The sequence below is a fragment of the Lycium barbarum genome, unplaced genomic scaffold, assembly GCF_019175385.1.
Source record: "Lycium barbarum isolate Lr01 unplaced genomic scaffold, ASM1917538v2 unchr_scaffold_15, whole genome shotgun sequence".
In the NCBI taxonomy this organism is placed as follows: domain Eukaryota; kingdom Viridiplantae; phylum Streptophyta; class Magnoliopsida; order Solanales; family Solanaceae; genus Lycium; species Lycium barbarum.
Window position 1 is genome coordinate 79,995 of NW_026843462.1, and position 72,089 is coordinate 152,083.

The 72,089-nt window shown below is 35.0% G+C and overlaps 2 long non-coding RNA genes across 2 annotated transcripts; one reads left to right on the top strand and one right to left on the bottom strand.

Annotated features, from left to right (window-relative positions):
* Positions 1-29,227: 29,227 nt before the first annotated feature.
* On the top strand, positions 29,228-31,689 carry LOC132625648 (uncharacterized). The gene is made up of 2 exons (XR_009576943.1): positions 29,228-29,643; positions 31,374-31,689. It is a non-coding gene; the product is annotated as an uncharacterized LOC132625648 (long non-coding RNA).
* Positions 31,690-61,919: 30,230 nt separating this feature from the next.
* Positions 61,920-63,798, bottom strand: LOC132625650 (uncharacterized). The gene is made up of 2 exons (XR_009576945.1): positions 63,548-63,798; positions 61,920-62,407 (listed from the first exon to the last, which is right to left on the bottom strand). It is a non-coding gene; the product is annotated as an uncharacterized LOC132625650 (long non-coding RNA).
* Positions 63,799-72,089: the final 8,291 nt, after the last annotated feature.

Here is a 72,089-nt window from a genome sequence, read left to right on the forward strand (position 1 = left end):
GAGAAGTCTCCATTCAAAATTTTTATAGATGGAGTACTTAAATACCGAGACAGGCTATGTGTTCCAAATGTTGCGGAATTATGTCGTCGAATTCTAGAAGAAGCTCATTATTCTTGGTATTCTATTCACCCAGGGGCGACAAAGATGTACCACAATCTCAAGCTAATGTATTGGGGGGATGGAATGAAGAAAGACATAGCAGAATTTGTAGCCCAATGTCCAAATTGCCAACAAGTGAAAATTGAACATCAAAAGCCAGGAGGGTTATTGCAAATGATGGAGATTCCAACCTGGAAATGGGAAGTGATTAACATGGATTTCATTGTAGGTTTACCTCGTTCCAGAAGCAAGTATGACTCCATATGGGTGATCGTGGACAGACTCACGAAATCAGCTCATTTTCTTCCAGTCAGAACCACATACTCGGCAGAGGATTATACAAGGTTGTACCTTAAGGAGATTGTGAGACTTCATGGAGTCCCGATATCTATTATCACAGATCGAGGGGGCCAATTTACAGCTAAATTCCAGAAGTCTTTCTAAGAAGTTTGGGTACTCAGGTAAAGCCTAGTACAACATTTCATCCACAAACTGATGGGCAAGCCGAACGCACTATTCAGACCTTAGAAGATATGTTGCGGGCATGTGTGTTAGATTTTGGTGGTAATTGGGATAACCACTTGTCATACCCCTTTTAAACCGGGTTAAATTAGGAGTACAACATTTTGGTGATTCCTATTTAGGTACCGGGGAGGGTTTTAAAGAAAAATATAATAACGCTGCTTAAAATAAAATTTAAAAGATATGTTAAAGCTTTAAAAAATAATTTTTTAAAAATAAGACTTGCAAAATATAATGATACGTATATAAATAGAATCTTTTAAGAAAAGACCTAGCCAATTTAAACTTAGAATAAAATTACATCATATGAGTACAGTGGTGTAGAAAATCATAGACTTATTTTATAAATAGAATGCAAAAGATGATGAGTTTTCTTTTCTTTTTAACTTTATTTAACTATGCTCGGCTAAAATATATATAATTGGATGAATCTTGAAAACAATGTTTATAAAATATACTTGAGTTTATATCTGTGTATTAGTGACGCTTTAGAAATGTCTATGACAGTAAGAATAAAATATGATTCGCTTTACTTAAAATATATAGTCATGTTATTTTGCAAATCAATTGTTCCAAATAAAATAAATATTAGACATTATAAATAGTTTTAACATGGAAAGAAGAGAATAAAACTTATGGAATTAATTGTTAGTTTCCTTAGATTAACTACCCATTACTAAAACTAACCCCACTAATTTGCTAAGGTTCATCTAAGTTAAGGAAATAACAAAGTAAAGTATTAGTTGCACAAATACAAATCAAATGCATAAAATGAAATAAAGGAGCGAGTGATATTAAATGGGCTTGCTGATCTGCTGCTGTTGTCTATTGGGCTTTGGCCTACAAACTTGTTTTCTATTTTTTCTTTGCTGCGGCAGAATTGATGGAAATGACTCGAGGAGATTACGTTGGGCTTTTAGCCCAACACCGAATGCGGAAGAAGAGCGAGTCTCTCGGACTCGTATGCAATGGTCATGCACAAAACGAAAGAAAAGGAATTAGTATCTAATTCAAGGAATAAAGTAAACATGTAACATATGAATTCAAAACAGACCAGTAGCTTATGTATATACTACGTATATTTAAATATATCTCATGTATACACATTCATAAGAATGTAGAGAAGGTTAATATGGGAAAGCTTTCGTCACCGTCTTCCCGATGTTGCACAAGTTCCAAGGGATTTCATGAATCCCAGGCATGGCTAACACCGGGGAGGGTTCAAGCTTGATCCATAATGACCCAACTAACCTCCCTATCAACGTATTAACTAAGATATACTGGTAATATACATCAATATATACAACCGAACCCAATATGCTTGCAATACACCAACATATACGAATTTAAACAAAGCCAAAATCATCACAGCATTTTGGCAGATCTGGATCCTTTACTTAACATGAACACGACTGTGTACCCAAAGAATTTAAGTCATTTTAGTGAAGCAAATAACAAGTTTCAAACTTAAGTAAAAGAAGATGCACTTTTAGTATGGTCATATGATATTTCAAAGCCAATATTATATGTATAAGTGAGCAGGAAAGGTTCAATTTAGCTGAGAACACATATTTGTACCTTCAGTGAACGTCTTGCCATGATTTAACCAACAAAGAACCTTAACAAGTTTATAGAAATCACTCAAACATACTGCCTCTATGCAATCCAACAGACCAGACTTTTAAAAACATTTTTTTAGATCTTATTAAGATTATATGATCCTTGTTTCAGACAAACAATGAGCTTATGCTAACAACAGAACCGTATGGCAATATTTCACGGGTCAGGCAAAGCCTCCAAGGGACCGTGCTAAACTTAAAATGAAAAATAATTGACAATACAATCTTGGATATGCAGTTTGGCACAGAAATCATGCTCTCATGCTAGTTTCATATGACACGTTTAATAACGCTTTCCACTATACAGATGGTGTATGATTTAACTTAAATGGAAGATGTAAAACCTGACCAAGTGAGTTACAATCCTTAAACATGCATTACAAATTATTTAAGCATACACCACTAGTTATTTAGGCAGGTATATCATCCTCAGCACAGCCACAGATAAACACTTAGTACATGTAGAATCCTCACAGACCAAATGGGATTCAATTAACCATAAAGAAAAGCCAAACTTATGAGCAGATTTACTTCTAATCATGTCATAAAGTAAAAATGAAGCAGGCAGGAAGAGGCTCAGTTTAAACTAGAGATGATATGTGCACAATTTAGGCAACTATTAACCAATCAAGAATAATCAGTAATCCCTTCCTCTATATTAAAACATTTTGGTTAGTTTGAACAGGATTCATCAATTTTAACCATGAGTTAAACCCATATTTTGACATAACAAACAAATTTAGCTTCTCTTAGACTATTCAATCTGTCAACCAAAATACATAAGAACCTTAGGCTAAACGTAATCAACTAAGACTCATGGTGAACTATCTAGTTTTGAAAACAGAACTGTAGACATGCTAAAATAAAGCACTGAACTAACTGATTGATTTTATGAAAAAAAAAAACTAACAGGTTGACCAACTATTTCGCAAATAGCAAATGACCAAACTAAACATGACTGAGCAAATATTGTTATATATTTGCCAAAAAACTAATTAGGCATGCTTATGCAAAGGATATCAAACCCTATAGGAAACACTAAACCCCAATTGGTAACTTTAACATTCAACTGACCAAAACATACATTAACTATCCAGATTCAACACAGAACCAGCAAATCATGTATATATCAAACTAAAATGATCATATTATGTGCAACTGCATATCAACAACGATGCGACTAATCATGCTTATATAGAAAACTACACTATCATTTACACACAAAGGACTAATCCGAGAAAGTATAAGTACACTACTTGAATACCCTGATATTACACATCCTCTGTGTTTTCTTTTAAAATTACCATATATGTCCAGATCTATATACTCATACATAATATCAGTCAACTTAAACTAAACAACTAATATGATGCCATTAGCTTGATCTATAGGCAAACATAAGCATTACTTTCGACCAAAAATGAATGGAAACTACGAATTAAACTTGCCAACATATTTATGAACTAACGACTAAAGGCAGACGTATGAAAAATCTTACGTTTAAATATTCCTGAAGACATATCTCTAACTACATGAAAGTTCCAAATAACAAATTAACAGAGAATCCATGTCCGCGATACAACATTCAATTACAGGAAAAAAAATTCAAAACAGTTCAAGCCAAATGACTGCTAAAGTCCAGTTATTCAACCATCAATGAAGATTCTGTAAGAACTTAGGCAGACTCATTAGAGATCAGTAAACAGGTGAACATTTAAACTAAGTAATTTAGCCTTAATAAAAATCTCGACATAAGTAGGAAAAACAAAGTAGATAAATCCCCTATGATGAAGTAACCACAAACTTAAAACTAATTTTAGTTCCTCAAATCCAGCACTTACTAATTCAGGCTATGATACAATCTTCTCATTTAAACCAGATTTAAAGAAAAAGAAAGAAAACAGTGCTCTCTTAGGATCCTACGGAGTATTTAAAGCAACATATAAGTTAACAGAATAAGGAAGCATGAGAAAGGTAGGGGAAACTGGCAGCAGACAGATTGTATATTTAATGACCATAGGAAGTCTGTTTCATCAATTTATATCACACATATACATAGTTATAGGTGTAGATTATCTAGCTTCCAGGATGCTTAAGAATTGTTGAAGCCTAAGACAAACACATAGTCACCTTGACACAGCTTAGCCAATTCCTTGTTCAGGCCAACAAAGTGACTCTGGAAACATACAGGTTGTACACAAACACAAACCTACACCAATGATAGTCTACTATCATGGAACTATCTCCATTTTCCTTTAGCAACATCAAATCCAATCTATGTGAATTATCAATCGTGGGCATACCTAACATTAACCCTTAAATATGCAGCAACAGTCGCTACTAGTGGATTAAAACACACATGAAGTCTAACAGGGGAGATATTACTACTAACATCATATTCTCAACATAACAGGGGATTGAATCATTAAACAAAATGACAGAGAAATGCAGCTAACCGAGACTTTAAACTAATTGATATATGAAACATGAGCTAAAACGGGCATAGTGCTGATTAAACTAATCATTTAGCACGCTTAAATCCCAACAAACCTAAACTGATATTAGCATGTAAGTAGGAATTAAAATGCTCTTTAACATGACTAAAGTTAGCAATTAGGACAATATAACCAAACAAGACTAACACTTAACATATATCTGCCCGATTTGTACTAACACTTATCATAACTAATTAACTTAGTACAGACAAACAAAAACAATTAAAATGCTAAAGATATACTAAAGGAAGGACGTATGTTGACCTTCTTCGGGTGCAGCGAAGTGAGGCCTCGAGTCTTCGATCTACCTCGAAACAACACAAACTCCGAGTTCTCGACACTCAGATTCGAACGAGCAAAAAAAACAGAATGGATTTAGTATTTTTGAGATAATATCAAGAAAACTGAAACTAATATTTTAAAAGGGAATTTGAACGATTAAAGACTTTGTATTTTCGGGTATTCAAAGGGACTAAAATAACTCCTATTTTCAGAGATTCGAAGTAGCTAAGAATAATCTTTTCTTAGGGTGATTCTCGGCCAACTCCACTTGTTCATTTCAGGGGATTTCGGGGTTCAAGATCTGTTGTTCCTCTTTCTAGGGGAATTTTCTTGAATCGAAAAACTCTCCTTCAACTGATTTGGAGATGACTATTTATAAGGCGATTTAGGGTTTCTTGTGACGAAGAGAGAGAGGAGCAGGGGGGGGGGAGGAGGGGGAACATAGGAAAGTGGGGGACAGTGGTGAGTGGAGACGGCAGTGGTGGGGGACAGGGGAAGGTGGAGAGACATGATGGAGGGAGAAGAGAGACGAAGGGGTAGGGTAGAGAGGGAGAAAGGGAGCGGGAAAGAGGAGAAAGGAGAGAGAAGGGAGTGGGGGGAGGCGGCTGATGAAGATGAGGGAAACCCTTTTAGGGTTTCCTTTGTTAAATGTGAATTGGGCCGGGTTGTGGGTTAATGGACTGGGTCAATTTTCTTTTGGGCTGAATTGGCTGAAAATGTGGACTGGGCGGATGAAAATAATGGGTTAACTGATTTGGGCTGGTTGTTTTAAAATATTGGGCTGGATGGAAGAAATAGTTTGGCTTCTAAATTTACATACGAGACCCATTTTAAATTAATCATATACTGAGTGTGCTAAAATATCCCCTAATATAAAGTATGTGTTTATTAGTATTTAGATGAAAATAAAATGACGTCGTAATAGCCGTGCGACATTATATTTGAAATTCAACAGTAAGTAAACACTATTATTTAATTATGCGAAGATAAATGCGATGCGTGTGCATAAGCTGGTAAAATGCCGAAATGATAAAAATTTACAATGCAAAACATAAATCCACGTCCACTTCCACGAACTTTATAATGTAGAAAATAAATCCATGTCCACATTCGCATTCCGCGGTACAAAAAAAATATAAATCCACGCCCACTTCCACAGACTTTAAGGGTGAAAAAAAATCCACTTCCACGGTACAAAAATATAAATCCACATCCACTTCCATGGTATAAAAATATAAATCCACATCCACTTCCACGGTGCAAAATATAAATCCACTTCCACGGTGCAAAATATAAATCCACATCCACTTCCGTGATACAAAATATAAATCCACATCCACTTCCACGGTACAAAAATATAAATCCACATCCACTTCCACGGTAAAAAATGTAAATCCACTTCCACGGTGCAAAAAATATAAATCCACATCCACTTCCGTGGTACAAAAATATAAATCCACATCCACTTCCACGGTACAAAAATGTAAATCCACGTCCACTTCCACGTCCACAATGTTCATAATGTAAAAAGATAAATCCACTTCCACGTCCACAATATCCACATTGCAGAAAAATAAATCCACGTCCACTTCCACAAATTTTATAATGTGAAAATATAAATCCACATCCACGTCCACATCCACGAAGTCATTCGTGTGAAAAATGATAAATCCACGTCTGCTTTCACAAAATTTATAATGCAAGAAAGATAAATCCACGTCCACGTCCGCGTCCACGTACACAATGTTTATAATGTAAAAAGATAAATTCACTTCCACGTCCACAATATCCACAATGCAGAAAATAAATCCGCGTCCACTTCCACAAATTTTATAATGTAAAAATATAAATCCACTTCCACGTCCACATCCACGGTAAAAATATAAATCCACATCCACTTCTATAAATTTTATAATGTAGAACTTCGTGTCCATGTCAACAAGATTCATAGCATGGAAATTTAAATCCACGTCCACTTTCACAAATTGTATAATGCGAGAAAGATAAATCCACGTCCACGTCCACGTCCACAACATTTATAATGTAAAAAGATAAATCCACTTCGACGTCCACAATATCCACAATGTTTATAATTGAGATATAAATCCATGACTGCTTTCATAATTTGTAATGTAGAAATGTCTATCCACGTTTATGTCCACATCCACAAAACCATTCGTGAAGAGATATAATTCCACATCCAAATTCACATCATGTTGTGATGTAAGTTAAATCTACAATTGTCCCCACGATTTAACATATGATGCAAGATTTCGATCCTGTCATCTCATTAAATACCACGTTCTAAAAAAGAACTTGTTAGCGACTTGAAATAAATAAATATGTATGAAGTGATGACAAAGTTACGGAATTTAAACCGATTATCAGGTGACCATGTTCGTATCCACTTCGAAGAAGGTTAAATCCACGATTACGCGTCCTTGATCCATCGAGAAATGCCATGTGCTAAAACAACTGTTAGTGGTAAGAATATGTAAATAGCTGGGTTTGAAAGAATTACGCTTACAACCCTTGGTTGAGAAGGTAAATTCATGTCCACTGTTGCGATCAAAATTTCATGAAGAATGGAACAACATCCACCATTTAGCGCAAGCTAAATTTACATCCACATTGAAGAATATTTGCCTTTTGCAGAAGGCTAACTCTTTGTTCACGTCCATAACTAAAATTTGAAGAAGAGTCAAATATGCGCCACATCTATGTTAATTGAAACCTGTCTCATCAAAGAAAAGTTGTGAGTTTAAAGAAAATTGGTTGACTTGTGCTTGTTGGGGAACTTGGTCCTTGAATTGATTCTTGTCTCAATCGCGTCCACGTTCTTCGAGGCTTCACCACATATTTTGCTTTGCCAAGGAGTTTCAGTTATAAGTAATAAAAAGTATATTTTGAAAGTAAGAGTAACGAGACTTGGATGACTTCGAAGAGAAATACTTAGTGGCTCTAAAAATGATTGTGAAGACTCGAATTCGAACTTATCAACATTTTAGAAAGACTTGAACGAACTTCGTTTAAGACCACTTTTGTGCTACTTCTAAAAAAATTATCCCAGTTTCCAGTCCTGGAGGCGCTTGGTTCTAAACGATTGAAAAGTGAGAACTTATAATGAAAGTTTTTGGAAACGATTTGACCGAATTCAAAAATTTGTCCCAGTTTCAAGATACTAGGACATATGAATTTAAATAACGGGAAGACCAAAATCTTATAAAAATCCTTATGTATCTCATAGGGACCAAAATGGTTGGACAAACCGAAGATATTGAAAATTTTAAAATCGAAGGGCCGAACCCGCCTTGGGTTGCCTACGTATCCCAAAGGAATCAGGCCAGACGTAGTTCGTGAACAAAATAAGAACTTTCGAGATTTTGTTTTAATAAAAGGGAGGGCCGAACCCGATGTGGGTTGCCTACGTATCCAAAAGGAAATCAGGCCACACGTAGTTCAAACCTAAAAAACAAAGACACTGAAATATTTTGAAAAGAGTGGCCGAACCCGATGTGGGCTGCCTACGTATCCAAAAGGAAGTCAGGCCAAGCGTAGTTCATTACCCACAAAACAAAGACACCGAAATATTTTGAGAAGAGTGGCCGAAACCGATGTGGGCTGCCTACGTATCCAAAAGGAAGTAAGGCCAAGCGTAGTTCATTACCCACAAAACAAAGACACCGAAATATTTTGAAAAGAGTGGCCGATCCCGATGTGGGCTGCCTACGTATCCAAAAGGAAGTCAGGCCAAACGTAGTTCATTACAACAACTGACAAAGTCTTAATTTAGAAAGGCCGTAACAAAATATAGAGGCGACATGACAAAAAATAAAGGTTCTAGCTTATGCCTCCGGCCTATTACAAAAGGAAATTTAAACTTAAAATTACTGAAACTCCCGGCGAACCGGGGCTGAGATGCAAATCCAATTCTTCAACTCAGGTCCCGGATCGGCAGCCCATAAGGTCGGTGTTTCAATAATGTCTTTGATTACCACAGCATGATCATCTTCATCTTCCACGAACAAGTTCTTGATCCCTTCCATAATATCATCATAGGCAACTTCAACAGTCAAATCTGAAGTTTTGGAGATGGCAGGTTTTGAGAGAGTCTGATCAATGGCAGCAATGGGTTTTGGCAAGAAAATCTCCTTTCCTTTATTCTTTCGTGCTTTCTTCACTTCTTCCTCAGTTAGTTCATATCCCAAACCAAATGTAAACTGTTGCGCAGGGAGAACTACAGTCTCAACCCGCCCATTTAATGTCTTCCCTAGCCCAAATCCAGGTTGATACCCATTTTTCAGCATTTTCTTTGCAACCATAATTGCGGCGCATGACCTTTTTGATTCTTGAGTTTGACACACGTCACCCACTTTAGTAACATTCACAACCTCCCAAGCATGGTAAGTTGTTCCATTGAACCCTCCTGTTGCCTCGATGAATGGGATGGATTGCTCTCGATAGATAGACGTGTCACCTTCTCCATGTATGCATATTTGTCGTTGATCCCACTCAAATTTGACAGTTTGGTGCAAAGTAGATGGTACAGCTCCAGCCAGATGGATCCACGGTCTTCCTAACAGCATGTTGTATGTCGTGGAGCTATCAAGTACTTGAAAATCCATAACGAACTCAACAGGTCCAATCAGCACATTCAACTCTATTTCTCCAATATGACGTCTTTGAGCACCATCAAATGCTCGAATATTCATATCACTTGTCTTAAGCTCGCTAATATTATATCCGATCTTCTTCAGACTTGTTAGTGGACAAATGTTAAGTCCAGAGCCGCCATCAATCAACACTTTAGACACAAACATGTTACGACACTTGACAGTTATATGGAGTGCTTTGTTGTGATTACATCCCTCTGGTGGCAGTTCTTCATTATCGAAGCTGATTCGATGACTGTCAAGCACGCGCCCAACTATTCCAGCTAACGTCTCACTAGTTGTTTCGCTTGGAACATACGTTTCACTCAAAATCTTCAAGAGTGCATTTCTGTGTACATCCGAACTCAAAAGCAAAGAGAGGATAGGAATCTGGGCATTGGTCTTTTTCAACTGATCCACAACTGAGTACTCACTGGCCTTAATCTTCCTCAAAAATTCTTCTGCCTCGGCTTCTGTCACGACCCTTTTGGGAGGCACATTGCTTTCTTTAGTTTGCCTCAATCTAGCTAGCTCTTCAGGGGTATAGCACCTTCCGGACCTTGTCATTCCTGACGTCTTAGTCTTGTCAGTGATCGTGTCCTTTCCTCGACATTCCATCACAGCTTGTTGATAATTCCATGGTACGGCCTTGTTATCGAGCACTGGTAACTGATTTGGTGCTTGAACTACTTCCACAGGTGTTGATGAAGCTCCTAATATCTCGACAGGCACAAAACCTCTTATCACTATAGCCGGAGAAGCAACGGCTACAAGACCATGATCTTCCACGCTATTCACAAGCACTATGAATTTTGCTGGATCGTCATCATTTCCATCTATTCCAATCATATTTATCGTGGCCCCATCATGGGTCGGGAGTGGATTGTTAACCACATTTGGTGCCGGTTGTTTGACCATGATATGTTTTGCTTCAATAAGATCTTCAACCTTATGTTTCAATGCGTAACAGCGATCAGTGGAATGGCCTTTTACCCCTGAATGATATGCACATGTTTTAGTGGGATCAAAACCTCTAGGTAGTGTATCTGGAATTCTACCTTCCACAGGATACAATAAGCCTGAAGCTTGCAGTCTTTCAACAATAACGCTCAATGGCTCTCCTAACGGTGTAAAATTGCGAAAAGGTCTATTTGGGCGAGGTGCGGATACATTGTTTGGATGATGAGATTGTGATGGTGGAGTTGGGTATGTTGGTGGTCGTGGAGCTCGGTATGTTGGCTGTGTATTGTAGATGGGGTAGGAAATTTGTGGTGATTGAGGCTGGTAAGATGACAAAGCTTGGTTGTATGGATGTGACGAATGTTGAAAATATTGTGAGTGGAGAGCATTAGACTGGTACCGCGGAGGTGGTTGATGGCGGTACGAGGTGCTTCCCAGAGCCATTACCGCTGCCGTTTCCTTTTCTTTTTTCTTTCCATTTCCGAGAGCACCAGTTTGTATGGCCTTACGAGTAGACTGCAATGCTTCTAGACTTGTTATTCTCCCTGTCTTAATGCCATCTTTGATCATGTCCCCAGCTTTGATCACTTCTGCAAAAGTTTTTCCGTCCATTCTCACCAAACGTTCATAGTACTCCGGTTCTAGTGCCTGAATGAAGAAAGTAACCATTTATGTTTCCTCCATGAGAGGGTGTACCCTAGATGCTTCCTCCCTCCACCGTATAGCATATTCTCGAAATGATTCGGTTGACTTCTTCTTTAATTTTGTAATTGAGATTCTGTCAGGAGCGATCTCAACATGAAACTTGTAATGATCCACAAAAGCATTTTCCAAGTCATCCCAAGTACGCCATTTGGTTGTATCTTGCTTGGAATACCATTCCAAAGCTTTTCCACTCAAACTCTGATTAAATAGTTTGACTCTTATCCCTTCGTTCTTCCCCACACCAATCAACTTTTCACAATAGACCTTCAGATGGAAGAAAGGGTTTCCCGACCCATCAAACTTCTCAAATTTTGGAATCTTGTAACCTGGTGGCAATTCTACCTCAGGAAATGCACATAACTCTTCATATCTCAGGCTTTGGTTACTACCGAGTCCATGCAAACTCCTCATGGCATCTTCCAAACTTTTGAGCTTTCTATTTATCATTTCATCATTAACTGCTCTTGCCTCATTTTTGACTTCGACATAATGATCAACATCTGTGCAACATTGTCCTTGGGTTTGTGTAATGGGTGGAGCTGTGGTATAAGTATATACCGGCGGAACTTGATGCGCATTGGTAACATCATGTGTCGGCGGTATAAACTGAGCCTTTGAAGAAGCGGCTGTAAACAAAAGAGGAGCATTTTGAGTAACTAGGTGGGCAAGGGGTTCGGAATGAGTTGGTTGAGAAGTGGTAAAATAGTTTGCTTGGTTAAGTTCATCCAAATTTGGGAATGGAGGTGGCATAGGCAAAGTCTGACGAACCCCGTGAGGTGGAGTCATATGTGGCGGAGTTTGAGAAAATGACCGATTTTCAAGTACCATGTGACTTAATTCAGCAACTCGTCGCTGCAGACGAGCAATGATCTCCAAATGTGTTTCTGGTTCATTAGAGGATGTGGAATCACTCGTGATCGGTAAACTAAGAGATGGTTCAGATGAAGTCGTTGCATTGATCAAACTTTGCTCCATTTTAGAACGAGTCTTTTTAGTTAACCAGGTGATTAGTGGTGAGTCAGAGTCTGATTTCTTGGCTCTAGACCGTGTGAAATATGAATGCTCCGCCAGTTCCCTTTTAGCACAAGTCAACCTTTTGTTTTGAAAATAAGTTTGAAAGAAAAAAGATAAAACAAGAAAGAAAAAGAAAAACGAGTCAGTATACGGTAAGGACATGTTATTTCACATAAACACATTATTGCACATAATACATCGCGTTCTATAATGCAAGGGACCTCTTTATGCCAGAGGTAGGCCTAACAAACATTTGAAGGACAAACATGTTTTTATGTATCATTCCATAACTCTTCCTAAAACTAATTTACAAGAATAATAAAAATTTATTACATGTCAATTAATAATACAATTCAAAGTTAATCTAAGATATCTAATACTTCATCTCCACTTATTTCCTTTAGTTGTCTTCAACCCTCTGGCATTAATTGGATGCTCCATGCCAACCTGCAACAAAATGTCAGTTTTCCTGAAATATTTATCTATAGAGTACTAGGTCCACATATTCCATACATTTGTCCTTCAAATAATGCACATAGATAGTGAATAGTGTCACTCATAGTCATAGACTCATTTGAACATTTGGTAAGGTTGACTAATGAACTTAATACACCAAGGGTATTAAGCCTCCTAGGTTTAAAATGATGCATGTCCTTACAAGGTTTTGGTTTTCGCTCTACCTAGGTAGATTAAGAGTGGTTTTCCTATGACACAAGGCTCCCCCAAGCGGACAACTTGGGAGTGGAAAGTCCGTGGCCGTCGACTGCACCGCCGATCGACTAAATCCACAAGATCGATCCAACTAAAACGGTAATTTAGTAGTGCACGGCCGCGAACCGCGAAACCGCTTTTAAGTGTGTGAATTTGTGTGAATTTTCCAGGAGTGGAGGAAATATGAACGGAATGCCATTTTAAGGAAAGCAGTAACATATTGTTGCATAGAAAATTTTCACATAATAAAACAACCACTTAAAAACACATAAGAAATAAAAGCAACAATAAAGGCAAAATAAAAAAAAATAAAAACCCAAAACGTCCAATTAATTAATTATTAACCTAAGTTGTTATGGTTAAGAACCTAGAATTCCCCAGCAGAGTCGCCAAGCTGTCATACCCCTTTTAAACCGGGTTAAATTAGGAGTACAACATTTTGGTGATTCCTATTTGTTTTATTTAAGGAGTCGCCACCTAATTAATTTAACGGTGAATTAGGACACCTAGATGTTAACTAAGGTAAAGTTAAAACTAAACCTCCGTTAATAGTCTGCTTAACCAATGTGATTCTAGGTAAGGGTTCTTTATTATCCTAAAGGGAAGGGGTTAGGCATCCTTTAGAATCCGTTAACTACGGTTATCCGGCCAAACTTAGGTTAATTAATTAAGGTTAGATAAGATGCTTAAATTTTAAGAAAATGGCTTATAGTGTTATTAAGGTTTTAAAGAAAAATATAATAACGCTGCTTAAAATAAAATTTAAAAGATATGTTAAGGCTTTAAAAAATACTATTTTAAAAATAAGACTTGCAAAATATAATGATACGCATATAAATAGAAGCTTTTAAGAAAAGACCTAGCCAATTTAAACTTAGAATAAAATTACATCATATGAGTACAGTGGTGTAGAAAATCATAGACTTATTTTATAAATAGAATGCAATAGATGATGAGTTTTCTTTTCTTTTTAACTTTATTTAACTATGCTCGGCTAAAATATATATAATTGGATGAATCTTGAAAACAATGTTTATAAAATATACTTGAGTTTATATCTGTGTATTAGTGACGCTGTAGAAATGTCTATGACAGTAAGAATAAAATATGATTCGCTTTACTTAAAATATATAGTCATGTTATTTTGCAAATCAATTGTTCCAAATAAAATAAATATTAGACATTATAAATAGTTTTAACATGGAAAGAAGAGAATAAAACTTATGGAATTAATTGTTAGTTTCCTTAGATTAACTACCCATTACTAAAACTAACTCCACTAATTTGCTAAGGTTCATCTAAGTTAAGGAAATAACAAAGTAAAGTATTAGTTGCACAAATACAAATCAAATGCATAAAATGAAATAAAGGAGCGAGTGATATTAAATGGGCTCAGCCCATTTTAGGACTGCTGATCTGCTGCTGTTGTCTATTGGGCTTTGGCCTAGAAACTTGTTTTCTATTTTTTCTTTGCTGCGGCAGAATTGATGGAAATGACTCGAGGATTACGTTGGGCTTTTAGCCCAACACCGAATGCGGAAGAAGAGCGAGTCTCTCGGACTCGTATGCAATGGTCATGCACAAAACGAAAGAAAAGGAATTATTGTTTACAGAGTGTGGAAGATAAGGCGAGCATAATATTTTGGGATTAAAATTCAAGTTTGATGAGTATGCTCTCAATTTATCAATATATGTATCTTTTGTTACTCTTTTCTTTTACTCTGTTACATGATTTGTAGTTATAGTGTGAATTCAAATGTAATCATTTCACATTTTGTTTAGCATAAAATATCCTATTTTTTGAATATTAGGAATGTTGTACTTGATAACGTCCAAATACACTCCTCAAAGAGAAAGTGTACACGGTCGTATGCAATATATTTACCCAACTATGAGTCGGGGTCGATCCCACAGGGAACAATATGCTAGGCGATTAAGAAAGTAAGGAACTTTCACCAACTACGCTAAAGCCAAACGATGGATAATATTTAGGTTTTTGAGAAATATTATAACTAATGCGGAAATGTAAACTAACCTAGAAAGCGAGTAAAATGATCAATGGCCACAAGTTTGGATACAAAGGAAATTACACTCAAGTAACGATCCAATGTATTTCACGATTTTACAACTAAGAACGGGTTTGTGTCAATAGATAATGATATCTAAAATCTCATTGAAAGTCTTCCAACCAAATCAATGAATTTCACTCTAAGCTTTTCCAAGCCTTAGAGTGTGATATTAGGCACAATCAATCTAACCTCAAGTAACTATCCTCTTCCGAGCTCAAGTTATTAGATGAGTTTAATGACCCAAATTCTTGTTAATTAATCTTTCCCAACCTAGATTTCCTTTTCCAAGCTCAATCTAAGTAAATGGGTGAGTCCTAGGGTTAGCTAATCCCTTTGGAAACATTCAAGAACGAGATTAATTAAATCAACAAAGACCCACTTCAATAGCAATAAGAACCATTCAATACATAAGCACAACAAGAGTTTCAAACCAAACTTTAATCAAGAATACTTACATAAACGAGATTCAAGTTATGGAATAGAAAGCTACACACTTAGATATACAATACAAAGCAAGGAATTGAAGAAATGAATTAAAGGCTTAAGAAATACTCAACCAAATCTTCAAATCTTCAACCCCAAAGTGTGGTGTAAATACTAGTCTCCAAACTTGATGAAAAACTGCCAAAGATGAACTGAAAATTTGCCCTAGTTTTCTATTTATATGAACTGGAATGGAAGAAATCGGCGAATCCCAGGTTCTGGTCGAAAACGCTCATAATTCCTTCAGTGCGATCGCGCCACGAGACAGCGCGATCGCGTTCATGACGTCAGCGTCCCCTGTCCCTCAATCGCGATCGCGGTTTGAGTCGACGCGATCGCGTGTCATTTAAATAGCGCGTGGGCGCGGTCGCGTGAAGTTTCGGCGCGGTCGCGTGGAATTAATTTCGTGCTATGGCGCGATCGCGTGAGTACACGGCGCGATCGCGCAGAGTAATTTTCCGCGAACTTTTCCAGAACTTCCAGTTATCCCTAGTTTTGCAACTTTTTTGCTTGTTTTCCACACTTAGGCTCTAGGGACCTCATATAACCTGAAACATGACAAAAACCACGTAAAATAACACAGACTTGCTCAAAAACAAGTAAAACTTATAGTTAAAAAGCATCGATTATGGTGTAAATTCACGCCACATCAGTACTAAATTTATATTTGATTTACAAAATAAAAGAAAAACAATTGAGAAAGTATGATTATCTTCGTGCTCTCAAGGCATATGACAACTTGAGAAAATGTCATTATTTTTTCTCATCTTGAAATAATTAATATAATTTGTGTGCATAAGCCACAATAATAATTTTAAAAACAAAACTTCATAAAAGGACCTGTTACAGGCATTTCGATAAAGTTTGAATAGGTTGTCTCACAAAAATAATTTCTTCAAATACGTTATATTCTCTGTGTGATTGCGGCTATGTATCTCTTGACCTTTTTTTTTCTGACTTATATCCACTGATCAATTTATAGCTGACTTATTTTTTCCTAACGTCTATTTACTGACCAATTAATTATATATAAAGTGATAGGTATATTGTAATGGTAGTTGAATTTAGTCAAGATAGAAAGTGATCTTTAGAATGTTTCATAAGATTAGTAAAAGATGAAAGGAGAATTGATTTCAGTACTAAGGAAAAGGATAACAATTTCTGAAAGATATGAATATGAGAAAGAAAATGAAAGAAAAATGTAAAAAGAAGTTATAATATTTAGATGAAAAGAGTAATTTAGAACCATGATTGGCACTACTTGAACCACAAAAATCTTTCAGTGCTATTTTTATTTGATGAACAAGGTGGATAATTGCATTTTAATGTTCCGAGCTCTCAAAATTTAAAAGGCTATTTGATTTAATTATTTTTATTCACAAGGAAGATACAAACAAAACAAATTCGAAGTACGAACAATGAAAGACAAATTTGTAAAAGTGTGTGAAACTATAAAAGCAAGATCATTAGTAACAACAAGAACTTCCGAGAAACATTAGAGTGCATTCGTTGATGCAATTTATTGACATGTGATCTTCATAAACTAAAATAAAAGAAAGAGATAGAAAAAATAAGATAACCAATTATAATTAAGATTATTTAAGGTATTGTTAACCACGAGAAAATTTAATTTTGGAATTTGCCATGAGATTGGTAGAAGGAGAAGGGTGAATTGACTTGATTATTTTAAGGAAGGATAATAATAATTACTGAAGGAATTAAATAAGCAAAGATAAATAATTGAAAAAGAGAGCGTAAAAAGGTAAGACTCAGAAATAATTTTGGGATGTATATAAAGAAGAGGTAGAATTACAGAAAAGGAAAATTATCAAGATGAAAAATAATAGAGAAAATGACAGAAAAGGAAAGGTAGATAAACAAGCAAAATAACAAAAAGGAAAAGAGGGAAATTTCAAAATGTCAAGAAATAAATAGGTGTATGATCAAATGATTTGTGTTCATTTTCTTAATTAAGTTCCTAAAATTGTGGGGAAAAAACTAACTTAAAAATATCTACTAGAAATCTTTATAAAATAATTAAGATAAGAATGTTTAAATTGTCATTTTTTACTACACCAATGTCATGTGACATAGATGGGAGGGTCAAAACTAAGGAGAGTCAAGTGTTCGACGTTGTAATTTTGAGGCCACTTTTCTTTTTCCATTTGGTATTAATCATGAAAAATAATTAGAATAATATATAGTATTACAATTAGAGAATGGAAAAGAAAAAAAAAATATAAAATCAATCAACGAGTTAAGATTGATTTTTTCAATTAGAAAATTTAATAATAGTTATCTATCATATTTTGATTTTCTACGACCGCACGAAGCGCGACAAATTCACTAGTGGGAATATAAAGAACATGAGGGTGTAGTTTTTGGGTCACAAATTATGGTGTCTACGAAATTCTGGAGAAAAAAGTACATGAAAAATCTTGAAACGGAAACATTAGCTTTGCGTCAATACTATCTTAAATATTTCATAAATATTATTCGCTTTCAATTTGTTTATCTGATTTTGACTTGGCACGGAGTTTTAAAAATTAAACAAGATTTTTGAAGATTGTGGTCTTAAATTAAAGATAGGTGGAATGTACGAAAATGTCATTTTATTCTTTTGGTCTTAAACATGTCGTATGGAAAATTGAAATTAAAGAGTTGCCAAAAAAAGGAAAGAGATACTCTTTTTTAACGGATTAAGAAGAAAAATTAGACAAATAAATTGAAACCGATGAAGTATATGACAGCTGAAACGAAGTACGTGCATGCCCATAATTTGTTCCCACACAAGAATGCCATTTCTTTGGGTAGGCAAAAAGTCAGTATCAATATGGAGTAAAAAGTCACTAGTACTAAATATCGAAAGAGAGTCACATAAATTAAGACTAAGGGAATAATATTTAGTTTTCAGCACAATATTCGATACTCATTTTATAGGGCTCTGATTTATTCCGATTCGTGTCACGTAAGATCTAGGATTCTTTTCGTTCTTAGAATTCGAATACGAAATATCTATTTCAGGATGAAATGATTCTATCCATCCCACTATAATCACTGGTGCGGTTCCAACATATTACTCAATTAGTGTCAACTCACTTATACGCAGGGATAGAGTTAGAGTGTTACTTATGGCTTCGGGCAATTTCAGTAAGCTTTTGTTAGACCTTGTATTTACATTAGAAATTCATTAAATATATATAAATATTTAATTGTGAACTCAATATTAAGATGAGCTATAAATTTGATGACAAGTTCACGGTTATAAACTTTATATTTTCATTTGGATTGAACGAGCTATCTTTTCTCTTTAATTTTTGTTTTATTTGTACAAAAATCTTGCGATATTTATGTTGCCCAACATATGATTTTGTTGAACAACGCAAGAAATATGATAGATTTAGGCTTTGATGCATCAACGATGAGGTACCGCGCAACGGAAAAACTTATTTTATATCAACTCAATAAATGTATAACATACATCTTTCACGTAAATATTGATCTCAATTGAAAATCACCTTCTCAGAATTTGATTGCACAAGTTTGCAACTTGACAAATGACAATATAGAAGGCTTTTATGATTCTGCAAAACAATAATTCAGAAAAGTATAAAATAATTGGGGGCATGTTAAATCAAGAATACAAAAATAGAGATGGAATCAAACTTGCCTTAGTCATCTTATCTTCTCAGAAATTTTATTCTGAACACATAATTCATTGTGCGCCTTTAATGATTCCCTCACATTAGGTAAGGTATTAGATTATATTCTCCAATAATAAAGCGATTTTATCTTAACCTGTTCGAATAGCGGCACTTCAAATTTCAACAAGCTTCAGATATCAAGAAAAAGCAAATCACACGATGCTATTCTTAGAAGAAAAAAATAGAGAAGAGGGGGGAAGGAGAGTTCGAAGTCTGATGGTTGAGTGTTAAATGAAATGAGCTTGTGTCTTCGCCAAAAAAATGCGCGAATAAAAAAAATTATTTACTCCAAAAATTAATCAATTAATCAGAATTTGAAACTGAACGATTACAACGCAATGACTTGTTTTCTTCCCAACTCTTTAAGCTAATGTAGAAGTTCTTCTTTTTGTTTATACTCAAATAATTCTTCTCTTTCGTCCAATACAGTCAGACCTCTCTATAACGGCATCCGCGTACAGCAGCAGCTCTCTATAACAGCTAAGATTTTTCGGAATCGATTTTTTATGTTATATTTTACTTCTCTATAACAGCATTTTACTAATAACAGCAACAACCAACTTTATAACAGTGCGCTTTTTGTAAAATCACCCACCATATACTAGCTATCTGCTTTTTTTTTTTGTAATATAATTATTAACAATCTTTATAAAAATAAAATATTTATGATTACCAATAATAAGTAGTATGGATTTTGACCAAATATTTAATTTGATACCTTAATATACTATATTTATGACAGAATATTATATATAATACATATGTGGAGTTTGATGCAACACTTCCGATCATTGAAGCTTTCACTGATGAAGAGATTATTGCTCATGTCATTGGAGTGGGAGAACCAGCTCAAGAATATGGAAGCCGAAGTCGACAATGAAAGTGCTGACGAAGAACCTCAACCTATTGTTACTTGACTAGATTAGAAGATTCAACGGTTCAATTCTTAGATTCCCTTCAAGGGAAAGCAATTGGATACCCGTTTGCTGAAAATTTAGACGCAAATCTTCGTAAATTTAAGAAATTTATCACCACTAGAGATTGGATTCTACGAAACAAGCTACAATAAAATTTCTCCCATCAATCTTGAAAGAATTTAATTTTCAAGTATTTTTGATTTAAAATGTGTGCCTTGGAGCTTAAAACTATATACATTCAGTTATGAATTTATTGAAATTGTATTAACTTTCTTTAATGTTTAGTTAGTCATGATTTTATTCATATTTTTTGCCTATAACAGTCAACTATTATTTAAATGACAAATGCTATTATAGGTGTATAACAACAATTCTCTATAACAATAAAAAAATTCCGAACCCAACGATGCTGTTATAGAGAGGTTTGACTGTAGATCCCTTTATTTTTCATTCATAACCCAACTTAAATATCAGGATTCGAATCTCCTTCACACCAAAATAATGGGTTATTGAGATATTCCTGACGGTATCATGGATGATTTAGGGTAAATAATGGATTACCCTACGTTTAGGAAAAAGTTACCCTTAACTAATTATTTTCCATTTATATTGATCATAAACTGGTTAGCCAAATGACATGTTGATAAAGGAAAGTTGACACATCAAATTTCGATGTAAATTCAAATATATTTTAGATTTATTTTTGAGATATAATACATATAATTATGAATGATATAAAACGAAAGCTAGATTATAAATATTAAATTTTAAATAAATAAGTATCTTAAGAAATAATAAAATGTCATAGTTCATATTTTTATTTTATTTAATTCTTTGAATAATAGTACTCCCTCCGAATAAAAAAGAGTGTTCACTTAGCTATTTGCACACCCCTTAAGAAAATACTAATTCCTAGACAAAAATAAGTAATTTAACGTCCCTAATTAAATATGTATTAGGATTTGTTCACATAACACTTAATAGGGGCAAAATCTAGAAAAATATGATTAATTCTTTCTTGATTTAATAAGTGGACACTCTTTTTTACCCAAGAAAAAATGTTAAGTGAATATTTTTTTGATCCGGGGAGAGTAGTAATTAATAAATTCCTTAAAAGCAACAATACTTTGTAAACACTGAAATTGAATCTTCACAATTTATGACCGGATTGGTGAGTCATACTTTCGTCTTTCGAAACGAGAGATCATGCAAAGTTCTGCTTTTCTTCTTCTCTCTTTTCGCAGACAATTCAATACTCATTTCTTCTTAACTAAAAATAGGAATCTAATATGAAATTGTTGGAAAAATATTAGAGATGATCACATTAAGAACAAAAAATAAGAGAAAAATAAAATATAGTAACAACAATAAAGATAAGACAGAGTTGAAATTGGAAAATCCGGTACAAGGCACACTATGAATGGAGCTGTCTTCAGAGTAGATTCCGGTTGATATCCTGGTGCAAATAACAAAGTGACGTTCTACTCCCAAAATACAATAAACCACTTAGTAATCTTTTAATGTGCACTCAAATTGAAGTTCCGGAAAACCCTTTTAAATCTCTTGACTGCTTTTGTAGGAATTCAGAATATGAAATAAAACGAACTCTTAAAGAAAATGAAAATGATGAAGAGTCCAAAGATCTGTATATGTTGTTAATGATTTTCTGTAGTGGGATATGTATTTATAGAAATTGATCACACACCTTTTTAAGAATGGTTGTACCTCTTAAGATTGGGTGACATATTTTCACAATGAATAAGTGTATCCTTTAAAGAATATGTAACACCTTTTCACAATATATTATGTCTTTTCAAATGATGCTTTTAAAGTTTGAATCACTTTTAAAATAAATTTGTAATTAATTTTACTTCTATAATTAATTTAATTACAGAAAAGATAGTGTCAATCAGAAAGAATTTAAAAATTTATATTTTTTTTTCTTATATACGTGAATGCTTGCTACGAAATGTTTTTATTATAATAGTTGACATTTATTATTCTCGTCTTCAATAAGTAAACGTGATGTCACTTATAAGAAAACACAAAATTGAGCCAACATTTTTTAGATTTTCATTTTACATCACGTGCAAAAGAATCACGTAATCATTCTTAAATAGGAAAATCTTTTTTTTAATAGCAAATGTGGAATTAAGCATTTCCTCATGCTTAACAATGTTGGAACCTTTGATTTATATTTCTTTTAATTTCTGTTTTATCCCTCTTAGTGTGGGACCAACTATCATTGGAAGATTTAGCAACTATCATTGCTTAAAGGTGACACAATTTTTTCCATTTTCTCCTTATTTTGGGACCTTCTCTTCTGTTAGGATTTTTAAGTCTTTTTTTTTTAATCCTTTTAAAAAGGAATATAATTATGTGATACAATTTTTAGGAAATAGTATGCATATATGTCGATTACTTTTTAAATTACAAGTATCTAAAGAAGAAAATAATTTAGTTAAAAATAAAATCTTTGTTTAATGATAATTATTCTTCAAAATAAAGTTGATTTCAAATTTAGAATAAAACAGGGGAACCACATTAAAATATTTAGTTAGGTGAAAAGACTTTTACAGATTAAAATTTAATCCCAATAATTCTAATTTACTATTTCATTCTCACATAGTCAAAGACTCTACAATGATATCTACCACACCAAGTGCAAATTCTATGATTAATCTTTTTTAAAATGTATTCTTTAGAATATAATAAGTTAATGATGATAAAATGAACTTTAAAGTCCATACTAGAAAGAATAAACTATTTGAAAGTATCTTACAAGAAAATCAATACTCCCTCCGATTCAACAAGGGTATCCACTTAGTCTTTATTTTTTGGTTAAAAATGAGTGTCCACTTACCAAATCAAAAAAGAATTAATCTTATTTTTTCAAATTTACCCTTATTAAGTGTTAAGTGGCCAAATCTCAATACCTATTTAATTAGGAATAATTTAGTCAGATTACCTATTTTGTCTAGGAATTAGTATTTTCTCAAAAGTGTGCATATGGCTAAGTGAACACTCTTTTTGAACCAGAGCGATTAATGTAAAAAGAGAGAAAAAAATTATTTCTTTCTATTTTACAACATATTGCATTAATTTTGAAATAGAAATTATGTGCATGAAATGGATGAAAAAATATGACTACATATTCATGTACTTTATATATAAACATGAAACATAAATTCATGTGTATGTATTTATTAAGCAAGTGAAAGAATTGATGATGATGATGATGTATATAAATAGCAAGAATAAGTATGAGGAGATTGCAATATGCATATGTGTTGTCAAAGAGTGTGAATATTTTTCCAAAAAACTTTTTTTTATGACATAGGGGTAGGGGAGAGGAAAATGGGGAAGGAGATTACAATATGGGGATTCAAATTCTCACCAACAAAGTGAAAATTCAGGTAGCTAACCAACTGAAGTATTTAATAATGAGAAACTCAGAAAGATAGAAAAGATACGTGTTATTTAATAATTTAATTCTAATAGTATGAGAAGACAACATACTAATTAAGTTTCCCCATTATATTACATATTTACGTTACAATTGTACGGTTTATGTTAGAATATCTTCACTTTTGAAAAAGCACGAGCTAATAGGAGTAGTAGAAGAAGCAAAGCTCAGATTACTGCATCTTACACTACTTTGCATTTTTCATTTATTTTCTACGCATTTTCCAACTCTTTTATCCTAAAGAATTTCCAGTGGCATATATGATTTGATAATCAAGACTGAATTATGGTATGAAATACTTGAAGATGGGCTGCATCAACCTTTTAAGAATCTACTTAGTTTTATAGCTCTTAATCTTACGTAAAATAAAAACTAGAATAATTATATACGTTATTTTTGTTGAGCTGCATCATGTTGTTTGTGTTGTTATACATTCGTGACATTCAATTATGATGTTTAAGCATATTATTATTTTTTTAAGAGTCACCAACTTGCTAAAAAATTAAAATTAAATTATCTAATTAAAAAAAAATTCATATTGGATTCCGTGTGCAGCACGATCATACCATACCAGTATTTACAATAAACAACACATGTGTTCAGGTGCAAAAAGATTATGGGTACGCAAGTACAGATGTTATGATATTGTCCCTTTCAGTTGAAGGTGCAAAAGATTATTTGTCCCTTTCAGTTTGACTTTTAAGCCATAGAAACATCGCTATAATTATCTCCTCCTCTATTGTTACAATCTTGTCCTTTTCTGTGCATCATCAACCAAGTATATGGCGTCTCTCTTTTTATTCCTTTGAGGATTACCTTTTTTTTCATTAAAATATAAGCGGCTTGGGGGGGACGAACACGACCCCCCAAGCTTGTACCAGCTTCACAAATTATATCCGTATTAAATTTTTATATCATAAGCTATATAATTTGTACATTTTATTCAACTATTTTTATATCCCATGTAGACATGTGTCTAAGCTATATAATTTGTACACTTTATCCAACTATTTTTATATCTCATGTAGACATGTGTCATAGTACTTAATATTTATTCCCTTCTCATGTATAGACGTATGCACTTTAAATTTAATTCTCCGACATATTTATTCCTCCGTGCACTTTTACTGGTTCACTTTTGACTTTTTGTGTTCTAGCTGAATATTTATTCTCTTCTCATGTATAGACTTATGCAATTCAATTTTATTTTTCCTACACAAATTTATTTCCTCCATGCACTTTAATTTGTTCACTTTAGACTTTTCACATTCTTTGAGAATTAATAAATCCCACGTGCATATATGTCATAGTACTGAATATTTATTCTCTTCTCATGTATACACGTGTGCACTTCTATTTTAATTCTCCGACACATATTTATTTCCTCCGTGCACTTTTACTTGTTCATTTTGATTTTTCACGTTATTTAAGAATTAATAATGAAGAACTCCTCCCGTCTCATATTACTTGGCCACATTACTATACTTGACTTTTCACGTTCTTTAAGAATTAATAAAAATGACGTAGACATGTGTCATAGTACTTAATATTTAATTCCCTTCTCATGTATAGACGTATGCACTTCAAATTTAATTCTCCGACACATTTATTTTCTCCATGCACTTTTACTTGTTCACTTTTGATTTTTCGTGTTCTAGTTGAATATTTATTCTTTTCTCATGTATAGACATATGCAGTTCAATTTTAATTCTCCTACACAAATTTATTTCCTCCGTGCACTTTAATTTGTTCATTTTTTACTTTTCACATTCTTTGAGAATTAATAAATCCCACGTGGATATATGTCATAGTACTGAATATTTATGTTCTTCTCATGTATACACGTGTGTACTTCTATTTTAATTCTCCGACACATATTTATTTCCTCCATGCAATTTTACTTGTTCACTTTTGATTTTTCACGTTATTTAAGAATTAATAAATGAAGTACTCCTTCCGTCTCATATTACTTGGCCACATTACTATGCTTAACTTTTCACGTTCTTTAAGAATTAATAAAAATGACGTAGACATGTGTCATAGTACTTAATATTTAATTCCCTTCTCATGTATAGACGTATGCACTTCAAATTTAATTCTCCGACACATTTATTTTCTTCGTGCACTTTTACTTGTTCACTTTTGATTTTTCGTGTTCTAGCTGAATATTTATTCTCTTCTCATGTATAGACATATGCAGTTCAATTTTAATTCTCCTACACAAATTTATTTCCTCCATGCACTTTAATTTGTTCATTTTTGACTTTTCACATTCTTTGAGAATTAATAAATCCCACGTGGATATATGTCATAGTACTGGATATTTATGCTCTTCTCATGTATACACGTGTGTACTTCTATTTTAATTCTCCGACACATATTTATTTCCTCCATGCAATTTTACTTGTTCACTTTTGACTTTTCACGTTATTTAAGAATTAATAAATGAAGTACTCCTTCCGTCTCATATTACTTAGCCACATTACTATGCTTGACTTTTCACGTTCTTTAAGAATTAATAAAAATGAAGTACTCCCTTTGTCCATATTACTTAGCCACATTACTAAAAATATATGTCTATTTTTCTATCTATATTTATCTTCTTTTCTATTTTTATTATCCCTGTTTTCCTTCTTTGTCAATACTTTAAACGTGAAGATAGGACGAACAATAGCAATGTAAATTTGTACCAAAAGTTATTTTAATGCTCCTACACATAATTTGTTCACTTTTGGCTTTGCACGTTCTTTGAAAATTAATAAATAAAGTATATATTTATTATAATATCCATAGTTATTGGTATATAGTCTCAATAGCCTCAGAAAATAATTTGAAAATGAATAATTAATGTGAAGGGTAAAATAAAAAGAAGAATTTTTTTTCCTTGATATGTTAACATCGACAAGTAAAAGTAAAGGGAGGGAGTGACATTTATCCCCGTTTTCCTTCATTGTCAATACTTTATTTATTTACTCTCCTTTGCGGTCTTTGATTATTGTTTCTTTACATTTATAAAATATATTACTTTATATTTTCATTTCAGAATTAAAATTTGGTGATTAATGATATAATATATATCTTTCTAATTTTGATTTCTTTGTAACAATTAATATAAAAATTTATAATATATTTTATAATTAATTTGATAAAAATATTTTAATCCAATATATACACCAAATGGTTCTTATGTTTGGATCTGAACAGTTACTTAATTGAAGTGGATATCAACCTGTCGGTATACATATAAAATATTAAAGAATTTAAAAGAAAAAATTTAGAATCAAAATATTAATTTTCCCTCATATTCTTACTAATTTTCTTTTACATCAATGAACAACTTTCATTGTCATGATAATGATAAAAACGTCCGACTCTTTCTATCTCAAAGACTTTTAATTACAACTAAAGTGATGGTACATAAAATACATTTTGTATATATAATAACAATTAGAATGTTTTTAAAAGTTAGTTTCAAAATACAAACCTTAAAGACTGGCTAATTAAAGTGAATAGACATATTCGGCCTGTCCATCGCACGGGCATGTATTGCTAGTATTACAAGAGTTAAGTACATGTGTAACAGATCAGCTCATTAGTGATATTGTTCACTTTGAATTTAGGCCCACACAATTTTAAAATACATCATTAATGCGTAAGGTCTGCTTGCTTATGCCGCGAGTCATTTGCACGATTGTCCTTCAAAGGCACTGGTCTTTAGTTTTTTGTCCTTCGCTAAAAATTTCTTGATTTCGGGTTCGAACCCCCTGTCAGTCAAAAATTTAAAAAAAATCATAAGGTAGAGTTTGGATTCACAAGGTAGAGTTTTGCTTTCACCAGAAGGCAAAACTTTGACTTAAGGCAGAATTTTGCCATCAGGCAGAAGGCAATTTTTTTTTTTTAACTTAATTGGAATTTTACAAACCTAACTTAGTTGGAATTTTACAAACCTCTGCTTTAGGGCCTAACTTTTGCTCGAATAGACCTAATTTTGAGCAAAAGTTAGGCCTTAAGGCCTAATTTTGGGTAAAAGTTTGCCTTAAGGCCTAACCTTTGCCCGTATATGCCTAACTTTGCTACAAACTTCTGCCTTGCAATTTTTTTTTGTTTTTTTTTGTTTTACTGAACTGGAGTTCGAACTCAGAACCTCAGAGTATTAGACAAAGGGCAAAAATTAAAGACCACCAATTTGAGGGGCAAAAATTAAAGTCCAGTGCCTTTGAAGGGCAATCCGCACAAAAAAATGTATCCCGCCTACCCGGGATTTGCCTAAACTCAGTTGAACTCTGATATCATCTGTAACAGCCCAGCCCGCTAGTGATATTGTCCGATTTAGACTAGGCCCGCACGGCTTTAAAACGTGTCACTAGGAGGTAAGATATGCTTACTTATGTACCCATCACCTCTCTTGTGTTATATGTCGATGTGAGACTTTCCTCCTAAACTGGGGTGTCAATAGATATTAGTGAAATTAGTTACATGAGTACTATTTTATTTTATTTCATTTTATTTATGTAGTATTATTTTTAAAAAATATTTTTATATTTAACAACTTTTTAATTTTAAAAATTTATTTACTCCTACTAACATCTTTTTATAATCACATAAATATTATGATAAGTTTTATATCATACTTCACTTAATTAAATATTTATTTTACTAAATTACTCCAATTTACAATACTTTAAAAAATTTAAATTTGAATTCTGATTCTCACTAAATTTGACAAAAGGTCACTTAATAATGATAATCAAATTGAAAGAAATATTTTTTTTTTTATCGATTGGATAAAGCAAAAATGTAAAAGAAAAATCTTGATACAATGCATAAAAGGGAATAGAGGGGAGTTGTTCTTGAATTAGATTACGTTAAAAATTTACCTCCACAGAATATTTACACCAACAAATACATACACGAGATGTGTGTGTATATATCACCTAATTATTACTCTTTTGTCTCAATTTATATTATACAGTTCGAATTTCAAGAGTCAAATGTTTTTATTTTGATCGTAAATTCAGACATACAATCTTTAAGTCTTTGAAAAAAATTTATATATTTAGAAACTACTAGTAGAAATCACAATAATTAACATTTTAAAATATTTAAAAGGCATACGAATAAATCTTTGTCAAAGATTTTACTGTTTGACTCTCGAAATTCGATCAGATAAATTGGATTGGAACAAAGGGAAGTATTAATTAATATTCTTGCATCCCAATTTAATTGTTTTAGTTTTACTGAACACAAAGTTTAAGGAATAAAAAAGAAACTTTTGAATCATATGGTCCTAAAGATGTGTGTAATGTACTAAAAATGTTATTTGAATTTTGTGATTTAAAGATTACTAAAAAAAGAAAAAGAGACTCTTTTTGGCACAGATCTAAGACACTTAAATTGGGACAGATGAAGTTCATATTTTCATTATATTAAATTATTTAATTAATATATTGAGTTAATTTAGTGCAAACATCTGATGATGCAGATAAATATTCACCTGAAATTGACCCCTCAGAGAAGGACGTACATTTCTATAGTTTCTAGAAAATACGAGCGTCCTCTTAGTTGAAATTCGCACCTGACTGTGATAGCCCTCTCGATACCTTATTGGAGCTTTGTAACTAGTGGCCGGTTTCCCGTCGCGTCAGCCTTTTCCCAGTGTGCGGAGCCCACTAGGAGGAGTTACAGTTTGAAAATAGGGAACAGATTTTGAGAACACAAAAACGATACATACGTGTTACGATCATGAATGGACCGATCATGACATGTGACGGTCATCCCACCTTTCCCTTTACCTGGACCTTCGTTGCGGCTATAAATAGACACTCATGGTTCCTCCATAATACTCGTACAACATCGTCAAAGTTTCCTTGATTTTTAATACTTTTCTTTCATCAATCTTATCAGAAAAAAAACATGTCTTGCTGTGGTGGATCTTGTGGGGGACCGTAAGTTTCTTTTTTTGTGGTTATTTTATGTATTTTCTTTTACGAATTTTTCTGTCATGCATTTGCATTTTTTTTGAATGATGCATGCATGGATGTCTTTTTTGTGAACGATTTGATTTTTGGGGTTACTAAGAAGTTTGTTCTCTGTTCTAGGGGATTTTCTTACAAGATTATATTTTGATTAGACTTTGGGGTTAATTTTGTTTTTGCCTTGTTCTTTTTGTGTGTGGTTGTAACGGTTCTTTTAGATATTTTTGGCTCGAATTGGGCTTAGAATGATTTATATAGATGACCCCAAATTATTAGCTAGTTTGTATTTTGGATTTCTTGCAAAATTTTGAATTGAGTGTCTTGTTGGAATGAATTTAGAATTTAGATTTTTTTTTTGTTCTGCGTTTTTCCTCTCATCTATTGATAGTGACTTGTGGTTATCTTATCTTTTTTTACATTTTGTTGTATGGAACAAATTTTTGTTCTCTTTTTTTCCTTCCTGTTCTGGATGATCCATGCATGTAAGTCCTTGAAAGGTTGATAATTTTTTCTGGGGAATTTTCTTGCAAAGATTGAATTTTGATGAGAGATTATGTGTTTATGAACAAGTTTTTGGGTAATTTTCTAGAAAAAAAATTTATGCAGACTTTTGAGGCGTAAAAAAGCTTGTTTTGTTTTTTGTATGGTGTTTTTTGAGAATATTTTTTGACTGTTGGAGCTTAAATGGAGAAATATTTTTTCAAAAAAAAGAGTATTCTGCAAATCCGGATTATGAGTTTATGGAAATTCTATGTTTTTTCTTGAGTTTTGTGCTCACCCGATAGATAGAGGGATTTGTAAGAGGTTGATAATTAATAAGAGGTTGGAACTTTGTGTAAAATAAAAACTTGATTAATGATATGAAGACAGCTGTAGATGAACTCACAAATAGATTTGTAAGGATGTCGTCTTAGTTTAATCATTGTGTGATTATCTTTGTATCTCGGTTCCCTTTTCCTTTTTACGGTTTAAATGGGGATTAACATGAAAATTTTAGTTTTTTTATTAAATAAGATCACAGTTATGAAAAATTTAGTATTTTATTAAATAAGATCACTGTTTTTGAGTGTAGAAGAAAATGGAGATCCTGTAATTTTATATATGTATTATTCACTTGGGAGTAGTGGCCCATGTTTAGCTTTGATGTATTTCTTATCATGAAGCCTTTTCTATGTTGAACATGGGAACTTCTCTAAGTAGATAATGTGATTGTAAGACTGTTGTGTCTTCATTTATTTATTTGCACTTAGAACGTGTAATTCTATTTTAATAAAATATTAACTCAGCCATGTTAATTTTAATTTGTTTCCATAAATGAACCGAAATACGAGAAAAATGACTCAATGATTAGAATCAGGCAGTATTTTTGCAAATCTATTTATTTGTTCATGCTGATTTTACTTTTTCAAATGTAACATATACTAATAAATAACTCAGACTCATGTCTATTTCTTGTTAATCAAGTTTCATTTTCTCTCTGGTTATTGACTTAGATGAGTTTAAATGGAGCAATATGGACAGTAACAGTTTTTATAATGGCGGAAAATTTTCTTTGAAAGATTGTGTTCTGATGGAAAATCATGCGGTTATTAGCAATTTTTTGCTTTTGGTTTTTTTTTTTTTTTTTTTTTTTTTTTTTTTGTGTGTGTGTGTGTGGGTGTTGACAAATTTCTATTTTTTTTTGTATTTGTGTTGTTAAGGGTGGTACCTACGACTCCGAAGCTGAGGGAAATGGGAGAATTCTGTGCTGAGAATGGCTGCAAATGTGGATCTGACTGCAAGTGTGACCCTTGCACTTGTTCTAAATGAACAAACTAAAGTTTAACAGAGCAGAGATCATGGTTAAATAACTAGTCTTAAATTGTCGAGTTTATAGTTTTGTGTCTTTTGAAACAGGGAAAGGCTTTGTGTTTTTTCCCTGTAATAAGAAATAGTAATGTTTATAAGTAGTAGTAATGTGGTTTGTGTAAGCGAGCATCTCTGCATCTGGTAATGTTAACATATTAGTGTTTGGAAGTTTGTTGTTATTATTATTAGTATATGTTAACATATTAGTGTTTGGGAAGTTTGTTGTTATTATTATTAGTATATGTTAACATATTAGTGTTTGGAAGTTTGAAAAGTAAGAAACTCAAAGAGCAGCTAATATCCTAAAAACTAAACCATGTTCGAAGAGGTCAAACGGTTTAGGCATTAACTGGTAAAAGTTTGCTACTAAAGCTATGCAAAGTAGCTATTCAACCACTTTATATGAGAACATTGATAACAAATATGGGACAAGCTTTGGCACTACATCATTGAAAAATTGTCTCGTGGTTGCAGCTTAATATGAATTGCTGCAGGACAACTATACTACTACCTTTCGGAGGGAAGAATATATGGAGGAGAACACTAGAACTAGCTTTGGCACATATATAATTTGAAAAACTGTCACACGCTTGTACCTTAATATGAGTCAGCTATATAGAATTGGATGAAGAATACACGAAGCAGACTGTAAAAACTGAGATATGGTTATTATAATGGTCAAGTACCATGCACTGCTGTATTAGAATCTGGGACAACCCTTTCAGAGAAAAACTCAAACTTCTTTTCTTCTCTGTCCACCAGTATCAGCAAGGCCCCGAGCCTGCATTTGCAAATGAATGCAGAAACACAACTTAAAAAGATTTATCAATTAACTCCAATTCAGACATAATGAAAAACGTGATCAATTGTTCTGTTGTTCTTTCAAAAACAACAACAACAACATACCCAGTATATTCCCACAAGGTGGGGTCTGCGGAGGGTAGAGTGTACGCAGACCGTACACCTACCTTGGGAGGTAGGAAGACTGTTTCCGATAGACCCTCGGCTCAAGATAAGGTGCCAAGACAACAATAATAATAGGTAGTAATAGCAACATATAATAGGATAAATGACGTTAAAGAAAGAAAGCAACAAACAAGTTATATGAGAGATCTAGAAAAAAATAAGCGAGTGAACAAAGATAATAACACTCCTAATACAGGAAAGAAATCCTCGCGGCCCCCTACTAGCCCTCTACCCTGATACTTGACCTCCACCCCCTCCTATCACCAGCCAAGTCCTCGGTAAGCTGAAGTAGCGCCATATCCTGCCGAATCACCTCTCCCTAGGTCTTCTTTGGCCTACCCCTCCCTCTTTTCAGGCCCACCACTACCAGTCTCTCACACCTACTCACTACCACATCAACGCATCTCCGCTGCACATGGTCAAACCATCTCAACCTCCCTTCCCGCATCTTATCCACTACTGGGGCCACACCCATCTTATCCCGACTCACTTCATTCCGAATCCTATCTCTCCTGGTATGCCCGCACATCCATCTCAGCATCCACATCTTTGCTACCTTCATCTTCTGGACTGGGGCTTTCTTAACTGGCTAGCATTCCGTCCCATACAACATAGTCGGTCTAACCACCACTTTGTAGAACTTTCCCTTTAGTATAGGCGGCACATCTTTATCACACAACAACCCCGATGCGAGCTTGTATTTCATCCATCCTGCTCCAATACGATGTGTGACATCGCTATCAATCTCGCCATTCCCTTGGATGATCGACCCCAAGTACTTGAAACTTTCTTTCTTCGGGATGACCTAAGTATCTAGCTATATTGTTGTCGTCTTGAGCAAAAAAAGTATCCAACTTGTAGCATTCATTACGACATATTTGATCCCCGGGATAAGGTCGTGCTACTATACTAGTCCAAGTAATAAACATATTTGATCTTAGAGCATGTAAAACAATCGAGAAAATGCTTACCTAGTTTCATAATCTTTGAGATGAACTGTGACATCCTCAGGAGGCTCACATTCTGAGTTGACAACAGAGACACAAGAGATTGCTTTTCCATCTATCGAGTTAATTTCTCGAGGAAGAAAGGGGCGAACTCTAATAATAACTCCAACTTTTGTGACCAAAGCGGAATCTAACTGTTGTACTCTTCGAGGAGTTGAAAAGTTTTCTGTTTGACATGTTTTAAGACCATTCATTTGCATATTAATCCCAGGTACAACAGAACCTGTTTATTTAACAACAATAGTATAGTATATAACATTAGCATTTAAAACTATAGTCTTGTTCAACAAAGTACTTAATTTTTCAATAGACAACAGCCCAGATTAAAACTATCAGTTTAATGACATCAGAAATTGAGGATTTTTAACTATTTAATACCAAAAACTCCCTAATACTACAAAGAATTGAGCTCCATTAATATCAAAATTTTCCCTTCAATCAATATTGTACCAAATACCTAGCTTAGCATTCCATTTACATTAGGGTTTAAGTTCTATTCACTAACATTGTAATTCGAAACTAATTAGAGCCAAATGTTTGTACTAAGTGTGGATCAGTGACCCGAATTTTGTGACACTCTGTGTGTGATTTTTGATTGATAAATGAAAGGGACCGTTGAGATTAGTAAGTAGTTCAAATTGTGAAATGGGTGGTCTTGGGTTTCAAAGTTCTTTTGAATTAAAGTCTGTCTTGGGCCTCTGCCCTTGGAACTTGGTTTTGCGTGGCCCACCTCCTTGTAGGAATTGTATTTAATTTTTTTCCCTCGAATTGTTGGTCTTTAATTTTTGTCATTCGCTTAAAAACTCATGAATTCCGGGTTCAAATTCTGTTCAGTCAAAGATAAAAAAATTGTTCACAAGACAGAATTTTGGATTCAACCTCTACCTTAAGTTTGCCTTATGCAAACTCTACCTTAAGGGAGAGTTTTGCCTGCTTTAAGGTAGTGTTTTGCAGGCAAATTCTGTCTTGCGAATCCAAATTCTGCCTTGCGATTTTATTTAAATTTTTAACTGAGCAGAAGTTCGAATCCGGAACCCATGAGTTTTTAGGCGAAGGACAAAAATTAAAGATCAGTAATTTGAGGGGCAAAAATTAAAGACCACCCTCGAATAAGGGCAATCGTGCAAATTGCCCGTTGTATCCGTAGCCGATTTTACTACTTCCTCCGTCCATTTTTACTTGCCATGTATACTAAAAATAAATGTCTATTTTTACTTGTACAGGAAAACCAAGAGATAATTTATCATTTCATACCTATTTACCCTTATTATTAATTATTGAGTTGGAAACTCAAAGGAATTGTTAGTGACTGCACAACTTTTAAAGCATGTTTAATTGATTTCAACCAATAGATAACTTAATTATAAGCAGAGGTGATATAGTAAAATTATCATTATATTTATGGCTCCTTAAGGGGTTTGCCAAGTCAATACTCTCTCCGTCCCAAAATAAGTGTCACCTTAGTAAAAATCACGTCCATTAACAAATCAATAAATATAATGTGAAGTTTAAATCAATAAATATAATGTGAAGTTTAAATCAATAAATATAATGTGAAGTTTACTAAACTATCCCTATTTATTACTAGATATTTTTTAGAATTGAGCAATATTAAAGAGGACTACTTCTTTAATGCTAAGGGCATGGTTGGAAATATCTGTCAAATTTTGTCTTGAATTTCTAAGGTGACACTTATTTTGGTCTTTTTTTTTTACTCATGTGATACTTATTTTGGGACGGACGGAGCGATTATTTAAGTTACATTCAATTTTTTAAGTGCATATATCATAGTATCCATTACTATTAGTATTTCAAAAAGTCCAGGGAAATAATTTGGAGAATGAATAGTTAATGTTAAGGATATGTTAAAGTAAATAAGTAAAGTGAAATTTATATTTAATAATAGTGAACAAATAAAAATGAACAGAGGTAGTATTAAACTTGCAGTTAGAGTTGATAAATTTTATACAAAAGCTTTGTATACTCCTCTAAATAGCAAAATCAGATACTAAACCGTACTCGCATAATAGTTTTACTATGGGTGAAGTACGACCAATAAAATGTGTGTGAGGCTCCATTAATATTTTGGCACTTGGACTGCGGGCCCCTTCTCTACTTTTGCAAATGAAACCAATTGAAAAAAAGTAAAAACAAAAAGAAAACACAGATCACATCTAAATCAAGTAAAGTAAATTTCACCCAAAGAAAAAATACACCATTGCTAGTGCACTCTCAAGAGATATCCAAAAGTCATGTAATTGCTAGTGCACTCTCAAGAGATATCCAAAAGTCAAGTAAAGTTACAGGAAACACTCTTCCAAATGTATAAATCTATGAACTTATTTCTTCTCTTTTTTTCTCTTCAAATAAATTGTATTTGTGCAATCACATTCTCTTGCCAAAGTTTCAAATAAGAAAATGAAGAGCTGAACCTTATTTTGGTGCATATATACCATCAGGATAAAATATTTTATACACAACTTGGAAGCAAAATGTTGCTTATTTTTGTACAAAATCATCTAATGCTCACTGATGTGGAGCACCTTTGTACATTCTTTTTCATATTTGTTTTTGGTCCACACCTTTGTATGTCATTTATTATTGTCACGCAGGACCTTCATAGTTTGTTGGGAAGATCCTGCAATGTAAAAACATTACTTATTATAAAATAGAAATAAGACCAACTCCAAATAATGATCCAAAAAAATGACATTCAAAACTACTGGAGAATCACATATTCAAATATATTTTAAGTAGAGTCTTTATAACATCACAAAAAGTATATATTGATTTTTTTATATACTAGTAACTTTTGGCAATAGGTAGTCTTTAATGTACAATTTTTTTCTTGTGCAGATTGTGGTTCAAATAAAAAAAAATGGAGGATGCACATGTTGATAAAGGGCCTTCTGATCAAGAAGGTAATATATTTCACTTATATGAGATTCTCTTAATTCAAGTATGGAGGTCCTATATTAACTAGATTTTATTAATATGTTAGCTGTTCCTTGAGTTTCGATACTTATAACCTAAATATTATTGTTGCAGATTTCAATGTTAACGATCAAGAATATTCCACAAGAGCACATAGAGTTTATAACATTAACAAGAACTTTGTCTTTGAGATTGGTATGAAATTTCATTCTGAAGAGGAAGCATACAATGCCTATAATTCATATGTCGTAGCAAAAGGTTTTGGTATTTGAAAAGGAGCAAAGACTTACAACAGAAATAAGGAGATGACAAAGTGTTTATTTCTTTGGCACGAGAAGATCCAAGTAATTGAGCTAGATTTAGACAGAAAAAACCAAGATCTAGAACTAATTTTTGATTCTTTTTTTGTAACAGATGTCAACTTTTTATTTTAGTATCAGTAAGGATGACAATCAAAATTGAACACCAATCTTCAAAGAAATTGCATGTTTAATCTACCATAGCTAGACATGTAGTTTTAATTTTTTGAAAATATTGGTTGGAATAGAATTTGTCATTGTTTAGTTGAGAAGGAAGAAGATGGAACATTGAGCTGAACAAGAAAAGTCAATTACTTTTCTCTTTGGAATGAACAAGCATTATAGAGTATGTGGAACCATCAATTTAATATATTTTTATTTAGCACAATTCTGTTGGAACCATGTCACTATTATACAGATTAATATATTTCTCTCTCTTCTTGATGCTATTCTTAGCCTTAAATTAGAGAAGAGGCCTACAGTCCACTTGTCACTTAATGAGTCCCTCACGCAAGTATACATGGCATATCTGACTTTTCCGTACTCGCATACTGACAATTGAATGAATGAAATTTAACGTTCTGAACTTTCTAGTTTTGCATGACTGACGTTAATGACCTTTTCTTTCACTACAATTAAATTGTTTGTTATTGTGACAAATATTAATGTAGCTTTTGGCTTTATCTTGATTGGACAGTTGATTTTTGTTGCTGACTCTTTTATATGAAGAAAAACAATCAATATATCAACAATGAATAAATTCGAAAGGAAAAATATTATTGTAAATAATATTGCGATTAACATTAATGTAAATTCTAACATCAGATATTTAAGTTTGAAGAACCTTGTTGGTATTATTCCTTATTATTTAATGCAAAGAATAAAACTTGTAACTCTTCTTAATCAATCTGTGTAATCTCTAAATCGTAAGTATATGTGAAGTGGAAGAATTAAGTTACTTCTTCATAAATGGTTCACAGTCATTCAAATGACGGTTTCTAAATTTGTAACTTCGTCGAAGAAAAGATATTAGCTTTTCAGAAGACTTGAAGTTACTTGTCTTTATGACAATTTTGTCATTAAAGCAAGTAAATGTTTTATTCAGTTAACCTCATTTGGGAAGTTACATCTTTCTGATGGATGAAAACGTAGATGATATGCCTATTTAAGGAGCATCATTTGTGAACTAAACATGTACCAATTCTCATTATCTCAAATACTCTATCCTTCATTGACTTCCTTTCTTCGTGAATTTCTAGGCAATTATTTTGTACAACTTGAATGGGAGTGCTGTGAAACTTTGGGGAGTGACCGGCCTTAATGATTTACACCGGAGTCGGGCCGAAATCGCTTTCAAGGCAATGGTTTGCCACGACACAACGATTTAATTTGATGAGTTGATTCTATCCTTTTGTTCATTTTCTGATTGACATTGTTAATATGTCCAACAATTTGAAAGCGATTTATTTTATACAATATTAATCAGTAAGATATGGAGAGGTAAAATAATTTTATACATATTTTAGTGATGAAAGGTAAAGTACATTTATTTCCTCTCTAAGAATGTGGTCATGAAAAAAAAATGTATAGATTGATTCCTTATGATGGATGCCTTAATTTAAAATGTTTGAAATTGAGAAATGTTTGTCCATCATAAACAATTATTAAGAAAAAGGAAATAACTTACAGAAGAATACATGGTGAAACTTCCTAAAGTGTCATTAACTCAAATATTAAGTGTTTGGAATTATGGACATGAAAAATGAGAGTTATGATTGTTAATTGTTATTAAGGGTAGATGTTGAAAAGGTGTGAGTTATGGAGGTCCTTTTAAAGAGATATGATTTACGTCTTAACTTTGAGTTAATTGGAAACCATTCCTATTTTGCAGTATCCCTTAAACTGTGTGAGCATAGTTTTAGAAAAATTAATAAATGAATAGTGAATTAATGCCAAAGTTAGATGATGAATCTTGCACTTGGTATACATGAAGAAAACCGAGACAACAATAATTTTCTTTGGGAATGGAATTGTCATATTTTAATTGGAAGATAAAGACAACTAAAAAATGCAAGAAAAGAAAGTGACAAAAATTGGGTTCTACTTTCTTAGAACTCCACTCCTATTTATTATAAATCTACTCATGTGTTTCTTACGAAATATTAGCGATATAAATGTTAGGGTAGATGATTCATGTTGTGATGATCTTTAAATGCGTAACATATGTGATATGCTTATGGTGATTTGCAATTTCATTATATCTTAACATGAATTTATTGCATAAAAGATCATGTAGAGTTTAACTACAAGTTATGGAATGATATGAAATATTTAAATTGGAAGGATCATATCTATACTTGATTGGTGTTCTATAATTTTTTGACCATGTGAATAAATAGTATTTACATTTAAATATTATCCTAAGGTTGGTGAACCTTTATAATAATTTTGATGCCTCTTGTAAAGTATGTTTGATAAATGAAAATGTGAGTTTTTCTAGGTGTTATCTCTTCCAAAAGAAAAGGTTTGAATATTTATAGGCAAGAACAACCATCCCATCAAATGGCTACTTAAAATGCTCCAACGTATGACAATCAAGAGATTAAAGAATGTGAGAAAATAAAGAGGCTGATGTCTATCTGTTACAAACCATATTCTCAACATTTTGTAACTGTCATTCAAGGCTATTGATCAATGGGCAGTGGCCATTTGAGTACAAGAACTCAAAGTCTATTAATGGCTAGTTAAATGTGGTTTGTTACAAATGCTAATAAAGGGTCTATTATAATATTATAACAATGGCTATTAACCATGGTTGTTAAAAGGATAAAGAATGTGTTAGTAAACAATAAGTTTGTTGTTGATACATCTGACACCTGTGTTTATTCCAGGATGGTAGGATCAGATTGTGTGATTATATGTTTATATGTGGATGACATGTTAATATTTGGCACTATGTGTCAATGTTGTTAATGAAACAAAGAACTTTTTATCTTCTTAATTTGAAATGAAAGACTTAGGAGAAGCAGATGTAGTTTTAGGAAAAAAGAAAAACTGCTAACAACTTCTCGTTATGTCAGTCTCATTGTATTGAGAAAATGTGGAAAAAGTTTGATTGTTTTGATGTACTTCCTGCGAGGATTCCCTAAATTTTTAACATACACTGAGAAAGAATAAAGTTTCTAGTGTTTCTCAGATTGAATATGCTAAAGTAATTTGTAGTGTAATTTTTCTCAAGAATTATACTCGGCTTGATATAGTTTGTGTTGTTAGCAGATTGAGCAGGTATACTCATAACCCTATTAGGATGCTCTTCATTATTTGTTAAAGTACTTGAGAGATACTATTGATATTTGCATTTAATAAAATTTATGTTGTCTTTAGAAGGATGTTGTGATGCAAACTGAGTAATGGACAATGATGAAGCAAGAAGTCGAGTAGCTGAGAAATCTATTGGTCGATGTTTCATTATGGGGGAACAAGCAACACCAGTCGCTTTACATTGTGACTCACAGGCGGCAATTGGGATTGCCAAGAACAGTGTGTACAATGAAAAAAGGAGACACATATTCGCATCAGACATGGTGCAGTGAAACAGTTGTTAAAACATGGTGTTACTCTCTTGGAATATGTAAGGTCCAAAAGAAATTTGATAGATCCTTAAACCAAGGGTTTGGTAAGGAAAATAATTCTTAAAACGTCGAGGGGGTAGGGCTAAAGCCCATGGACTGAGGTAATATGGTGGATACCCCTTTTTGGTCAAACGAAGCCATATAGGCCATCAATATGCACTACATATCCTATCCTTATGGCGTATGGTAGTGATTTATAAGGTTGAGTTTTACTCATAATTCATAGCCCGTTGTGGTGGTGCTTTTGAGACGCACTTGATTGATTTACTTGAGTTTTACTCTTAATGTTTCCATAACCCATTGTGGTGGTGCTATTGAGAAGCACTGAATGGATTTGCCGCTTGATATGAGAAAGGTTGAGCTTATTTTGCTCTTAATGATTCCATGGCCTTATGGTAGTCTATGTTGAAGATAGACTTGATGGAATCACCTACGTGAGTGTAAATGTTTGGCCTCCTTTTATGAAAAACTTGGGCTGTTTTTCTAGAGCATTCATGAGACCCGAGATTTGGTGCATGGCCATAAAAGCACTGTGAGTATTGCAGAGTTTGCAGGAAATTTAAGGATATGGTACATGTTGTGGGGGTCTCAACTTATGTCCATTTAGTTCAAGAGTACTTCACTTTGTGGATATTTGTTGTTGCCTCATTTCACAATGTGTCAATTCAAATCGAAAGATATTGATACTTAAGTACATGTTCCTTTCTTTTGCCTAGAAATTGTTCCTATTATTTATCTTTGCTTTAGTGGGGGATTGTTGATATTATTCCTTATTATTTAATGCCAAGAATAAAACTTGTAATTCTCCTCAATCAATCTGTGCAATCTCTAAATCGTAAGTATATGCGAAGTGGAAGAATTAAGTTACTTCTTCATAAATGGTTCACATTCATTCAAAAGACGATTTCTGAATTTGTAACTTCGTCGAAGAAAAGATATTAGCTTTTCAGAATACTTGAAGTTACTTGTCTTTATGAAAATTTTGTCATTAAAGCAAGTATAATGTTTTATTCAGTTAACCTCATTTGGGAAGTCACATCTTTCTGACGGATGAAAACGTAGATGATTTGCCTATTTAAGGAGCATCATTTGTGAGCTAAACATATACCAATTTTCATTATCTCAAATACTCTACCCTTCATTGACTTCCTTCTTCGTGAATTTCTGGACAATTATTTTGTGCAACTTTGTTACACCTCGTAAATTTGCGCCGTTTATGTCGTAAGTAAACTAATGTAAACCGAAGAGGCCATGGAACTCCTATAAGGTTAAGGGAGACCTTTACAAGTTTTAAGTGAGTATTTAAAGGTTTCGGAGTCAAGTGAATCAAAGGAATTAAGTTCGTGAAAAATCCGGAAAAACCTGGCAGAATTTTGATCCAACTTTAGGGAGGTATGTCTTCTAGCATACGATGAGTTATGAAATTCATGACCTATGTATATTCAAGTTCTGAGAGTCGTCTTTCCAATGCAACTGACAGATCGTAAATCTGAGAAGTACGGGATCATGTATGTCCCGTACAAAAATAAAGTACGTCCCGTACATAAAAAGTATATCCCATACCTTATTTTTTAAAAGTTGGGAGGCTGCTGGATTTTTTAGGGTCCAAGTACGTGATAAAGGTATGGGACGTACATGGAAGTACACCCGTACATGGAGGGCATACATTTGAGGCGGTGGGAATGTTTTTAAGTGTTTAAAAAGGTCCAAGCTCGTTTTCCTTCATGTTTTCATTCCCAAAAGACCCTAGAGACCTCTAGAAACCCTCTCAGACATTTCCTAAGTAAACGCAAGATAAATCAAAGATAAAAATTGAGAATCAAGTGCCTAGGGTTTTCAAAGTCTTGTTGAAGCTTGTCTCTTCTTCTTGTAGAAGCTTTGGAGGATACTTCAAGGCGAAGGGATCTTGGAATGGAAGGGTTCTTGAGTTCTTAAGGTAAGGGACACTTATCTGAATGTGGTAGCTGGCTTCAATGGTCGTGACATGAATTTTGGATTGAGCAGCCAAATCTGTTCAACCAATCTATCCTTTAACTCCTGTTGTGCTCTCATAACTTATTTTGAAATTAAGGTTTCATATCCCGACCTCTCTTCAATAGATTCAGGACTCTCATTCGGCCAGAGGTGCTTCGAAGGGTTTTCACCACTAAACCTCTGTCATTTGTTTGTCTCTCATCTTACCATCGCCATACGGTGCCCACGAGGGTTTTCACCAATAAGACTCTCTTATTTTTAATTCTCTCAACTCCCCATCGCCCTATGGTGCCTGTGAAGGTTTTCACCAGTAAGACTCTCTCATTTTCATTTTTTCTTCCACTTTTCTTATGCTAATGCAAACAGATGATGCCCGTGATGCAAATATCTTATACTCATAGCGTGTTCAGCCTTGACATTCTCAATGATTGATCTGAAGGTCTTTTCTTTAGTTGTAATGTGGCTTTTGGATAGGGTTGAAAAGAAAGGATGGCATGGAGGCTTGAAGACAACACAAAATTAATAGGAGTGAGACTTACAACTTTTGGAATCGACTCAAAAGGAAAAATAATATTTGTCCCAGTTTCTTTGAAACGGGAAATTTTGAATTTTCTTTGATTGGACCGAACCCCCAGAGTAGGGTTGCCTACGTATCTTGTTGAGATAAGAATCAGGTCAGACATAGTTCAAGCAGCTCGTTTCTTGTGTTTTCTCTTTTTTTTTGTGGTTTGTGTGATTTTGTTTCCTTCTTTGTTTTTCTTTTCGTTGTCCTTCTCTTTTCTTTTCTTTTCTGATTCTATTTCGATTCCAAAAGAGGGGTATGAAAGAAAATAAAACTAAGGCTCAACAGCGGTAACAAATGGTAACACAACATTTACATAGCAGAATGAAATGCCTTCGCCATACCAATCCTTAAAAATATCAAGTACAAAACACGCAATTTGAGAATGAGAAATGAAAATCATATGGTGTCCCTTCACAACAAATGCATTGTTGGATATTGTCTCTCGTTTTTCCTTCATACTTGTCTCTGCTTGTTTCCTCAAATGTTCTTCTTCACAATTTTCAAGTTTTGGTGCATTTGTCCCCTGGCTAGACCAGGTTTTAAAATCTGACCAAAAAATTCGCATGCATGCCATATCACTAGAACCAGCCTGAAACAAACTATACCAAATAAAACTAAACAAAATGAATTAAAAATTTGACAAAAATGAATTTTCTCTTTCCATTAAACAAAAAGGATAGAAGGGTTTGAACATTAAAATAAGAAAAGTAAAACCCAGATTACAACCCTGAATAATCCGGATAACAGAAAGATCGTCAAAACAAGCTACCAGTACTCCTTCCAAATGGGAAAAAGAGTGACTTCCTCAATTGCTGAGCTTGACACCTTAGCCGCTAAGTTGCATATCAACACTACTAGAACCTTCACCAATGTCAAATACATTATCCTCAACAAATAGGTTCTGGGTCCCTTTAGCCAACTCGCTCATTGCCACGAAGTATGCATCATCATGTGCCAGTAAAGAATTATCTGTGACGCTTTAAGTGTCGCTGTCCTGTACCACAATCAGTTTTTCTTGATTCATTCTTTCTATTTGTTTTTTTAAAGTGCGACAGTCTTCAGTACTGTGTCCCTGAATATCAAAATGATATGCACACCATACGGTGGGATCAAAACTTTTTGAATGTGGGTCAAAAGTAGACCCGAGTAGAGGAGTGATCATGCCTAAATGTCTTAATTTCTAGAACAAGATCGTATAATTTTCTCCAATAAGTGTGAAACTATCCCTTGGCCTCTGTTTCCTTCCATACTCTTGCCTAGAACGGGGATTATATGGTGCTCGGAAATTTTGTGGAGACGGATGAGGATTTTGTGGTGTTGGTGCTTGCCATTGTGTGTAATTTGGTGATCAACGTTGAGGCTGAGTATATTGACGATGGCGGCCCCTCGGACCTTGACTTCGTCCAGATGCAATCATTGCAATATCAAAATTTCCATCGCTCTTTATCCCAAGATTTCTTGACCCACTTTGAACTGCATATGTGGTGGATTTAAAGGTAGCAAAACTCACAATACATCCTGCTCTAATCCCATCTTTTGTCATCTCCCCCATTTTAGTGGCTTCAACAAATGATTTGACCAAGGCAGGGAGCATGTGTTGATAATATTCTTCATCTTGAGCTTGGATAAAAGTCTCCACAACCTCACTTTCTTTCAGCGGTGGTCTTACCCTAGCAGCCTGCTCCCGCCACCTAATGGAAAATTCCTTTGAAAATTTCTGTAGATTTTTTCTTCAAATTGATTAGGGGCTTCTTGTCAGGGACTAAGTCTATATTGTATTGAAATTGCTGGGCAAATTCTTGAGCCATGTTGTCCCAAATATGCCACTTAGTGAAGTCTTGATCAATGAACCATTCTGAGGCTAAACCCGTCAAACTCTTACCGAAGTAGGCCATAAGCAACTCTTGCTTACCCCCATCTCCTCTTAATTGATTGCAATACCTCTTCAAGTGGGCCACGGGATCACCATGTCCATCGTATTTGTCAAACTTTGCGACCTTGAAATCAGTAGGAAAATGGACATTAGGGAACATGCATAGGTATTTTTACGAAACACTTCTATGACCTCCAAGACCTTGTAAGTTCTTCATAGATCTTTCTATCCATGCCAGGCCGCTGGAAGATCTTCCTTTATCTAATGTCTATATTCATTCCAGACATTGATGTTTATTTACTTCAGATAGTATGAACTGAAGTAAGACATGTTTTGGATTAGAATCCATGTACGGTGACTTTTGGATTTTGGGATTGTAATAGTTAGGATTTCCACATTCACATTATGGTTTTATGGCATGACTACTTTTGATTAATCTTGTGTTTAATTTGTTATGAATTGGCTAAAAAAATGGACTTTGAATGAGTAGATGGTTAAGCGTATTGGTTCGCCCACTAGGAGTTAGTGTGGGTGCCAGTCATGGCGGATTGGGTCGTGACAGGTAGTGTCTAATTCTTTGCTAGTCATGGCTACTTTCCTTTTGACCCGTTATTATCCAGATGACTCACCAAAATGCCACAAACCAATCACTCTCTTTAATAAATCATAATTCAGAAACAAGGTGTCAATGTTAGGGCATTAAAAGTACGATATCACATTGTATGCAATGCACCTAGTCACAATTATTAGTTCTAGAATGACTTCGAGCGCATAAGGTCATTTAGGCATCATCCCAATTTCCACCGCTTTGGCCTTTCCTTCTTTCATTTTTCTTTTCGTTGCCATGACTCTCTCTTTTCTTTCCCCATTATTTCCTCTCTTTTCAACTATCTTTCTCTTCTCTCTACCCTTTTTTTCCCAACTCTTTCACTATAATAATTCGATCGAACCCGACTTGGGTTGCCTATGTAAAATGTTAAACATAAATAAGATCTTTGCGTAGTTCGAGAAGTTTCGGCATAAAGCAATCAATAAAATTGTTTTGAATTTCGAAACAAACAAGACTTAAAAAGATATTTTTGGATTTTTGAATTTCCTAACAAATGAATCCTAAAGGACTTGTCAAAGAAATTTTTTGGTTTTCTAAGTTTGAAATTCCTACCGAAGGAACCTGTAAACTATCGAAAGGAAAAATCTTTTTATGCGGTTTTTTGTCCTTTTCCCTTTTTTGTTTTTTGGATTTCTTGAATCAAAAATAAAAACTCTTTTTTTTATATAGATCAGAAGACTTCTTTTTTTAATTTTTTTAAAAATTTTGAATAAGGATCAAAACTCTTTTTCCTTGTTTTAATAAAGATCACCGAACCCGAGGAGGGTTGCCTATGTATCGTCCCCCCGAGGGACGAAAATCAGGTGTTCGTAGTTCGTCCCGATTAGACTGTTAAGGACACTTTGAAAAACTGACACTCGACTCGAAAAGAACAACTATTTTCTATTTCTCTCTTTCTTTCTTAATTTTTTTTTTAAAAACATGGAATATAATAAAAATAAAAATAATTTTGGATTTTTAACTAAGACATGTACTAAAGAGACTAAAACCAAACCAAACATTTTTCTTTTTAAGAAATAAAGAAAGTAAAATCTTATAGGAATTTTATTGTTGAACAAAATGCATAGGAATAAAAAAAATCTTTTTTTTTTCTAATAAATGAAAGAAAGGGAATTTTTCTTTTCTTTTATATAGACGCTAGAACTCCTAAAGTTACGATTTTTTTTTTCAAACACACTTCACCAAATCAATCCGCCAATGAGCCATTTACCCTCAAGATGAACAAGTAGCACATAGGGATGATTAATGCTTTTTGGGTCGCCGGCCCAGTTTGACATCATTTTGGGGCAAGTCTTGTACAAAGAAACACGATACCAAGGATCGAGTCTTGCTAGGTCCAAATGACATGATACACATAAAAGTGTCCTAAAGGCTGACCTAGGTTAGGGCTTATTAACAAGGTTGTTCGAGGAGGCACGTGGTCGATAGTGGCTGCTTTGCTTTGCGCCTACTCTACGCTTAAAATGCCCCCTCCTTAAAAATTTGGATGACTCTTGAAAAGGTCGTGTACGCTTACAACGTACTCCGAAACTTGCTGCTGTTGACACCTAATTTTAGCTCGACGTGCTTAAAATTAACGTTTCGGGTGGTCCTGATTCGTTAAAGAGCACAAAATAGTTTTTTACACAATTTTGTATTTTTTTGACAATTTATCGAAAATTATCCTTATTTTAGGAATTTTATCAATTTATTGTCATTTTCAAGAAACATTATTTTTTCACATGTACAACGTAATACTACCATTTTTTGTGCAGTTAATAATCGTTTCTTAATTTTATAGCCTGTATATTTTTATATCTTATACATTAATATTTATATTTTATACATACATTAACACTTATACATGTATTAGTTAACGATATTTTAGTACAGTCCGTCAGTGTAGAGAAAATCGAAGCAATTAATTCTTAAACGCAGAGCAAGAATTCAATCAAGTTAAGGTCAGGTCACTTTTTAAAATGTTGACATTTGAAGTGATGGGTTGGGTTCTTCATTCATTGATTAATAAATTTTTAAACATTGGTTAAAAAGGTGAAATCCCTATTGGACAATAACCCAAAGACCAAATGTGGCATTAAGGGGACAATGTGGTGTAATCCTTTATTTTTTGGACAAAACAAGGGATCACTTTGTATTATAAATAGATGAGATATGTCTTCATATTTTTTCATCACTTGGACACTACCTCACACACATTTTTCTTCTCTCTACACTCTCTAGATTTTCTTTCTATAAGAAGACTAGCAAGGCCAGCACTTTCTTCCTCTTTCTATATTTTTTTAATTGTCTTTATATATCACGACCCAATTCGCAAGTCGTGGTGGCACCTACACTATCCCTCCGAGTAGGCGAACCACATTACTAATAACAAGTTAAATAAGCGGAAAATTAAATAAGAATAAGTTATCAAGTCTTAAATACTTATCATAACTAGAAATGTCTCGACAACCCCAAAATCTGGTCAGAGGGTACAAGAGCGCTAACATAGTATGGAATAAAGGTCTGAAAATACCTGAAGGCTACAAATTATCTGTCGAATACAAAAACAAAATTAAATAGAGGAGGTCCTTCAGGGGCCACGGATGACCAAGTAGCTCACCCTGAATGACTGAGAGATGTCACCCTCGCGTATCAACCACGGGGTGTAGAACTGGAACCTGGATCGTACTCTGCACTCAACAAAAGTGCAGCAAGAGTATTATCAGTACAACACTTGTACCGGTAAGCATCATAGGCCGACAATGATTAGATAACACATGAAGAAGTTGAAACCAACAAGTAGCACATAGAGCAAACAGGTATGGTCAGGTATCATAAACAAGTAAAGTGTAAAGGAATCATGAAATAAACCAAGACAGATATAATTCACCAAATGATCAGTCAAATATATGAGTGGATGAATGGAATGCAATGCAATAGTCACCTCTCTTACTCCACTCTCGTACACACATGCTAAGGGCAGTGCCCCAAAGCCATGACCCATGAGGGTCCCGCGAAGTCCATGTACCACTCGAGCTCTCCGGCAGAAACCTCAGAGGATTTCAATCACTCTCAATATCCGGCAAAGACCTCGGAGTCTCTCTGTCACTCTCAATCTCCGGCAAAAACCTCGGAGTCTCTCAATCACTTAGCTCACCATCATCACAAGAATAATATGGAAAGCACGTCATGCATGATATCAGTCTCAACAATATCACCAATGAACAATCAACAAATACAAGTCATATTAATATTATCATTCCTTTTCATATGATGAGGGAGCTAGTATATGACAGAGATAGAAACAGGTGATAATCACAGAAAATAACGCATAAGGCGACAAGCCCACATAACAGCTGACAAAGCCAACCTAATTGGAATCCACCTCCCCTTCATGCCTGAAGGCCTATATGCTATCCCCGTCACTTTCTACAATTACATACGATTCTCTAATCAGAGTCTAACTAAAGTAGACCGTAAACTACCTCAATGCCGAGCGGGTGCCACGAACAATCAAACTAATGCCTTCCCATTGCGTAGAGCCTCTGAACGATCAAAATCTATAAAATATGCGATCTATGTTAGAATACGAATCTAAGGACACCCATATTGCTATATTTATATTCGAAACCCAAAAACGCAACCCAAAAAGTAGGGCAAGATTGTCATTTTATTGAAAAATTATTTCACCCATTATCTAAGGATCACATATTTTTAAAATTGGTCAATTTCATCCATAAATGGACTCTCAAATCATTAATTCTCCTTTCTTACGACTAGGAATCGAAACCTTTAATTTCCCCAAAATCTTAAGTGCCAGGAATTTGGAGGCGTACATATAATTTAACACATCTAATATTCGACTTCATACACCCAATATATCAAAACTATAGTCAAAGCATCAAAGTCATAAAAGAAATTTTGAAACATGAAGAAATGGACGGACCAGTAGCTTGGAATACGCATTACACGTGAATTCATTAGCATTAGAAAACTTGTAGCTTAGAAACATATCCTCATTATTGCCCACAATTATTCATAATCATTACCCAATCAAAATGGTAAATTAGAACACTTATTTTATGTCATTCATGGAAATATTAAAGTTGCCCTATAACACATGACGTAATTACAAAATGAAAAATTCTACCAAGGCTTAATACTATATTAATGGTTATATGAAAAGATAAATGGACAAGAAAAGGGAGTTATCCGATTTGCCAAGAAAAGCTACGAACAAATGCTGCAATTCTTCATATTCATAAAAAGCAAGATGAACCCACAATCATTACTAATATCATCTTTGACATGAACACTATAACCTAACCACTAAACACATAGAGGATTAATTAAATTACACCCAGAATCAATAATTCAAATGAGACTTACTTGATGCCCTTAAATTGTATGTACGAAAATCTCTTCAGTTATTGCGTTCTCCCGTTCTTTTCTATCTTTTGCCCTCTTTCCGTGTAAACCAAAAAAAACCTTCCACTTAATTCCTCTTTTATGTCACTTATTCCTGGCAACATCATAAAAGTGGCTTGCCCACTTCATTTATTTCTAATTAAAAAAAAAACCTTCCACTTAATTCTTCTTTTATGTCACTTATTCCTGGTAACATCATAAAAGTGTCTTGCCCACTTCATTTATTTCTAATTAAAAAAAACATTCCACTTAATTCTTCTTTTATGTCACTTATTCCTGGCAACATCATAAAAGTGGCTTGCCCACTTCATTTATTTCTAATAAAAAAAACCTTCCACTTAATTCCTTAAATTGATTGAACCACTAACTTTGTATCCTAGTGTCATACGGCTAACCACCAACAGAAGTGGAAAATAAATTACTAATTAAGTGCATTTCCACCCAATACTAATACCATAGTTAATGTCAAGGGACTTGTTTCCTAGAAATTAATGAATCACAAAAATTATCAAGTTCGTACCTGTGTCAGGCTAGTTGCCCCCCTTTTTTGCCGAAAACGAAAATAATTATCCAAAGTAACCTTTTTACTCGATCAATAGGTATCAGGTAAAAATTGACCCATTTAGTAAATTACATTACTCACCAACTTATACCTTATAAAAGTGCGATAAAATTCCTATGAATAAGCTATTCACACATTAAATAAATATATTTCAAAAATTACTCATCAATTATATAACTGTGCCCCTTTCCCCACAAGTTAAGAATACCATTTAAGGCTACGGAAAGGGTATTTTAACGAAAAAGAGTCCAAAAGTGTTGAACGACCAAACAGGTCGTTACATCAGATACCAATCAAACAATCGCTCGTCCTCGAGCGACAAGGGAAAGATGGAGAAAAGGGTACCTGATCTGTTGAACAACTGAGGATATCTACTTCGCATATCCGCCTCGGTCTCCCAAGTGGCCTCCTCAATCGGACGGTGCTTCCACTGTACCTTGACCGAAGCAATATCTTTGGACCTTAACTTTCTCACTTGCCTATCTAGGATTGCTACCGGCTCTTCCTCGAAGGATAGATTCTGATCTAATAGTACCGAATCCCACTGAATGATATAAGACCCATCTGAATGGTACTTCTTCAGCATGGAAACATGGAATACCGGATGAACACCTGCCAAACCTGGTGGCAAAGCCAACTCATAAGCCACCTCGCCAACACGACAAGAATCTCAAAAGGGCCAATAAACCGCGGGCTCAACTTGCCCTTCTTCCCAAATCGCATCACACCCTTCATGGGTGAAACCTTCAATAGGACCTGTTCACCAACCATGAACTCCATATCACGAACCTTCCGGTCAGCATACTCTTTCTGCCTACTCTGAGCTGCCAGAAGCTTTTCCTGAATAAGCTTGACCTTGTCCAAAGACTCCCTCAGCAAATCTGTACCCCAAGGTCGAACCTCAAAAGCATTAAACCACCCAATAGGAGAACGACACCTCCTACCATATAAAGCCTCGAATGGCGCCATATCAATACTAGAATGGTAGCTATTGTTGTACGCGAACTCTGCCAAGGGTAAGAATCTGTCCCAATGACCACCAAAATCAATAACACAAGCCCTAAACATATCCTCAAGCACCTGAATAGTCCTCTCGGACTAACCATCTGTCTGCGAGTGGAACGCGGTGCTAAGATCTAACTGAGTTCCCAATTCCTTCTGCAAAGTCCTCCAGAAATGGGAAGTAAACTGAGTGCCTCTGTCGGAAATGATGGAAATAGGAACCCCGTGCAATCGCACTGTCTCTCGGATGTAGATCCTGGCCAACTTCTCCGCATTATAAGTAGTCTGAACCGGAATGAAGTGCGCGGACTTAGTCAACCTATCCACGATAACCCAAATCGAATCAAACTTACCCAGAGTCTTCGGAAGACCAACCACGAAATCCATGGCGATCCTTTCCCATTTCCACTCGGGAATGGGCATCCTCTGAAGCACACCACCTGGTCTCTGGTGCTCATACTTAACCTGCTGGCAATTCGAACACCGAGCAACAAACTCCACAATGTCTCTCTTCATTCTACCCCACCAATAGTGTTGCCTCAAGTCACGATACATCTTTGTTGTTCCTGGATGAGTGGAGTATCTGGAACTATGAGCCTCCTTCAAGATCAACGGAATCAAATCACCAACTCTAGGAACGCAAATGCGCCCCTTAACCCTCAAAACACCCTCATCATCCAGAATAGCCTCTTTGGCTTCTCTACTTAGCACTTTATCCCGAATCTTGCACAATTTCACATCTTCAAATTGCTGGGCCTTAATCTGCTCTAAAAGAGACGACCTCGCCTCCACACAAGCTAGAACCTTATCACGTTCTGAAATATTGTGCCTCACCATACTATTAGCCAAACTCTGCACCTCCATGGCTAAATGACGCTCTCCCACAATCAAACGCGCCAAGCTGCCCATACTCACTGCCTTTCGGCTCAACGCATCAGCTACCACATTAACTTTTCCCGGATGATAAAGGATAGTAATATCATAATCCTTGAGCAACTCCATCCATCTACGCTGCCGAGAATTTAGGTCCCGCTGATTAAACACATGCTGAAGACTACGGTGATCCGTGAACACCTCACAATGGACTCCATACAAGTAATGTCTCCAAATCTTCAATGTGAAGACTACTGCAGCCAACTCTAAGTCATGAGTGGGGTAGTTTTTCTCGCGAACCTTCAACTGTCTCGAAGCATACGCGATCACCCTACCCTCTTGCATCAGCACACAACCCAAGCCAATCCGAGAAGCATCACAATAAACAGTAAAGTCCTTTCCCTCCACAGGTAAAGCCAAAATCGGGGCTGAAGTCAATAAAGCCTTGAGCTTTTGAAAGCTCTCTTCACACTCATCGGACCACTGGAAAGGCACATTCTTCTGAGTCAACCTAGTCAAATGGGAAGCAATAGATGAAAACCCCTTCACAAATCGGCAATAATAACTCGCAAGGCCTACGAAGCTCCGAATCTCAGTCACTGAAGTAGGTCTGGCCCAATCTCTAACCGCCTCAATCTTCTTGGGATCAACCATAATCCCATCTTTGGACACAACATGTCCCAAAAATGCTACGGAACTGAGCCAGAACTCACACTTTGAAAACTTGGCATACAATTTTTTCTCCTTCAACAAGCCAAGCACGATCCTCAGATGCTTTTTACGATCTTCCTTACTCCGAGAGTACACCAGGATGTCATCAATAAACACGATCACAAATGAATCCAAGTAAGGCTTGAAGATCCCATTCATCAACTCCATGAAGGCTGCAGGGGCATTAGTAAGCCCGAAAGACATCACCAAGAACTCATAATGACCATAACGGGTCCTAAAAGCGGTCTTCGGAACATCCTCCGCTCGAATCTTCAACTGATGATAGCCTGACCTTAAATCAATCTTAGAAAAGATCGACGCACCCTGAAGCTGGTCAAATAAGTCATCAATGCGGGGTATTGGATACGTATTTCTGATTGTAACCTTGTTTAATTGCCGATAATCGATACACATCCGCATGGTACTATCTCTCTTCTTCACGAACAAAACGGGAGCACCCCAAGGGGAAATACTGGGTCTAATAAATTCTTTGCTCAACAAGTCTTGCAACTGCTCCTTACACTCTCTCAACTGTGCCGGAGCCATCCGATAGGGTGGAATAGAAATAGGTCGGGTGTCTGACTCCAAGTCAATGCAAAAGTCAATATCTCGATCAGGCGGCATACCAGGTAAATCTGTAGGGAAAACCTCTGAGAACTCACAAACAACTGGCACTGACTCTAGGGAAGGAGTATCCACACTAGTATCCCGAATATGAGCCAAATATGTTAAACATCCCTTATCTACTAACTTCTTTGCCCGAAGAAATGATATAATCTTCTTAGGTGCTGGAATAGGAGTACCCTTCCACTCTAACCGCGGAATACCTGGCATGGCCAACGTGACTGTGTTGGCATGACAGTCTAAAATAGCATGATAGGGAGATAACCAGTCCATGCCCAAAATAATATCAAAGTCCACCATATCTAAAATAACCAAGTCTACCCAAGTATCATACCCATAAACATGACCACACAAGACCTATAGACCCGATCTACTATCACAGAATCTCCGACAGGAGTAGAGACACGAATAGGTACATCAAGCATATCACAAAGCATATCCAGACCCGTAGAGAAATAAGTGGACACATAAGAGAAAGTAGAACCCGGATCAAATAAGACAGAAGCTGATCGGTGACAAACCGAAATAAAACCTGTGATAACCGCATCAGAGGCCTCGGCCTCTGGTCTACCCGGAAAAGCATAGAAATGGGCACGTCCACCCTCGGACTGTGTGCCTCCACGACCACCACGGACTGCCTGAGATCCTCCTCTCACTGACTGAGCGCTGCCCCTACCAGACTGATGACCACCTCTACTAGGCTGATGGCCACCTCTGCTCGACTGCGAACCCCGTTTACTAGAATATCCTCCTCCTCTAGCTGGCAATGCTGGAGGCCTAGATGTCTGAACTCTAGAACCCTGCCTGAATCTAGGACACTCTCTCACGTAATGCCCTGTCTCACCACACTCAAAACATGCTCCTCTGGCCATAGGCTGCTTAACTGTCATAGAAGAACCAGAATACCCACCGCGGTCTGAAGGTCGAGAGTAAGAACCTCGGGAAGTCTGCTCAGAACCGTGCCCACTATAACCTGAAGAACCACCTGCTAAAGCCTGTGGTGATGACTGGATGGGGCGGCTGTAGGGATGATGACGAACCTTGTCATGGTGTCCCCCACCTCTAATAGGACCTCTGAAACTGTCAAATCTACAAGTTTTCTTGTCGCCACCCCCACTATGTGCCCGACCCATCTCTGACTCGACCCTCCTGGCATGCTCTACAACTGACTGAAATGAGGCCCCAAAAGCCTCCAACTGTAAGGTGGCCAGCCGAAGCGGAAGGTCCAAACCCTTCACAAATCTCCTCACTCGCTCAGCCTCTGTGGGAAGTAATGCCGTCGCATAACGGGACAAAGCGAGAAATCTGGTCTCATACTCCGCGACCGACCTACCCCGCTGCTCTAATGTCGAAAACTCATCCTTCCTGTTGTCTCTCATAGTACGAGGAACATACTTCTCCAGGAACACCTGGTAGAACTGGGTTCAGGTCAAAGGTGGCGATCCAACTGGTCGACACTCCATGTATGACCTCCACCACTGCTTGGCATCCCCAACTAACTGGAAAGAAACATAATCGACCCCGTGAGACTCCACTACACCCAACTTATGAAGCATCTCATGGCAGCTAACAATAAACTCATACGCATCCTCCCCGTAAGTACCATAGAACCAAGGAGGAGACATTTTGGTAAATCCCTCGAACAATTTTCGCTCCTCACTGGTCAACACTGGCCCATCCATAGGCCTTAGAGCAAAATCAGGCGCTGGAGTAGCATCAATACAGGGAGCCACTGCTGCTGCCGGCAATACCCTCGATGTTCGAAATCCTGGAGTAACCGTAGCATCGGGAGTATGACCTGCCACTCTAGTCTGCGAGCCATCTGGAGCAACTGGAATCATGCCTGCCTAACCAAACTGTCAAAGTACCCCAACACTCGAAACACAGCCTCCTGAAAATCAGGAGTAGCAGCAACCTAGGCTGTGCCTCAGCAACCCTAATCTCCTCCTCCGGAATGTCGTCAAGCTCTGGAGTCAACTCTCTGTCAGGGTCCTGAACAAGTGCTGGTGCTTGGTTCCTATCTGGATTAGTTGCACGGCCTCTGCCCCTGCCTCGCCCACGGACAGCTGCTCGGGTAGCGGGTATGGATGCGGGAGTGGGTGCAGGTGCAGGTGCAGGTGCAGGCGCAGGTGCAGGTGCAGGTGCAGGCTCCTGGCCTCCAGTAGCGGTCGATCGCGTCATCACCATCTGTGAGCGAACATAGAAATGAGGTTAAGATACCAATCTAAACAATCTCGCACGAAAAGAATGAACCAGATACCAATCGAATTAAACTTGCATGAAACGAGAAAAAGAAGTGGAGTGTTTCCTAAATGTCCTATAGCCTCTCGACGATGGGTACAAACGTCTACGTACCAATCCGCAAGACTCTACTAGACATTGCTCTTGTACTCATTGGACCAATTAACCTAGAAGCTCTGATACCAACTTATCACGACCCAATTCGCAAGTCGTGGTGGCACCTACACTATTCCTCCGAGTAGGCGAACCACATTACTAATAACAAGTTAAATAAGCGAAAAATTAAATAAGAATAAGTTATCAAGTCTTAAATACTTATCATAACTAGAAATGTCACGACAATCCCAAAATCTGGTCAGAGGGTATAAGAGCGCTAACATAGTATGGAATAAAAGTTTGAAAATACCTGAAGGCTACAAATTGTCTGTCGAATACAAAAACAGAATTAAATAGAGGAGGTCCTTCAGGGGCCACGGATGACCAAGTAGCTCAGCCTGAATGACTGAGAGATGTCACCCTCGCGTATCAGCCACGGGGTGTAGAACTGGAACCTGGATCGTACTCTGCACTCAACAAAAGTGCAGCAAGAATAGTATCAGTACAACACTTGTACCGGTAAGCATCATAGGCCGACAATGATTAGATAACGCATGAAGAAGTTGAATCCAACAAGTAGCACATAGAGCAAGCAGGTATGGTCACGTATCATAAACAAGTAAAGTGTAAAGGAATCATGAAATCAACCAAGACAGATATAATTCACCAAATGATCAGTCAAATATATGAGTGGATGAATGGAATGCAATGCAATAGTCACCTCTCTCACTCCACTCTCGTCCACACAAGCTAAGGGAAGTGTCTCAAAGTCATGACTCATGGGGGACCCGCGAAGTCCATGTACCACTCGAGCTCTCCGGCAGAAACCTCAGAAGCTTTCAATCACTCTCAATCTCCGGTAAGGACCTCAGAGTCTCTCTGTCACTCTCAATCTCCGGCAAAAACCTCGGAGTCTCTCAATCACTTAGCTCACCATCATCACAAGAATAATATGAAAAACACGTCATGCATGATATCAGTCTCAACAATATCACCAATGAACAATCAACAAATACAAGTCATATTAATGTTACATTCCTTTTCATATGATGAGGGAGCTAGTATATGACAGAGATACAAACAGGTGATAATCACAGAAAATAACGCATAAGGCGACAAGCCCACATAACAGCTGACAGAGCCAACCTAATTGGAATCCACCTCCACTTCATGCCCGATGGGCTATATGCTATCCCCGTCACTTTCTACAACTACATACGATTCTCTAATCAGAGTCTAACTAAAGTAGACTGTAACCTACCTCAATGCCGAGCGGGTGCCACGAACAATCAAACTAATGCCTTCCCATTGCGTAGAGCCTCTGAACGATCAAAATCTATAAACTATGTGATCTACGTTAGAATACGAATCTAAGGACACCCATATTGCTATTTTATATTCGAAACCCAAAAACGCAACCCAAAAAGTGGCCTTCAGCCCATAAGGGCAAGATTGGAATTTTATTGAAAAATTATTTCACCCATTATCTAAGGATCATATATTTTTAAAATTGGTCAATTTCATCCATAAATGGCTCTCAAATCATTAATTCTCCTTTCTTAAGACTAGGACTCGAAACCTTTAATTTCCCCAAAATCTTAAGTGCCAGGAATTCGGAGGCGTACATATAATTTAACACATCTAATATTCGACTTCATACACCCAATATATCAAAACTATAGTTAAAGCATCAAAGTCATAAAAGAAATTTTGAAACATGAAGAAATGGACGGACCAGTAGCTTGGAATAAGCATTACACGTGAATTCATTAGAATTAGAAAACCTGTAGCTTAGAAACATATCCTCATTATTGCCCACAATTATTCATAATCATTACCCAATCAAAATGGTAAATTAGAACACTTATTTTATGTCATTCATGGAAATATTAAAGTTGCCTATAGCACATGACGTAATTACAAAATGAAAAATTCTACCAAGGCTTAATACTATATTAATGGTTATATGAAAAGATAAATGGACAAGAAAAGGGAGTTATCCGATTTGCCAAGAAAAGCTACGAACAAATGCTGCAATTCTTCATATTCATGAAAAGCAAGATGAACTCACAATCATTACTAATATCATCTCTGACATGAACACTATAACCTAACCACTAAACACATAGAGGATTAATTATATTACACCAAGAATCAATAATTCAAATGAGACTTACTTGATGCCCTTAAACTGTATGTACGAAAATCTCTTCAGTTATTGCGTTCTCCCGTTCTTTTCTATCTTTTGCCCTCTTTCCGTGTAAACCGAAAAAAACCTTTCACTTAATTCCTCTTTTATGTCACTTATTCCTGGCAACATCATAAAAGTGGCTTGCCCACTTCATTTATTTCTAATTAAAAAAAATCTTCCACTTAATTCTTCTTTTATGTCACTTATTCCTGGCAACATCATAAAAGTGGCTTGCCCACTTCATTTATTTCTAATAAAAAAAACCTTCCACTTAATTCCTTAAATTGATTGAACCACTAACTTTGTATCCTAGTGTCATACGACTAACCACCAACAGAAGTGGAAAATAAATTACTAATTAAGTGCATTTCCACCCAATACTAATACCATAGTTAATGTCAAGGGACATGTTTCCTAGAAATTAATGAATCACAAAAATTAGCAAGTTCGTACCTGTGTCAGGCTAGTTGCCCCCCCTTTTTGCCGAAAACGAAAATAATTATCCAAAGTAACGTTTTTACTCGATCAATATGTATCAGGTAAAAATTGACCCATTTAGTAAATTACATTACTCACCAACTTATACCTTATAAAAGTGCGATAAAATTCCTATGAATAAGCTATTCACACATTAAATAAATATATTTCAAAAATTACCCATCAATTATATAACCGTGTCCCTTTCCCCACAAGTTAAGAATACCATTTAAGGCTACGGAAAGAGTATTTTAACGAAAAAGAGTCCAAAAGTGCTAAATGACCAAACGGGTCGTTACATTATATTTCATTCATACATTGCTTCTTTACTTATTCATAAATATTGTCTTTACATTTATTTACTTGCATTGTCTTTATATTTTTTATATACATTGGCTTTATATTTATTTATCTATATTATTTTTACATTTATTTATATACATTGTGTCTTTATATTTCTTCATATATTTTTGTATTCTTTATACATTTTACATACATTTTCCTTACACTCTCCACACTTTTCCTTTATATTATCTTACATCTATCTATTTTTTTATATATTTTTTATACACATACGTTATATACAGATACATGTACATATTTACATTACTTAACTACAAAGAAAAGAAGGGAAAAACTTTTCATTAAAAGGAATGCACTTATTGTCTCTACATTTTTTATGCACTATCTTTATATTTTGCTATATTGTCTCTACAACTTTATTTATTTTCAATACATGTATACATTGTCAAGTATTTTTCTTTACACTTTTGTCAATACCATCACACTACATGCCTATTATTTTCTATATATTTTGCTATTTACATTTACTCTACATTGGCTATACATCATATTTATATTTACCTATATTTTCATTTTTTATTCTTATGTTCTTTTTACATATGTCATTCACCTATACATTTGTTACATTACATACACTACACTAATCCTAGGGTCAAATCAAATTTCATCATTCTTTTGTCTAATCACTTTTTCAAAAACTTTATGTCAAATCATCTTTTCAATAACTTTTTATCAAACTACTTTTTCAAGGAATTTGATCACATTACTTTTTCAACGAATTTTTATCAAATCACTTTTTAAAGACTTTATGTCACATATCTTACTTTTTGACTTTTTCAAATTATTTTAACTAATACTTTTTCTTTCATCTTGCAATTTATTACAAATACTACACTCTTGGCCGATGAAGAAATTTCTGTCGATTTCCAAGGCCTCCCTATGTACAAAAGACGGGTTTTTTATTTTAAGTTTATTCATTATTTTTTTAATTCATTCGATAGTTATTTATGCTCTTACTAATACTTTTACTAAGTGTTTATACAGGTACCTGGAGACACATCCCGAAGACAACACTCGGAAGGAACCCAAAGACTTCACCGAATCCTTGTTTGTATTTACTTTTGCGCGTTATTTAAAATTGTACAAAACATAAACTCATAGTATAGTGGAAATTTTATTTTTGAAAAACGGGTTGATATATTTATTTACTTGTCGCCTTTTTTGTTTAACTTAAAATTTGCCATTCGCTTTAGACAAGACTTAGGCCGTCAATACTTTCATAAATCGATTTGGTATAAATGCTTCGTTAAATTCACACTTTTGACGTTTAGGCAAAAAGACTAGTCAATCCTTTATTTTATATTCTTTATACACTTTTAATACAACTTACATTTTATATTATTTCGTGTACACTAATACATATTTTAGTTAAGTTAAATTCACATTTTGATGTTAGGTAAATAATAAGTCGTCCATTTACAAATATTTTATTCTTTAAAGGCATTATACATTTTTACTCATTTTTTATCCACAATTCCTTATACTTATTTTTTGCCAATACTTTTTACAATTCTTTTGTTCCTTATTATTTTGATAGGATATTCATTAAACAAACACTTTTTTGACGAAACAGTAGAAACAAGTCAAATTGACTTCACTTTTTTCTTAATTCTTTTGTTATATAAGATCTCTAAACTAATGAATATTCTTAAAGACTTCTTACATTCTTTATGCATTGATATATCTAGTTATACAATTTTTTATACATTTGTTTTTATGATATACACTCTTTTATATTTGAAATACATTCTTTATATGTTTCACATACCTACATTCCTTTATATACATAGACATACATTCTTTATATACTTGATATATTTATTTTACATACTCTTGCAATTTTTTATACATTCTTTACACTAACATATATACACCCTTTATATTAACAGATACATTTGTATTTTTGCGAGGTACGTTCTCTTTATACTCTTTTATATTTTCTTTTTTAATATACATTCTTTATGAATACTTGATACTTGATATAAATACATTCTTATACACTATATATACTTAGTATATTATCACCTAGTGTAGTTTTTCATGAAGTCATAAAATTTTGAAAACATGTAATAATAGTGATAAACGGATAGATAACCCCCCTATAGTGTTCAGTTAAACTAAGTTTCAGGGACTGTCTTTCGGACAGGTTCTGAGAGATGCTTAATACCTTCCCCTTGGGGTAAATAAAACTCTTATCTAGAATTTCATAGGTTTCGTGGACTAAAAATGGAGTAAACACACAAATACATATAGGTTTCCTGTTTTTCCTTAAAAATAAGGTGGCGACTCTAACCCTTTTATACCAGTTAGAAGAACCGGGAAGTTGCAAACTATCTTGGACCCGTTCAAAATAGGGCGTAATAGAATGGCGACTCTTCTGGGGATTACCTAGGTTTTGACCTTAGCAGACTTAGTTTAAGTGAGCACTTGAGGGATATTTCATTATTTATCTATTTTTACTATTATTACTTGTTATATATGTCATGAGTTGCTACAATATTATGTTTGAAAGGTCGCAAGCCAAATCCGAACTTGTGTTCCTTATTTGTTTGAAGATACTACGTGTTACTGCTTTCCTTATACTGTCATCGCACTTTCAATTGAGTCTTTGGCCGTACACATACACACATTGTGCACGCGAGTTGTGCTTTCCGCTCCTCCGAACCTTCTTCAAACTCCTTAGTTTCAGAGATTGGTGGGGCTAGTCTTACTACTTGCCATCTTGTAGTTGTCCGAATATTCTTTATCAGCTTAGGTGAATCTATTCTTAGAATTCTTAGGCCGTTGTATGTATAATTTTGATACTGCTCTAGCCGGATTAATTTTATTCTTTATTTTCCACACAGTCTTTATTTGCTACATGCTCTTTGCATCTTACATATTCTTTATTTATTTCACATACTGTATTTATTAGAAAGTAAAATCTTTTAGGAATTTTATTTTTGAACAAAATGCATAGGAATAAAAAAAAAATCTTTTTTTCCTAATAAATGAAAGAAAGGGAATTTTTTTTCTTTTATATAGACGCTAAAACTCCTAAAGCTACGAAATTTCTTTTCAACACTCACTTACTACTTTCAAGTCTTCTCATTTTCTCATCAATTTGTTTTTTCAAACACACTTCACCAAATCAATCCGCCAATGAGCCATTTACCCTCAAGATGAACAAGTAGCACATAGGGATGATTAATGTCTTTTTAGGTCGCCGGCCCAGTTTGACATCATTTTGGGGCAAGTCTCCTACAAAGAAACATGATACCAAGGATCGAGTCTTGCTAGGTCCAAATGACATGATACACATAAGAGTGTCCTAAAGGCTGACCTAGGTTAGGGCTTATTAACAAGGTTGTTCGAGGAGGCATGTGGTCGATAGCGCCTGCTTTGTTTTGCGCCTACTCCACGCTTAAAATACCCCCTCCTTAAAAATTTGAATGACTCTCGAAAAAGTCGTGTACGCTTACAACGTACTCCAAAACTTGCTGCAGAAAGAATTAAGGGGTTTATGCAAATGAATGCCAGATGTAAAAGCGGTAATAGGTAATGAAACGCGATAAACCAATACACTCAAGAAAGTAGCAAATAACGCAAAACGATTAATCAAACACAACGTTCAACCAAGAGTTTTTAACTAAGCTAATACGAGTCATTTTTTGAAAAGCTCGAATTCTAAAAATCTTCAGCAAAGTCACCATAGCTGTCACACCTCTTTTTTCCCACAAAAATGATTTATTATGTTAAGTTCAAAAAGAGTTTTCAAATCGGAAGTGACGAAAAAAATGTGTTTCGAAAAGGGATTTTATTTAGAGAAAAAGAGTCGCCACTCGGCATCTGGTTTTGGTGTGCCAACTCACTGTAAAAAAGAGTCGCCACTCGGCATCTGGTTTTGGTGTGCCAACTCACTGTAAAATTAACATCCCTTTCAAAAATAAAGTTTGACTCTAAAATACTGATCATGTGACTAGAAATTCTGGTTAAGGAATTCTATTGACCGAGGGGAAGGTGTGAGGCATCCCTCGAGTCCCATGATTTTAGCACGGTCGCTTTAATTAATTCGTATTGACTTAAATAGAAACTCAATCAAGTAAAATCACATAAAACAAGCAATCACACACACGAGAAGAGCTCAAAAAATAAAGTCTAAATTATTACAACCCGAAATAAAAGAAAAATGCGAGAAAATAAACCTATACTACACTAGGCTAAATTATAAGTTATCCCCGACATCCCGGGGTCTTCTCCATGAATGTCCCATTTTTTACATTAAATTTTCTTCCGGAAAATGAATACATAAAATTTAGCAAATAATTGAAAATTCAAGCAACTAAGCGGCCTAAATTTGCCTACCGATACCTTAAATCCAATAGAACAAATATACTAAGCCCAAACCAAATTTCTTTCTTTTTAGATCAAAAATCCAAACACTACTGATTCAATTTTTAACCGAACAAACATGGCCCCATATCTTAATTTTTTTAAGAACCCACCCTTTTGACCATATAGAATCTTAATCAGTTAATTAATACTAACATATCCAATTCATCAACACACCAAAAACAATATATCATCATAAGATCGACATCAATTAGAACGATATGAAATGAGGAGATGAAGAATTGGACCTTAAACGATCAAGGTGGCGGGGGTGGTTTAAGGGTCTTTTTGGCTGCTGTTTTTTACTGGGGTTTTTTCGGTGGTTATCAAGGTGGCGGGGGTGGTTGAAGGGTCTGTTTGGTGTACAGGTGATGACAGGGTTTAAGGCGGAGATGTGGACATAGTGGGGGAGGTTGTGACGGATGTCGATTGAAGAAGATGATGATGATGATTTTTTTTGTTGTCGAGTCCGTCACTGATGGTCCGTCTCCTGTGATGTATGGTGTGAGTGTATTTTTATACATAGGTGTGGTCCCCTTTGTATGTGTATGATTGTGTATATTTTTCCCCAAAACGGAAAAGATTCCCCTTTGAGAAAATCTCTCTCCCAAGAAACGTGACTTCCTCTTTCTTTCTTTTTTTCCTTTTTTTTTTCTCTTTTTTTTAATTTGCTTTTTCCAAATGCAAAACAAAAATATTAAATACAAATGTAAATTAATACTGAGCTAATTTGTAACGACCCGCTTGGTCATTATGCATGCGTTGACCATTTTATCCTTACTAGTACTTTCCCTAGGTTAGGAATGAGCGGACCTAAATAAGTTAGGGGCATGCTTTATGTTGTGTTTTGTGACTTATAAGTGACTATGTGATGTGTTTTATTGTGTTTTGGCTGTGTTGATAAGGCCTTAGTATGATTTTTAGAGACTAAGTATAAAAAGTGAAAAATATCTGAGCTTACTGCCTAAATTGCACCGCTGTAGCGGAAGAATTTCCGCTGCCACGAGCCTGCTGCAGCGAGGGAGTGTCTCACTGCAAGTGGACCTCAGTAAGTCAGAATCCCGATTTAAATATCATATTTCAATCCCACTCCTCACATAATCCCAAAAAATAGTTCCCAAGAACATAGTGGCGACTGTCTAAGGCTAGGACACTATTCTCCATCAAAGGTAAGCCTTAATTAATAACTTTCTACGCGTAATGTTTTTATTCGATTCTTGTTTCAATCAAAGTACCTTTAAATGGAAATTGAAAGGTAGAACACAAATATCAAGGAAACCCTAGAATATTAATGGGTATTGTTTATTGTTGTTTAATTATCTAAAAGCATGGATTATCGCTTCATAGCATGAGAACTTGATATTCAATGATGAAAATTGGGTGTTGAGACCTAGGGTTCCAATAAAAATTGAGAATTTTGGCTAAAAACATATTTGTAGGGTTGAAATGATTAGAGAACCCATTAATTGATTCAATATGATGCTTGAGACTAGCATTAGGATGATTATGACCCTAAGGATAATTAACCCATTTGATTAAGGGTAGAATTGGTGGGGTTGTCATCCCCAATTTATTATTGTTAAATTGATGATCATTTTCTTACTTAGAATTGTAATTCTAGACTTTGAACGTTCCGAAGCTTTGAGGAAAGGAAAAGCTATTACGGGGTGTTTGCATTGTTCCAGTTCGGCTTCGAGGTAGGTTACGGTTTACTTGAGTTAGACTTTGATTAGTTGATTCTATGTGTCGTAGAATCTATGGGAGAAAGCATGTCTAGGACTTCGTACATGGAGTTTGGATGATTGTTGCTAGTTGTATGATTAAATTATGTGAAGTGTTTCTCCATTGTTGAGGTTGATAAACTTGAATTACATTCTTGAGGCAGTTGTAAGAAATGTGTTCATATATACCATTCAGAGACTGGTTGAGATAGCTTCATATTATATTCTCATTGAGCAGATGATTTGTGGGTCTTATGGTGACTTGTGTTATTTGATTATACTTCATTGATGTTGACTTGATACGTGTTCTTGGGTCATCCCTTGTGATTTGATTATGAGACAGTTGTTGATGATAATTGATATGGAACATATACATCTTTTAAGGTACATTTGACAGGGGGTGACGATGTAGCCTAGTATGAGCTCGTGGTCAGAGGTTCGTTCCGGAACGAGTGGTACATGGACACCATGGGTCCCCTGCAGGTCATGGCTATTTGAGGAAAACATTACCATTTAGCATGTGTGTACAGATATGTGACAGAGATGGAACTTTACTATTATTTTACTTCTTTGGCTTGAGCATTGGTGTTTCATTGTTAATCATTGGTGACTTCGTAACGACCCGTTTAGTCGTTATAGTTTTTTCGGCATTTTCGCCCTTTTCCGAGTTTGGTTAGCTCACTTTTAACCCGAGAGAACAGTTGACACACTTCTCGAGGTGTCTAGATCAGATTCGAGCAACTTTTATGAAATATGGGCTTAAAGTAAAATATAGGACTTTTGGGAAAACGGGCCTTTTTCCGAAATCCGTCGATTCCGAGAGGTCCGGATGGTCGTTTAGAACTTGTGTGTATATCTGGTTTGGTTCCCAATGCACTCGGATGCATTTTGGGACTTGGGTTGGGAAATTAAAATTAAAGTATCGGGGGTTGGCTCGGTCAACAAGACCTCCGTTGGGAATTCCGAGGCCTCGACCGTGTTCGTAGTGTGTTTTTATGTGTGTCTATGTATTTGGTATGTGAGCAGATAGCCTCGGAAATTAATCGGAAAATCGAATTGAATTGTGAAACTTGGGTGGAAAGCGGCACCAGCACCGCGACAGCAGTACCGCTAGAGCGGTCACTCTACTGCTGCAACAGTCCAAGCCAATTGGGCTTGACCGTTGGAGCGGTCCCAGCGTCGCCAAAGCGGGTGACGGGCAATGAGTATAGTTAATGAAGTGTTAAAGCCTTTAGTCCCTCTTTTAATACCATTACGAAAATAGAGCTCTTGGGATCTGTTCTTGGAGATTTTTAGTGAAGATTCTTGCTGGTATGTTCTCCTAATCCTTTTGCTATTTCATTAATCCTAATAATCCCTGAATTCCTCTTTCCCTATCAATTCCTCAATAATGGAAGATTAAAAGTGGGTTTGGTGGTTTTGCTATCTAGGCTTATTAATTATGAAATTGATGGAGTTTATGCTAGATTTTGATGAATCTAGGGTTATTGGTCATTTATCTTCCATTATTAAAGTTGAATTCTTGAATCAAAGAGTTAGGGTTTATACCCAAAATTGGGGGTTTTGCCTCAATTTCGAAATTAGGAGATTCCATGAATTAAATTAGCAATTAGTTGTTGGGTTATGATCACCTAGTGCTTAGTTTGATATTTTACTCCCGAATTTCCCGTTTTGACCTTGTGGGCCCCGTTTCCGCAAATTCTAGGGTTGGATTTGACCTAAATTGAATGACAGCGATATTAGTATCGTTCTTCATGATTTCTAATCTAGATTTCGAATATGCCTAGACTTCTTTGATTTTGAGGCTCAGCGGAAAGGTAAGGCAAATGAGTGAGTTATCGATGTTTGCTATTCCGCCATCTAGGTAGGTTATGGCTTACCCATGGTGAGACTTCGTATAGCGAAACATATATTTAGATTATAATATCGGAGAAAGCATGTAAACCTTCGGGTATGAAGTTGGGTTGGATATCGTCTTAGGTTGGTCCCTATTGCGTGATTGGGGATAGCCATCGTGTTGTGTTGTGATTTGATTGTTCTACTGTGTTGGCTTGATGCCACGTGTTGATGGTAGATATTGGAATTTAGTTGTTCCATCTTGATTGTGATATATTGTCGGCGTACCCATTTTCGGTACTTGTGATATTGAGCATGATTATTGATGTTAATACATGCATTGCACACACTCTCATTCTTCATGATATATTGTTGAGACACTGTTGGTACTTGATGAAACACTGTGATGAGCTGGTCTCGGTTTTTAAAATGAGAAGTGACGTGAGAGTACAATATCCGATGTTAGTTCTGGAATCATGAATTGAGTGAGTGCATGGACTCCGCGGGTCCCCCAGGGTGGTGCCGATGAGAACCCCCCATGGGAAAAGATCCGGGGTCTCGTCTGTCTTTTGGGGAAAGATTCAGGACGAGTGGCATTTAGACTTCGCGAGTCACCTTGGTTGTGCTACCGAGATGTCGATATTTCCGTCCAGAGTACATGTGTAGACAACATTTGCATGGCATTGCATTGCATCCGTACATTATTGCAATGCATTGCATCACGACTTACATTGAGATGATTTGGTGTTGTACATGTGATGTTGGATTCGGATTTGATATATTGAGGCTTGGCATATTTGGATTAGTTGCTCTACGTAATCGATAACGTGTACTTGACTTCGATTATGTTTGACTTATGCTTGTTTGTTTATCTGCCTATCTTGCTTTATTGTCTGAATTATGTTAGCTATGCTTAGTTGGCCGATGATACCTACCAGTACTGTTGTTTTGTACTGACCTGCACTTGCTTCATTCCTTTATGAATGCAGAGTATCAGGTTGGGTCTGCTTCTATCTCTCGAGGCTGATCGTCGCCATCAACATTGTTGCGAGTTTCCAGGGTGAGCACGAGACGTTCGCTACCTTGAAGACTCTTCCTATTTTATGTCTTACTATTCCTATTCTGAGACATAGGCAGATTTATGTATTATTACTCCAGACTTGTATATTTTCATTAGATGCTCTCGTATGACTTAGACTTAGACCCTAGGGGTATTTTTCCTTATTTCGCACTATTTTTATTATATATTATTGTGAGACTTACGTATTTATTCTTTTCCGCTTGCTTGATTTATTTATTCACGTCTTTACTTATCGTTGGGTTGAGGGTTCGCGGAGGTGGGAAGGGTAAGTGCCCGTACGACTTAGTGAAATTGGGTCGTGACAGACTTATTCTGAAAGTGGATTATTTGAGGATATTATTTGTGATACATGTTTGTTATGCCTGTCTGGCTATTTCATTTATTTTATGTATGCATGCATGATACTAATCTTAGTCGGCCTATGATACCTATCAGTACGTGTTGTTTGTACTGACCTACACTTGCTGCACTTTTTCTGTGACTGCAGATTTTGAGCCAGAGGCGTCTTCCAGACCTCGCATCTAGTTGAGGTTATTCGCTACAAGATTCAAGGGTGAGCTCCTACCCGTGCCATGCCGCCTGGAGATCTTTCTTTATGTCAGATGTTTATTTTCATCCCAGACATTATGTTATTTTTAGACAGTACTTCTTCTTTAGACATTGTTGGTTAGAGTCCTTGTACAGTGACTTTCAGATTTTGGGAATGTAATAGTTAGACTTCCGCACTTACCATTTAGTTTATTTTATTGTCAGACATGTTATGCTATTATTCGTGAGCAATGTTTATTAATTAGCTTAAATAATTGAAACTGGCTTGATAATGTGTTAAGGGATTGGTTCGCCCACTATAGGATTAGTGTGGGTGCCACTCACGTTTGTTTGGGACATGACATAATTATAATAGAAATTAATAATACTCTTATTAATTCAACTAGTTGTCCTAATTTAAAAGTAGCTCTTTCTTCTTCTTCTTCTTCTTTTTTTTTTAAATAATTTTCTATCTTTGAAATATAAAACTTGTACTCTAATAATAGTGAATATATATATATATATATATATATATATATATATATATATATATATATATATTATTTTATTTCATTTTGTTCTTTTTTGAATAAAAATAGAATAAAATCGACACATCAACATTAAAATTAAAAGAAATATTTAGACATTATAACGTGAAACACCCGGGGAGGGTCAAAATTACGTGTCTACATTAACTTCACATACTAATATTATTGTTATTATTTATATTAGTAAGGATCAATTTAAGTTAGTAAGATATTATCCATGTGTTTGTAGTACAATCTGTTGAATGTTGTTGTATAGAATTTTATTTACTAATATGAAGATGCGAATCGTATAATTCAAGTTCTAAAATTATTTTGCTATTTAAAACCAAGTATGATACTAGTAAATGCTTACCCTACTTCAATTTAGAAAAAAATTAAGAAACCTAAGTGATGGGAATGTCTTATGTTCCCTGTTGCATTTTTATTAAGTAGTACCTTTTTTTTTTTCTCTCTCTCCTTCTTAATTTCTTTAGTTTGTATAATTGAATCAAATATTTTATATTAACATTAGCAACAGTGGAGGATATAGCATATAACAAATGAGTTCAACTGAACCCATTTTGAATACGGAGCATAGATGCATATGCGAGAAATTATTAAAATTGTAACAAAAAAATAGACATATAATTTCAGAAGTTCAATGAGTTCATGCTAAAAATCTAAAGGTTGAACCTGTCAAATATAAATCATGAATCTACTTTTTCGTAATAGTGCACGTATCTTCTTAAAATTCTAAATAGGCCTCTGACTACCGAGCAAATTGCCACTTTATCTAGGCGGGAGGACAGCCGTGTGACAACGCTATAGAAAATGCGCCAATTCGTGTAATATGTTATGGTCTCGACATTCTTACGAGATAGTGACATGAGTTTCACGCGCTTATAAGTATTAATTAAACATACTTGAAAAGCTACCTGTGTTATGAATTTAACTAACTAATGAAGTACACTTCATTAATTTAATCACATGAATCGGCAGTACAAATTTTGTTGGTACTAAACTAAAACTTTGGTACTACCTCGATTGAGAACATTTGAAGATGGTACGAAGAAACCGCAACTAACAAACAATAATTTTATGGGGTTAAATTGTACTAACAAAATGATCATGATTTAACAAAAGGCAAAAGGGCAAAGGAGATTTCACTTATGTAAGCCAACTTGAGCCGTTTGGACATGGTTTGAAATCATAGTTTGAAATCATGAGATGAAACCATGATTTGAAATCATGTTTGGACATGCAATTTGAATTTCTTAAATTGTATTTTTTCTTATAGACATAAAAACCCCACAAGTTGTGAAAACTATCAAAACATTCTCAATTCTTATACAATCTTACCAAATGAGGTCATAGTTCATAACAAAATTAATTATGTTACTAGAAGGACTTTCTAAAAAATACAACATCAATTGATCAAACTTTAGTTCAATAAAAAAGCAAATTTAAGTTGACCCATAAGTTTATATTTTGTAAAAAAAAAGACCCATAAGTTGGTAGATATTTTTAACAATTACTCCCACAATTAGTAAGGGAACTTCGTACATTTAAACAATTATGCTTTCTGCGATATAAACAGTTGGAAAAAACACTACTTCCATATACCCTAATTCTACACATATCAAAAGTGCAATCCAAACCTATCTACTAATAAGAGGAAAGGGACGTTCAGCCACTTGACTCTAAGGAGAGGAGCAAGCCAAAACGGACTCCTAAGAAGTTGTTCTGTGATGATGAAATTGCGTTCTAAAAGTGGATTAGGATTCACCCCATCATGTAAGTATTGTGTAAATTAGTCCAAGATTTCATGAGTCGATCAACACATATATACAGAAATATTTTATATTAAAGGTCAAAAAAGTGCTTAGTTGGATATCAAAGGAACTAAAATTGAAATAAAGTGATGGATGAAGAATTTTGGAGTGAGTGCAGCCGTGCCAATATTTTTTCAATCTATATTCACACTTACGGCAACGAGAATTTTCGACTGTACTAATACGCTGTGCTCACTTTAAAATAATGGATCCGTCTGTCAGTATATACTACAAACTAAATCACGTGATTTGAGATTGTTTTGTTGCTACTGTCATTGGATGGTCCATCAGGTGGAATGATAACTTATTCTTGATTCTTATCTAGCGTTTCTCCATAGGTTTCCAAAAAAAAAAAAAAAATGAAAAATTTAATTTGGGTGAAGTTTTTCAATTTTTGAAAATGTGTTTGGCCATAATTTTTCAAAACATTTTTTTTTTTTAGAAAACATAAAACATTACTTATATCCATAAGCTTTAAAAACTATCAAGAATATCCAACCATACAAAACATACATACTTGCTAATCCCAAATTATACAAAACATGTTATTTTAATAACACACTTACTAGCTACTAGAATTGAAAATACAACACAAAGATCCATTCGTGCAAGAAAATAAAATAACGGTAGTAACTAGCTATTCATTAATATAATCTTCCAACATTGTACGAACAATCTTTACTTTATAGAAGAGACTGCTTTAATTGTGGAAACATGGTAGATACGACTTTAATGGAGGAACAAGGTAGATAAAATTAGTTCGGTCATAAATAAATTGAGTTTTTTTTATAAAATACAAAAGTTTGGGGTAATTTTTTAAAGTTTTGAAGGCCAAATCATAAATCTTGGCCCAAAAATAGGTCTGAGACGGAATTTGGGAATTTGAAGATTTGGTTTAAAAATCTGTTAAGATTTTATGGCCAAACAAAGATTTGAAAACAAATTAAATCTTCAAAATATGCTCGCAAAATCTATGGCCAAACGGGAGCATAATTAAAGGTATTAAATTTTGTACTGTGAGAATGAAATCACTTTTGATAAAAAGTGTTTTACTCTCAGAGTGAGATTTTTCAGCACAAGGTTGAATTAATAAAACCCCAAAATGGGTTCGGGCTTCGAGTGGAAAATGAAAAACCAAATATAGAAGGATGGAAAAGGAGTCGCTCCATCGAGGGGTGTGGTAGGATGATTGAAATTCCTTTATCCTTTATCAAAGATTTCGAGTTTGAATTGTAGAGATGATTTTTTTTTTTATATATAAAAAC